General features: G+C 39.8%; 3 protein-coding genes and 1 pseudogene across 6 annotated transcripts in view; 3 read left to right on the forward strand and 1 right to left on the reverse strand.

Annotated features, from left to right (window-relative positions):
- The window catches only part of LOC120441873 (programmed cell death 1 ligand 1-like), a 9,523-nt gene extending 3,075 nt beyond the window's left edge, over positions 1-6,448 (forward strand). For both annotated transcript variants that reach the window (XM_039617366.1, XM_039617365.1), the window contains exons 2-5: positions 890-1,204; positions 1,533-1,799; positions 2,554-2,838; positions 4,229-6,448. In XM_039617366.1, coding sequence (XP_039473300.1) covers positions 913-1,204; positions 1,533-1,799; positions 2,554-2,838; positions 4,229-4,344 — 960 coding nt within the window. In that variant the 5' untranslated portion in view covers positions 890-912 and the 3' untranslated portion in view covers positions 4,345-6,448. The remainder of the gene's footprint in view (positions 1-889; positions 1,205-1,532; positions 1,800-2,553; positions 2,839-4,228) is intronic.
- A 1,695-nt stretch (positions 6,449-8,143) lies between these two features.
- LOC116320873 lies at positions 8,144-23,462 on the forward strand (annotated as a pseudogene).
- Positions 23,463-44,322: 20,860 nt separating this feature from the next.
- On the reverse strand, positions 44,323-56,519 carry LOC116320874 (NACHT, LRR and PYD domains-containing protein 12-like). Its single transcript, XM_031740598.2, has 6 exons — positions 55,042-56,519; positions 52,126-52,299; positions 48,834-49,001; positions 48,175-48,348; positions 46,970-47,140; positions 44,323-45,475 (listed from the first exon to the last, which is right to left on the reverse strand). Exons 1-6 carry the CDS (start codon positions 56,052-56,054, stop codon positions 45,460-45,462), a joined length of 1,716 nt encoding a protein of 571 aa, XP_031596458.2. The 5' UTR covers positions 56,055-56,519; the 3' UTR covers positions 44,323-45,459.
- A 9,259-nt stretch (positions 56,520-65,778) lies between these two features.
- Positions 65,779-69,985, forward strand: LOC120441778. 3 transcript variants are annotated; one of them, XM_039617174.1, is made up of 7 exons: positions 65,779-65,868; positions 65,964-66,075; positions 67,108-67,371; positions 68,653-68,940; positions 69,084-69,185; positions 69,264-69,312; positions 69,593-69,985. In XM_039617174.1, the coding sequence occupies exons 2-7, from the start codon at positions 65,982-65,984 to the stop codon at positions 69,594-69,596; spliced, it is 801 nt and encodes a 266-aa protein (XP_039473108.1). In that variant the 5' UTR covers positions 65,779-65,868; positions 65,964-65,981; the 3' UTR covers positions 69,597-69,985. The 3 variants fall into 3 exon arrangements, with proteins under 3 accessions (XP_039473108.1, XP_039473107.1, XP_039473109.1); XM_039617173.1 differs by having other exon boundaries at positions 65,799-65,868; positions 65,969-66,075; XM_039617175.1 differs by having other exon boundaries at positions 65,802-65,868; positions 65,996-66,075.
- The last annotated feature ends 2,104 nt before the right edge of the window (positions 69,986-72,089 follow it).

A 72,089-nucleotide genomic window follows, 5' to 3' on the forward strand; every position in this document is an offset into this window, starting at 1 on the left:
AAGTCACTCACACCTGTGGTCCAGATGTCCCCTTGTCCTGCGCATAGACTGGATCGGAACAGCACAAAACACACAAAAAGATTGTATTCCTTATGAAGCAACCACATAGCCATGTTGTGTTCATATACCATGTCCGTGAAAAAATCTGGTTGTAAAACGTTCCTCTATCCTTGGTTGTCTGCGTTTATTTATGTTGAGAAAAGCCTGAAATTTTCACTGGCCTCTCTTATCATCCAAATGAGTTACTGCTGGCGACTATTTCTGAATGATATATATTTCAATTACAGGATAACGTTCTGCTCAACTGTCATGTTTGCTTGAGCAAATATGACAAGATGTACAAAAACGTGGACTATCCAGATAACCATTAGTTAAATATGTGCATATTTTTCCCTTTCAAGGCTTTTATTATTTATTTTTTTTATTTAGGAAAAACCTAATGAGATTTAAAATTTAAATTACAGGGGTGACCTGGACCCAAACTGCATTACACATAAAACAATTTACTACTAATCAAAGATCAGACTTGGGTCACCCCAATTTCAAATCATTAGTTTTTTTTATTTTCTGCTCCATTTTTTCCAATTTACATGGTCCAAAGTTTGAATATGCAGTGTACAATGTTTTATCTAACATAATTTTTAGGGCTTAATAATAATTATTATTATTTTATTATTAATGTAGTGTATCGTGAATAAAATTATTTGTGTTCATTTACCATAGTATTTGGTCATTTCTCAGGTTTAAAAATGTAAAAGTAATGCTTTTACATATGCATTCATCAGAAGTATCTATATTGTGCTTAGGTGGATTTGGTATTTCATAGCTAGACAAAAATTGATTTCTAGTAAGCTGAACTTTTTTGATGTCTATCTTCTGGTTGTTTCAGATACTGAAGTGTCCTGTGTTTATATGGAGAACTGCACATTGCCATGCAGCTATGAGGGTGCTGATGTAGTCATCCACTGGCATCAGGTGTCAGCAGGAAATCTTCCTGTTCACTCATTCTTCCACAACCAAGACCAGCCAGAAAACTCAGCCCAGCGCTTCAGAGGCAGAGCATCAACCTTCAAGGACCAGATCTCCAGAGGAAACGCTTCAGTCCTGCTGACAGGAGTGAAGGTTCAGGATGAGGGCAGATACAAGTGCTACACCAGCACCACCAATGGAAACAAGGAGTCATTTATTAACCTAAAGATAGATGGTATGAGTCAAAAACGATAAATTTATTCAGTAATTCAGTTTTGAGTTGTTATACATATTTGTCTATTTTATCTTTATGCCAAATATTTGTCAGCAATATGTATACATTTATGCCAAGAAGCTTTGTGCGAATTTTGTTTCTGGTGATACATGAAATGCAATATGTATTAGAATTTGTATCCATTAACTGCCCATCATTATAGCTCAAAAAATTAAATTCTAATTATTTTTGGACAACTAACAAATACCTGTCTCTCCCTTTTAAACTGCTATAGTCCAAATCCCTCCAAAAAGTGAGCAAAAAAACCATTTATTTTCTTCTCTTGAAGCTCCAATCCATAAAGTCGACTTTGAGCGGGTAGAAAACGGGATCACCTGCAGGTCAGAGGGGATCTATCCAAAGCCTGAACTCACCTGGTCCACCAGCCCTCCATCCAGTCTGACTTTCAAGAACACCACCACAGTCCAGCAGACTGAACAGCAGCTTTACAACATCAGCAGCTATCTGATCCTTTCAGGCAGTGATCATGATCTGAATTTCAGCTGCGCCATCAGCACTCGCAGAAACAGGAAGAGTGTAACTCTTCTTAAAATGTGTAAGCAGTGATGAAAGTAACTAATGCTTTAACCAGAAATGTAAGTTTTAATTCAGTACATATAGAATTTCCATTCTACATCAGCAATAGCTATTGATTATTTTACAGATTCAGATTTTCAGTTAAAGAGATATAAGATCATCCAACAAGATGCAGATGAAAATGACATGCATCTTAGTCAATGAAAATAGTTGAAATTGTAATAATTAATCAGTTTATCAATTAGAGAGAAAATTGGGTGACCAGCAATAACATGGATGAAGTTGTTGAAAGGCAATTCCAGGCCTCGAGGGCCGGTGTCCTGCAAGTTTTAGATCTCACCCTGGGTCAACACACCTGAATCAAAGGATTAGTTCATTACCAGGCCTCTGGAGAACTATAAGGCATGTTGAGGAGGTCATTTAGCCATTTGAATCAGCTGTGTTGGATCAAGGACACATCTAAAACCTGCAGGACACCGGCCCTTGAGGCCTGGAGTTGCCCACCCCTGCTATAGCCTGATCCTACATCCCTTCAGCCAAATCTACTGGATCAGGACAACAGTCTTATACCATTAAGTTTATTACTCTGATAATAACCAATACCTTTTGATTAAAATCTCTTTTGCAGTGGGACCCATAATTAGTTGGTAATTCATCTATACAGCAAAATCAGCATCATTTGATAGTATGCTGTCATAAATTAGTTTAAATGGAGCTGTTATGTATTTGTTCCTCTATAACATAGTTTTTTGTGTGCTTTTGTAATATTTCAGCTTCTCAAGATGTTCTTGAGCATGAGAACACAATCCCATGCAGACCATCAAACATTCAACTCTCAAATCTCATTTGGAGATTCAACAACAAGGAGGTCATCCTGAATGGGACTGTCACCAACTACACAGTCTCAGAGAAATGGAAGCAACATGTGAAGAAGCTTTCAGAGTCAGGCAGCCTCACACTACAGGACATATCTGCAGATCAGGAGGGAACATACACATGTGAAGTCAGTGATGCTGAAGAGACGACAATAAGTCTCAGACCTTTGAGGACTCATAAAGGTAAGGTAATTTTGGTCTGGACTTCTGAACCTGTTTGCAAAAATACAGTGCTGTGAAAAAGTATTTAGGATTGAGTAAAAGTAAGTAAAAGTAAAAAAGTAAAAATTGAGTAAAATAAGTAAAAGCCAGAGTAAAAACAAATGTTGTTTTTAAATGATGATTTAATTCATCAAGGGAAAATAAGCTATTCAAAGCCACGTGGAAGTAACCACCCATTCAATAAACCAAGATTATGAGTTTAGTGTGTTTAAGGTGTTTAATTTACTTTTACAGAGTTAAAAAATACAATGAAACTGATTACTATCTAAATATGAGCAGCTGCAGTGCTGAACATTTGATCAATCCACATCCTGATGTTATAGCAAAAGGATAAATTGTTAATTTTTTTTTACAAACATATTATCTAGTAAACGGCAGCACGGTGGCACGGTGGTTAGCACTGTTGCCGCACAGCAAGAAGGTCCTGAGTTCAATTCCACCATCAGGCCGGGGTCTTTCTGTGTGGAGTTTGCATGTTCTCCCCGTGTTTGCGTGGGTTCCCTCCGGGTACTCCGGCTTCCTCCCACCGTCCAAAGACATGCAGTTTGAGGGGATAGGTTAATTGGATAATCTAAATTGTCATTAGGAGTGAATGTGAGCGTGAATGGTTGTCTGTCCTTGTGTGTTGGCCCTGCGACAGACTGGCGACCTGTCCAGGGTGTACCCCGCCTCTCGCCCCATGACAGCTGGGATAGGCTCCAGCGCCCCCCGCGACCCTGGAAAGGATAAGCGGAAGCGAATGGATGGATGGATTATCTAGTAAACATTTCTAAAATATAAGCACCTCTTGTTACACTCACTCCCATACTTTCCTAATTGTCGGATTTCAACATCAACATGGTGCCATTTAATGTTAGCTAACATGTTAGCTTTCAGGTTAAATGCAGCTGTTTAACACCAGGTTATTAAGGAGCAAAAGTGACAAGCAGGAAAAAAACAGAAGATAAAAGTGCTGGATTTGATCTGTGTGCCATCTTAAAGATAAGTAAAGGAGAGGCAGCTTGAGTCTGAACCTCCATACCTGTTTAAATACGTAGGCAGAAGCCAATATTATATGACCTTTACTCCACAGTATGCAACAGAAAACATGCTTGATTTCAGTTATGTAAGTAATCACTGATATCTTTCAAAATTCATTTTAATTTCTCTTCCATCTCCATTCTAAGTTTAGTTGCGTGACATTAAACCTCTTCCAATGAAGCCATAAAGCAAATTATATAAAAGCATTATATAAAAGCATTATAAATTAATTAATTATATAATCATTTTGGGGAAACATGATCCAGTTCAGAGTTGTGATGAGGTTTGGGCCAAAAGACATTTAAACTGACGCTGTTTCTTTGTGTTTCAGGATTTTCAGGAGCCATCATTAAGGCTATTTTACGATGGGTGATTAAAGCTATTGTGTTTGCAGCAGCAGCAGGATGCTTCATGCTGTGTAAGAAGATGTGCAGAAGACGTAAATGACTTTTTCCCTTTACTTTGCAGTTCATTTTGTTTATGTTATTCCTGGTGATTATAATGTTTTTTTTCTGGACTCGATTCCTTGGAGCAACGACGTAGAGACAATGAAACACACATGTGACTATCGCAGTTTATTCTAAACTGCACAATTTATTTTCCATTCGTAATGAATATATGTTTTCAAACAATCTCTTTTCATCTCATTAACACTATCACTGAACTTCAGCCCATGGCAAAGGTAAACTCTGACACCACCCAAGCAGACCCCAGCAGCTCTGCTTCAGCCCTGAACCCTCCTGAGTGTTGGCTCTCTGCTCAGTAAAGCACAAACCTTGATAAGTTAAAAACAAAACTTCTGAATAAGACCTTCAAATCAGTGACTTAGTGCCATTAATAACTCATGTGTGCACTGAGGAGCAAGGACACTGAGACATTAATTTGTTTGTATATTTTTTTTATTCTGTTCTCATCATTTTCAGATGCTTGACTTTATCAAAGAAAAATTTTGGTTTTACAATCATACCCTAAATATTTCGATATGCTTCCCAGCTTCATCCTGGACCTTTGAACTTTGGGTGTGCAACAGAATAAATCTAAGGAGAAGAGATAAGCCTGACTCACAGAGGCTTGTCTTCGACTGTGGTGCAAAAAAATAATAATAAGTACTGCAAATAGTTTTAGATGATGTGAGAGAGATTTTAGTTTTATAGACCATCAGGTGGGCACATGTGTACTTTTTAATTTTTATTTACATTATTTTGAAATGGTTGATGCAGTTTTATGTAATGCCAAAGGCGTGAAACTGATGTCCTGCACAGTGTTTACAGCCAGTGACCATTTTCAACCTTTAATCGACTTAGATTAGGGTTCGTTAATTTAAGTCCAGCAGATGTCATATCAAACCATTTTTGGAGATGATCATTTTTGTAGCTCTTGTTTGATTCGTCTGGTATTTAATAAACTCAAAGGGGAGACCATCAAGCAACTGGAAGAACAAACCATAACCTTTGAAAATGGATTCTGAAACTCACTGATGATAATTAAGAAAATATTTACCTCGGTCTCTCAGCTCTGATGAAACAGCTGCTCAGTTTTTTTCTTCAAATCTTAAATTTAATAATTAATGAATATGAGGAACAAATAATTTTTTTAAAAAACAAACAAACAAACAAACAAACAAACAAACAAACATGTTTTTATGGAGTTTAACAGGGTAAATGTTGTTTTATCAATTACTTTCCAATTGAGAACATCAGTGTCACATTTCAGTCTGACACTTAAGTGAAACTTCAGAAATAAAAGAAACATGATATTAATGGCTGCCCAAGGTTTCAGCTTTCCAACCAGATCCATAAACCAGACAGGAAGAGAGCTTCAATGTAAATACCAATGATACACAACTGAGCTATTGTTTTAAAGATGCTGCATTTAATTACAAATACAGAGATTATCATGTGTCACTTCTCACTAATTTCTCTCGAATTTATACGGAATGAGAGAGTTTCTTTTTCACAGAAAGGAAAACAGCTGCAACCTTCATGTTTCATTTTCACTGATGTGCCTCATTGTAAGGTCAGTGAGAGATGAAGTTTGCTTTATTGAAATCTTCTTGATCTGCAGTGTTGTTTTAGCATCTGGTTAGATTACTTTGACTTTTACTAAATCTGCATCACACTAAGACCAGTGAGTGTACCTGATCTCACCTGCTACAGCTAAAGATATGCAGAGGCAGTGATGGATTTAATGTAAGTGTAATTCTTTCTTGTGTTTTTATTTTACAAGGTCCAATATTATTTTAGGCCTTTCTTTAATATAGAAGAAGTGTTCATTCTTGTGCTTGTGTAAATGTGACATTTAGACGCTTACTATTTTCAGTTGATAAAGCTGCTCTTTAGACTGTTTTCAATTTAATCTTCTTTAATCTTTAATCTTGTCACAGTTAGATGAAAAAAAATATTATGTTCTCGTACTTCATTAATCAGTGTCTGTTGGAGTTAGAGCTCAAACAAAAACAGAAAGTGAAAATGTTGCTTTTTTTCATTTTTCTAAAGAAAATGAATAACTTTATATTAAGGAAATACATTTTATTAAATATTTTTAAGTACAACAGGCGACTTTGTTTTTTCTTTACTTTTATTTTATTCCTCTAAAAATGAAGAATTTCTACCAACATATTAAATCGCTGTTATCTGAGTCTTCTGCAGCAGAGAGTGTTGAAAGGGAAACTGTCTTTAATTTTTCCCAGTCCTGCAGATTGAGTTCAGTCCACACTATAGAATAAGACAATAACATGTTCCATAATACTAATGACTAAACTAAACATATATACTTATAACTACTAACTAGAAACAGCCTTTCTATGCCTTCCCTCTTCAACACCTGGGCTACAGAAGACATGATCACTGATCTCATACAGCCACACTTCTATAATCAAAGGAAGGAAGGAAAATAAGTAAGAGATATTTCAAAGTAACATAGACATTTAATGTATTCAGAAGGCTGACTTGTAGGGATATTTGTTGAGTAATAAGTACTACTACCACTACTACTACGAATAATAATAATAATAATAATAATAATAATAATAATAATAATAATAATGATAATAATAATAATGAGCCACAAGACAGTTATTTGCCATCAAGGAGATGATGGGTTGCAGTGGGGATAAAGGAAACCTGGAGTCTTTTGTCTTCCTCACGGGTACTCTAAATGGCTGCCAGAGGGCAACAAATCAAACTCACTGTGAGGTGGATGGTTTAACAATAGAATGAGTCTTCCTAAGCACATTTTTGTCTTGCCAGCACCCTGAAATTTTGCTAGCAGTTTTTATCACAAGTCCCAGCCGATTCTTATTCGTCACAGTCATGTTACCGAACCAGGCAGCGATACAAAAAGACATCACAGATTCAATAAAACTTCTATGAAACAAAGACAACATCTCAGATGAAACATGAAAAAATCTGGTTTTCCTTAAAAAGAACAGTCTTTGCTCAACTTTGTCTATTGCACCACTATCTGAGACCTGTCATTAAATGACCATTGCTTCTTCACAATCATTTGTGTCCGCTGCTCTCCTGTGGTGTGCTGGATCAGATCCAAATGGAAAGTGTTGAAGAAAGGGGAGACAACTAAAACATGGCCTGAATATTTTCAGAGTAAAACAACCTCAGAGGATTGATCTTCCTCCTGTATCACCCCTGTACTAATTACCTTGCTCAGTATACAGTGTCTGCTTTACAGCACTGCAGTCAGATTTAGACAAAGTGAATCTAAAACACAGGTTAGACAGTCAGTCAGTAACATGCTTAAACTGAAAAAGGCATTTCTATGAGTTACCTCTTCAGCACCTGGGCAAGAGAACCCAGGCTAAGTCCAACGCCAGACCAAAGCTAACGTTAAATCTACAGTTGTACAGTCAGAGAAAATATTTAGACTCTCTGTAAACCACAACAGGAGTTTCTTCCGAAATCTCACTTTTCTGCATCAAGCAGTCCTGCCACACACCTCAGACAGTGTCAGTGAAATATTCTTTAGGTTTTTTTTATTCTAATTCATTCAAACACTTTCTGGTTGCACAGTTGAACTCTGTGTTAAGAAGTAAATTACATGAATACTGTGAGCAGTTTATGATTAACTTGTTCCTCGGTGTGTCACAAAAAAGTATTTCAGACATTCAGATGAAGGGTGTGATTTTATCACATTAAGTACACTAACCTAGCATAAGTCACAAACCAGCTGGGTCAGATGTCATGTGACGTCACATAGTATTTACTCACCTTTTAAATGCTCAGATAGCGTACCATGAAACACAGCAGGAGAATGGCCGGGATCAAGTGTGTCGTGTTTTTGGTGGTCCTGACTTTTCAGTGGACTTTTATAAGAGGAGGTGAGTAGAAAATGTAATGCAGTCATTATGTAGTGAAGTCGGAATATGGCTTAAACAATGTTTGAGTGTATAATAGTGAGTTTGTCTTCTATACCAACAGTGAGGATTTAATTAAACCGATGTGGAAGCAGATTTCTTTTCTCATGTATTAATCACATATTTTAATCATATCACATTAGTGATAGTGATGGTACTTTCTCACTTAGTTGTATGCATGTGAACTTCAAGTGGGCCTTGTGCTCTACACACACAGTGAGGCCATTGTAATGGGAGACGTTAAACAGATAGTGAGACTCCTGCTTATCAGGGATGTAAATCCTTACGTGACAGCCAAGCAGAAAACAACGTCATAATTCTCTCTGTGAGGGAGAAGGTATAGACCCCTGTGAGAGGGCCAACATGTAAGAGTTTGTGGAATGTTCTTTGTCTGTGTCTCTGCGTATGAAGGTGCAATGGCGGCGGCCACAGTTCAGAGATCACCCTAGTATTGGTTGGGATGGTTCGCAATGCGGAGAGAATATCCTAATATCTTAATATCTTAATTGTGGGTGACATAGTTATTGTGAAATAAATCTGTCCTTAAACTTTTGAGGATTGTAAGAGAACCTGTTAAGATGGATTCTTGCACACCTCCTAAGTGAAATCTTAGAATATCTTCTTGTTGATGAGTCAGCAGACAGCTGGTAGCAGAGCTTGTAGGACAACCAGCTGTCAATGTTTGAGGTTTGACATTTCTGACAACATACTTCAGTTTGCTACTGTGTTGTGTTTTCTTATTTCAGAGATTTCTTTTTTTATTTTCATGTTTCTTTGCATGACTTTATTTAAATATGTTTTTATGTCTCAATGTGGAAGCCTTTAAAACATGCATATATGACTAGTCTATGTATCAGGTATCTTTGTTATTGATCGTATTTAGCAATTGTTCCAAATTTACACTAATTTAATAATAACACCATTAAATTATAAATTCTATTTTACCAGATTTATTTTGGATTTGCTCTTAACAGCACTACAAATAAGTAACTTTGTGCTATTTCGTGTTTCACCAAACTCTTTCTGTAGCATCCTCTGGTATGTGGACATGGTGTGTGCATCTTAGCCAAACTCTCTCTAAAAATCTTATTTTTTATCTTTCTTTGACAATGAATTGAGGGGCAGCACAAAAGTTTACTATGAGATAAATAATCATAGAATAATATGAATAACATGAAGCCAGAAAATGACCAAAATGGTCAGAATTTTCTTTCTTCCTGATATTTTTATCACTCAGATCACTTGATCTTGTGCTCAGAGCTTGTCCCTGCTAAAGCTGCTAAGAGCTTAGATTCTGGGCAGTGATCCTCCCCAAGACAGATAACTGGTTTCAGCAGATCCTAGGAACAACATCCAAGATTTCTGTACAGAAATCCTAGGAAAAGTAAACATACTCTGCAGGACCTTGAAGCTCCCAGGCCTCTGGTGGAGGACTTGAGCTTGGAGGATAAAGGCTACCCACAGGGCGATTGCTTTTTTTGTTTTGGTTTTTTTGGGGGGTTATTTTGGTTTTTGGTTTTTTTCTAGATATATAATAGATATTACTTTAACTTTATTTACAAAGTTTAAAAAATTACCATGTCAGGTTAAGTGTCAAAATAACTGCTTTATTCGGTGGGATAAATTATATTGAATTAAACATTATATATAACTCACATTACACATGATTTTATTTCTCATAACATTGAAGGCTTCAAAACATGCATATGTGGCAAATGTTTGAGGTGTGTGATCATCATTAATCGTTATTGTGTATATTTTTAGTTTCTCATTTATCCATCCATCCATCCATCCATCCATCCATCCATCCTCATCCGCTTTATCCGAAGTCGGGTCGCGGGGGCAGCAGCCTAAGCAGAGAAGCCCAGACCTCCTCTCCCCAGCCACCTCCTCCAGCTCATCCGGGGAACACCAAGGCGTTCCCAGGCCAGCCGAGAGATATAATCTCTCCAGCGCGTCCTGGGTCTGCCCTGGGCCTCCTCCCGGTGGGACATGCCCGAACACCTCACCCAGGAGGCGCCCAGGGGCATCCTTGTCAGATGCCCGAACCACCTCAACTGGCTCCTTTCGATGTGGAGGAGCAGCGGCTCTACTCTGAGCCCCTCCCGGATGGCCGAACTTCTCACCCTATCTCTAAGGGAGAGGCCAGCCACCCTTCGGAGGAAGCTCATTTCTGCCGCTTGTACCCGCGATCCTCTCCGTGAATCGCTACCTTATCGTGGTGGAGGGGTTTGTGTGTCACAGGGATCCCAGGGGCTATGTTGTCTGGGGGCTTTTGCCCCCTGGTAGGGTCTCCCATGGCAAATTGGTCCTGGGTGAGGGACCAGACAAAGAGCGATTCAGAAGACCCGTATGAAAAGAACATCGAGGGAACAGTTTACCCTGCCCGGGATAGGGTTACGGGGCCCCGCCCTGGGGCCAGGCCCGGGAGGGTGCCCGAGGGCGAAGCGCCTGGTGGCCGGGCCTTAGTCCATGGGGCCCGGCCGGGCACAGCCCGAAGAGGAGACATGGGCCCATCCTCCCGCAGGCCCACCACCCGCAGGGAGGCGCCATAGGGGTCGGGTGCAATGTGTGTCGGGCGGCGGCCAGGAGCGGAGGCCCTGGCGGACCGATCCCGGCTGCCAAGACTGGCAATAGGGACATGGAATGTCACCACCTCTGGTGGGGAAGGAGCCTGAATTAGTGCGTGAGGTTGAGAAGTACCGGCTAGATATAGTCGGGCTCACCTCCACGCATGGCTTGGGCTCTGGAACTAGTCTCCTGGAGAGGGGCTGGACTCTGTCTCAGTCTGGAGTTGCCCCTGGTGAGAGGCGGCGGGCTGGGGTGGGTATTCTAATATCCCCCCGGCTTGCTGCCGGTACGTTGGGGTTTTTCCCGGTGGATGAGAGGGTTTGTTCCCTGCGCCTCAGGGTCAGGGAACGGGTCCTGACTGTCATCTGCGCTTATGCGCCGAGTGGCAGTTCAGAGTACCCAGCCTTCTTAGAGTCCCTGGGGGGGGTGCTGGAAGGTGCCCCACCTGGAGTTTCTCATTTATCAGCTGTAAATTAGTTCAATTCTGCTCTCAGTGTCCTTTATTTTCATAACCTTGTACTTCAGGTTTTCAGGTGTTCAAGCCTGAATGAAGTCTGTTAGAGTTCTTTTGTAAAAACTGCAAAAATTCATCCACGCTGACTTCTTTGATGAATGATATTTTGAATGCATTTTTCCTTCAACAGTGAAAACCTTTTATTTACAGTATACACATTTTGGTGTATACTCTAGATAATTATATTATAATATAAAACACAATGATGCAAAATTGGAATTAAAAAGTTAAACATATAAAAATGGAACCCAAAACTCTATTAATAATGATCAGGCTCACTAGAATAATGAAACATAAAAGCATCAAAATTAATTCAAATTAAATTAAAAACAATCCAAACTTCCAACTCCATAATAAAGGAAAACCTAATAAGAAACACACTCAGATACGTAAAGACACACGATTTGATCATGTGTCTCTACCTGTTGTTGCAGATACTGAAGTGTCCTGCAGTTTCATGGAGAGATGCATGTTGCCGTGCAGCTATGGTGGCACTGCTGTAGTCATCCACTGGATTCAGGTATCAGCAGGAGACATTACTGTCCACTCATTCTACCACAACCAAGAACAGCTGAAAGATCAGAACCAGCGCTTCAGAGGCAGGACATCACTGTTCAACGACCAGATCTCCACAGGAAACGCCTCACTGCAGCTGACAAAGGTGGAGGTTCAGGATGAAGGCAAATACAAGTGCTACATCAGCACTGACGGAGAAAGTCAATCGTCATTCATTAACCTTAAGATACGTGGTAAGAGACATATAATTTATTCATTCAATAAATTTGTCTCCCCTGTTAGTATCCTTTTTTCTGTTTTTATTTACTGCAAATGTGTCACAGTAATACTTAATACTTACTCAATGAAAGGTTGATTCAAAATACTACACAGAACTTTAATAGGTTTAAAGAAAATATTAAATCTAAATCTTTGTTGTTGTAACACTTGATCATATTTCTGTATAAACACGTGTCACACCAAAAATTGATGAAGCTGACCTAAAATATGTGAACATAACACCTGCTCCTTTTCTTTCTTTTGCAGCTCCTGTCAAAAAAAGTCAACATTCAGCAGGTAGGAAACATCATCACCTGCAGGTCAGAGAGGATCTACCCTGAGCCTGAACTCACCTGGTCCACCAGTCATTCAACCAACATAACTTCTAACACCACCACCATAGTCCGGCAGACTGAACAGCTTGTTTACAAAATCAGCAGTTCTTTGATTGTTTCAGACAGTGAGACCGATCAGGACCACAGCTGCACCATCAGCACTCCCAGAAACAGAAAGAGAGCAACTTTATTTAAACCAGATAAGAATGTAAAAAAAAGTGTTTGTTTTTTATTAAAGACATATTATCCAATAAACTATGATGATGTTAAATTAACCTTAAAAAAGTATTAAAATGATATTAGAAATAATAATCAGTACATCAGTTTAACCAGTTATAAAAGTTCAATTTAGAGTCATTTTACCAAAGGTTGAGATTGACAATATGGTCAAGTAAATTTTATAATTCGAACTCTATGGATCGAGGTCTTTATGTTAGGAAAACCACCCAATCCAGCTTCTCAAACCTTTGCAAAGATGATCCCAAAAAGGACCAGTGATGGTGTTGTGTTTGTTTTATTCTGGGCAAACTAGACATTAGTTTTCTTTCATACCTAAATTTGGTTGATTGGTCCTCCAATCTCTTGATTGTAAAAGATTGGAGATCCTGTTGTAAAAGCATATGTGGTTTTAATATTACATTGGATTTAAAATGTGCTTATCCTGTTCATGTACATCTATGAGTAATGTTTTTTTTTCTTGAAGTTATGCTTCCTAGTGTGTTGCATGATGGGCCCTTTTGTATGAACCCAGTGATTGTTCCTACTAAATGAGACATTATGCTTGTGCACTGGTTGGTACATCCACTTCTTAGCAGGAGAGCTGAGGATGTTAATCAATAGGTTGTGTGAGCTTTCAGGTGTGTGAATAGGTAGTTTTCTTTCACTTTTCTACAAATTCATATGTAAAGGGACATTTTTTTAATAATCCCGAGAAGATAACTTTTCACCTTTCACATTTGAATCCCAGTGTTGTTCACACAAACATACTTAATATACAGAGTTTCTCTCATGTGTACTGGTTTTTTACCCCCAGCCCTAAAATACATTACATGGCTTAAAAACCTGACTTTGAAGGGGTCCTGCAGGCATCCTATTCAGGTGCCTGTATCACCTTATTTGATTTCATTCAGCGAAAAGGAGTAGTAGCTCTAAACTGAGCCCCTCCCACATTAGTAAGCTCAACACCCCATCTCTAAGACTGGGCCCAGATGTGCTGAGGAAACTCATTTATGTGTAATTTTAGTCTGTCAGTCGTTACTCACAGATCAGCCTGTAAATCAACAGTTTTCCTTTCACACTCAGCTTTCTCTTCACCACAACACACCACTACAGTAGCTACTTAGATTGACTCAACATGACCCACTTTTTAGGGTTTCTCCATTAGGTGGCAGTACCTGCTGCGTTTTTAATACCTACTCAGCTGAGGTACGAAACAACTTGAGTTAATGAGAAAATGTGACGTCAACACTGCATGCCACCGACAGGCCAGGCAATGGTTTCACTCAATGAGTCACGAGACCTGCTCCTTCACAAGAATCAGTCTTGCTGTTTTTGATACCCCACAACAAGCTGTCCAAAAACCAACACTGCTGCACGCTGCTTTCTCTGGCTCTCTATCATCAGCCTGAGTCTGACAAAAGCCAAAGACTGAGTAGCAGGTATACCGGGGCTTTAATGCGTCCAATGTTGTTGTCTGTGAGTCACAAACAAATAACAGCACAGGACCTTCAGGCCATCTTGTTACAATGACCCCAACCACACTGATGTGGTACTCAACTGTAAAGGAAAACAACCAAGACTGATGCAAGCCTCTTTGAGTTGATTAGGGAATCATGGAATAGATCCAATCTGTCAGTCTCCCTCTTGACACTTCCCACACTTATGAACATAACCCTGGGGTAGTTAAACTCCTCTACTTGGGTTAGAAACTAAACTTCACACTCAACTCAGCCCAATGTGAGGTCACTACCTTAGGACACCAAGCAATGCTCAAAAGCAAAAAACAGAGATAAGATCCTGAGTCCACCCATTTACTTCACTTTGAGATTCCACAAAATTATGAATTACTATATTTGACAAGGGACAACCCTGGTGGAGACCAGTGCCCACCAATAAATAAGTCTGACAAACAAAACTACAGTTGTACAGGGACCAAAAACAAAAACAAAAAAACTAAAGCATACTACAAGTAGTGATAGCACACAAATTTGCTTCATGTTTGCTCAGGCAGGAGGAGCAACAGCTGGTACTTTGCTGTCTTGTATTTTTTCTAAAGCACTATAAATCCAGGAAATGGGGGAATGTTGCACATTATACTTATGATCCAGATGACAAAGTTATCCAAAGTTTTTACTTGTTCCCTAATCAATGTTTCTGTTTCATTATTTCAGCTTCTGTCTTTCGGTCAAACACTGAAACAACAATCCTCTGCCCTCCCTCTGACGCTCCCTTCTCATACCTTATTTGGAGATTCAACCACAGTCAGTCCATTGTGACCAGGAGTGGGGCTGACATCTCCTACACAGTCTATGCAGGGTGGGAGCAGCACGTGAAGCATGTCTCAGAGTCAGGAAGCATCACATTACAGGACCTTACAGCAGATCATGAGGGGATATACACATGTGAACTCAGTGATGCTGAGGAGACGAAAGTGTCTGAGAATGAAATCATGATGATGACGACAGATCAAGGTGAGGTACCATAAGTTTGATTTTCAAAAACTGTCTGCAAGTTAATTTAGTCAATTTAATGTAAAGCTGCATAAAACTGAAGAGTTTTTTTAAATATCAAAAAGCAACAAAGAAGAATGATGGGACTCAGAATTCAACCCATCTAGGAGCCATCGCAGCACCGATTCTTTGCTCTACAGCATTATTATGCCTGATCCTGTACAGCAAGTGCAAATAAAAAAGGTAAAATTGAATTCTGGCTGAACTTTTTATTTTTAATTTTTAATGTTTGCACTGATGGACTCAGGCAGTCTATAGACCAAACCCAGAGTACAGAAAAGGCATTTTAATGAATTACTGCAATGTATGAATGACAGCATATGAACTAATATGTTAGATCAAACTATTGTTGCCACAAAATTACATTTTCTTTTTTGGTTTGTTTTTGTTTTTGTTTTGTTTTTAACCAAAAGCCTAATTAACTGCTGTCCCATCTAACAGATGAAGTGTCAGACTGAAGCTCCAGAAGATCAAAGGTATGAAAAATTCAGTGACAGTAGAACAGGAAAACAAAATCAAGTCATTTCTGATTGATGTTATAGCTTAGTTTGGTCTGCAGATTGTTTTCAATGATAAACATGTTTTTGACACACATTTTAAAATCAACATCTGACACCAACCAACCAGCTTCCAGCTAATGCCATTTGTCAAGTAACAATTCCAATTAAGACAAATGGAAACAAAAAGCTTCCCCAACCTCTGTTCTGGATCTCAATGAATAAGTGGTTCTCATAAGCTTTTAATAAATCCCACAGCAAACACAGTTTGGTTTCCAGCAACTAACAACAGACTGGTTCCAGTTTCTTTGTGACTTCAGAAAAGCAAAAACAGACAAGATGGAAATTAAAATAATTTTGGCTCCCATACAACAAAAAAACTAATTTTTTACTAGCAGACTCCGGCTCATGACGTACAACATTTTTTTTCTCTGTTCTCCTCCTGCCCTGATGCAGACTTTGCAAAAACAACTTATTGTCAATTTTAAAATGTAACCTAAATATTCAGTTCCATCCTTGCTGTTTCTTGGACTGTGAAGCTTGAATAATAAAGAAAAGGAAAAATGAGGCAGCACTATTTTTCAAAAAGTAAATGAAAAACTTGAGTTTAGTTGCAAACTTGTAGCTATTTATTATCATTTTATCCTTTTGTAACTGTGGTGCAAGGAAATAGAAATCACAGTTGAAATGTATTTCATATATTAGTGTAGAAATCATGTGGTGTTCAGGGTCATGCTGCACAAAGGACAATAAAATGCAAAGCTTCACAATATTGTCTGTTCACCAGAACCACGGTTAGAGTGAAACAGAAATTATTTTAGACGATGAGGGAGACACTTAAGAAGGGAAAAAGCATTTTAAAATTTGAATAATATTTTTGTAAAATATTGAATAAAGTTTGTGTTTATTACATTTTTTGAACTTTTTACTTTGTCATGTGCTTGAATCCTCAGTAATACCAGTGGCATGAGTGATTAATAACAGTACTGCAAATAAAGCTTTTAGGCCTGTGTATGAATGAGGTTTGTTTGGTTTAAATAAAAAAAAAAAATATATAACTGGGGTTCAATACAGTACAATTGTATTTTATTGTTACTAAAGAACTGAAAAAGGAAAACGTGGTGTAATTTGGTTTATAAAATCAGCGATTATGGAATGAAGCGTCTCTGTTACACACCAGTGAGACGCTGACTTTTTGTTGTTGTTGTTGTTGTTGTTCTTCTGTCTTACCAACTACCAGTAAGCTTGAAAGCCGTTCTTTCAAAAAAAAAGTTTTTGTGCCAAATATTTGGCCACAAGCACACTATGTTGAATATGGGACAAGCTTTTTTGTGCCAACAGAATAAGAAGTGATCTATGGTGAGGCAGCCTACTTCGTATTAATTGCACCATCCGGATGATCCCACTGTACAGGTATTGGCTTCTCCTCATGGGACAATCTTGATGGAGGAGGACTGAACTGAGCTAAACGACTATAATAATTCTTATATTGCGGGCGATTGTGGCTCAAGAGTTGGCAGGTTGTCTTGTGATCGGAAGGTTGCCGGTTTGAGCCCCGGCTCGGACAGACTCGGATGTTGTGTCCTTGGGCAAGACAGTAGACAAGTAGGTGAAGTACTTCACCTACTACCTACTGGTGATGGCCAGAGGGGCCGATGGCACGATATGGCAGCCTAGCTTCTGTCAGTCTGCCCCAGGGCAGCTGTGACTACAACTGTAGCTGCCTCCACCAGTGTGTGAATGTGAGAGTGAATGAATAGTGGAATTGTAAAGCACTTTGAGGGCCCTGAAAAGCGGGGCAGAGACAAAAAAACACACATTTTATCATAGTTTTCATCTTCTGAGTGTTTATTAAGAAAATTAAAGAATGTTAACGTCCTTTTGTTTGCCCAGCAGTATTCTGCCAGTGTACACCAAATTAATGAACTACATCTACTATTTTAACAATGAGAAAAAAAATTGCTATACAAAAATGCGTACCCCTCAGCAATTTAGATTCTAGACTCCAGCTCCATCTGGACCCATTAATTCTGGATTTCAATGGTATATTAACAGCAGGTGTACCCACTGTTACTGTGAAGTTCAGTTTTTGGTTAAAAAAATGAAGCATATTTATTATGAAATAAAAGAAAAAATTATATTGTGTTTAACTCGTGGGTGTTTAATAAAAAGTAGCATAAATAGTAATAAATAGCAGAGTCGTGTTTGCCTGAAGATTTAAAGATGGCCACTGTTAGTCTTACTTAATCTTTCATGTATTCATCCATGTTTAATTGTGAATCAGAGATGATTCCAATATACCTATAATCATTACATGTGAAAGATTCTTGGTTTAACACCTGAAAGAGACACAAACCCAGACTCAGTGGATCAAACGGTGCTTTTAGTGGTGGTTCCAGGATAAATGGACTGATGTAAAATCTGTACCAAATTCAATGTGCACGTTCGTATGCTGTTTTTATTTCCTTTGGGACTCAAAGAAGAGATAGAGACAGGGAGGATGGAAATGATATCACTCTTCCACTATTATTGCAAGTTTGGTGGTGCATGTTACAGGAGGAAAACCTTCCCGTAACATGTCGGTTAATCTGACCATTTTGCTGTGTATATTTTCCATCCATCCATCCATCCATCCATCTTCATCCGCTTTATCCGAGGTCGGGTCGCGGGGGCAGCAGCCTAAGCAGAGAAGCCCAGACCTCCCTCTCCCAAAGCCACCTCCTCCAGCTTATCCGGGGGAACACCAAGGTGTTCCCAGGCCAGCCGAGAGATATAATCTCTCCAGCGTGTCCTGGGTCTGCCCCGGGGCCTCCTCCCGGTGGGACATGCCCGAACACCTCACCCAGGAGGCGCCCAGGAGGCATCCTTGTCAGATGCCCGAACCACCTCAACTGGCTCCTTTCGATGTGGAGGAGCAGCGGCTCTACTCTGAGCCCCTCCCGGATGGCCGAACTTCTCACCCTATCTCTAAGGGAGAGGCCAGCCACCCTTCGGAGGAAGCTCATTTCTGCCGCTTGTATCCGCGATCTCGTTCTTTCGGTCACTACCCACAGCTCGTGGCCATAGGTGAGGGTAGGGACATAGATCGACCGGTAAATTGAGAGCTTCGCTTTTACACTCAGCTCCCTCTTCACCACGACGGACCGCTGCAGCGTCCGCATCGCTGCAGCGTCCGCATCACTGCAGCCGCAGCACCAATCCGTCTGTCGATCTCCGGCTCCCTTCTCCCATCACTCGCGAACAAGACCCCGAGATACTTGAACTCCTCCACTTGGGGCAGGAACTCATCCCCGACCCGGAGTGGGCACTCCACCCTTTTCCGGCTGAGAACCATGGCCTCAGATTTGGAGGTGCTGATCCTCATTCCCGCTGCTTCACACTCGGCTGCGAACCGTTCCAGTGCGAGCTGGAGGCCCTCACCTGATGAAGCCAACAGAACCACACCATCCGCAAAAAGCAGAGATGAGATTCTGAGGCCACCAAAGTGAAAGCCCTCCGCCACTTGGCTGTGCCTAGAAATCCTGTCCATAAAAATTATGAGTCGAGTCCGACTTATTGCCGGCAATGCGAACCAAACTCTTACAACGGTTGTATAGGGATCGAATGGCCCGTAGCAATGGGCCAGACACCCCATACTCCCGCAACACCTCCCACAGGACACCCCGAGGGACACAGTCGAATGCTTTCTCCAAGTCCACAAAACACATGTAGACTGGTTGGGCAAACTCCCATGCACCCTCAAGTATCCTTGAGAGGATAAAGAGCTGGTCCAGTGTTCCGCGACCAGGACGAAAACCGCATTGTTCCTCCTGTATCCGAGGTTCCACTAACGGATGAACTCTCCTTTCCAGCACCCTGGCATAGACTTTCCCAGGGAGACTGAGGAGTGTGATCCCCCTGTAGTTGGAACACACCCTCCGGTCTCCCTTCTTAAAGATGGGGACCACCACCCGGTCTGCCAATCCAGGGTACTGCCCTGATCTCCACGCAACATTGTAGAGGCGTGTCAACCAGGACAGCCCCACAACATCCAGAGCCTTCAGGAACTCGGGGCGGACTTCATCAACACCAGGGGCTCTGCCACCAAGGAGTTGTTTAACTGCCTCAGTGACCTCGCCCCCGGAAATTGGCGGGTCATTCCCCTCATCCCCAGACTCTGCTTCCTCCTCAGAAGACGTGTCAGTGGGATTAAGGAGGTCCTCGAAGTATTCCTTCCACCGCCTGACAATTTCCTCAGTCGACGTCAGCAGCGCTCCGCCAGCACTATACACAGTGCAGGTAGAGCACCGCTTTCCCCTCCTGAGACGCCTGACGGTTTGCCAGAATCTCTTCTAGGCAGTCCGAAAGTCTTTTTCCATTTTCAGTTTTTATTATTTCTATTTCTATTTCTATTCTTTTTCTATTTTTACTGTTTCTTTTTCTTTATATTTCTTGGCTTTTAAGCTCCACCTACTTGCTGTGCACGAGTGCACAGTGAAGGTAGAGGAGGGGCTGGTGGCATTAAGATATTTAATTGGGAAATACAGTGTGAGTAATGAAAATGAAATGCTGTCAGTGTTTGTACTGCCGGTGCCAATTGGCCCTTCAAACTGGCCCACCAACCCAAAAGTGCGTCGGCACGCCCGGCTGTGTTCCCGATGACCAGCACTTTTATTCAAATACTAGTACTGTGTTACTAACACGTGTAAGTGGGTTTTTTTCTGTACAGCTTGTGTATAGTTATGGAAATAGACTCTTGCTGCCAACCTCCCCCCCCCCCCTTCACACAATAAACTAAGTTAAAAATTACTTAGTAAAAAAATTTGTGTAGATGTTGTAATAATAGCATTAAAGTTTTCATAGCTCTAAATAGCATGAGGGTGAAGCCTATATTTAAACAAAAGACTTTTAGTTAGAGAAACACTTGGTCTTTAGTAGCGACAAATGTCTGCCTTTACTTATTGCTTCTCTCTGTCCTGCATGTCCTTTTCTTTGCCTCTAGAATTTTGAGATAATTTGGATGGTGGTTATTCCAAAATAAATCTTCTCCTGGAATAATTTTGCTACTATGCCTTTTTAAATTTCATTATTTGATTTCATGTATTATTTATATTGTTATTGTTTTTAATCCACAAAGCTGGTGTCACGTGATGCTGGAAGTGCTAGCCTCTTTGTTTTTCTTCTTCCTCTTTCATTGCGTGCTGCCCGCCTTGTGAAATGTAACGGTAACATGAGCAGGGTCTCCTCTACTGTGTTTTCGTGGATTATAATCTCTGTGTGGATGTTGATGACTTCCAGAGGAGGTAAGAGAATAAGAACATTTAGGAACAACTTTCATTTAAACAGTAAAATGGTGTGCAGAAAGATAGTCTTTTATTAATTTAATGCATGACCACAAGCCCAGGGCTGGACTGGCCATTGCATACCAGGCATATGCCCGGTGGGCCGCTCTCGTTAATTTTTCATTTTTATGGGCCGATGGGGTTTTATTTCTTTTCTTTTTTTTACGGTATAAATGAATGGTGTCGGATTGGCCAGTTGGTCATGATCGACTCTGGGCTGGAACAATTACAGCCGAGGATGTCGAACTTTAAAGTTGAGGTGAAAAAGAACACGATTTGTCCCGTACTACTTCTGCTAGAAAGTTGCCCAGAAAGAGGAAACCAGTGGATGTTGCGTTAAACAACAGCAGCACGTTTAAGCTTGATCAGCTGTTGTTAGCATTTATTTAATATTAATTTCTAGTATCAGCTGATGTTTGTTGGAGCCACAGCTGTAAAAGCTGCTGGTCATGATGGTTTGTATATCTGGTGAGAGGGAAACATGAAGATGAAACCAGGAGATGTCCTTACTGAATCATCAGAGCTGAACAGGTGATGGAGAAACAGGTTTACCTTTTAGGTGACATGAATGAGTTGAAGGGAAGTTATGAGCTGTTTCTGAGAGACAAATAACACCAGGATCCTTTTCTACATAGCTGACAGCTGGTGACTGTGCAGGGGCGGGTCTAGCAAAGTGTTGCCAGGGGGCCAGGTAGGGCATTAACAGAGAAAGGGGGGCACAAAGAAATACTTTTCTTTCTTATTCTCATTTAAAAATGTCTAGTTTATAATTAACATTATCTGATGTAAAATGTATAGAAATCCATTATTGTATTCAGTAAATATTAAGTCTAGTATATATCCTAGTAAGTTATTGTATTCTCTCCTTTGGGAAGGGACCATCTGTGCAGTCTGCAATTCTGCTGAAGAAAGATGTTGAATCTATTTAATTACTAGAGAAAAATAATAGATTTATAGATTTATAGAAACCCTTTGAAATGTATTTATTTATTTTAAACTTGAGTGGATTACTGCTGAGAATATGAGACAGACATTAAACTAATCCACTGAATATACTGTAAATACAATTTAATGATAACATGTTAACATACATCATAACGTATAATGCTATAACATTAATTTTCCTTTTTTGAGTTTTGTTTTTCATTCCTTTTCTTTGGGGTGGGGTGCGGTGGGGGGGTATCAGTGTAATTTTCAAATTGACTGATTGTTTTGGCAGTCTGGGAATCAACACATTCAGGAGATGTGACATGAAACCTTAGATGTAAATTTTGTTTTTCTTTTGAGACAAAAAAGCGTCTTGTAAATGCTACATTTTTATCTGTTTTAGATTATGGTGATCTGCTGTACATGAATGCTTCCGCCCAGTGTCTTCATAAGATTGACTCAGTATATCATGCCTCTCTACGGTTTATTACAAACTGTAGGGCTTTGACCCATTGTTGTGATCTGTACGCTCGAGTGGGATGGCCTTTGTTGTCCTCCAGGAGGTTTGCTCACTGGTGTATTTTTATTTATAAGGCCCTGCTTGGGCAAATGCCCACCTACATTTGTGATCTGCTCACATGGAAAAGTACTGTTTCTTACAGCCTGCGTTCAAGCGATCTTCTGTTGCTCAATGTTCCATTTGCCAGAACTGAACTGGGAAAGAGGGCTTTTACTTATGCTGCCCCATTCACATGGAACACGATGCAAAAAGATTGGAAGATAGCAGATCTTATTTCATTAAATGCCTTTAAGTCTAGATTGAGAGAGCCAGAGAAAATTGCTTTTAAAATGTAATTTTAAAATGTAATTGTTATTTTATAATATGTATGTAACTTTGTAATTTTAACGTGTTGTCGCCTCTTGGCCAGGACTCCCTTGAAAAAGAGGTTCTTAATCTCAATGGGACTTTTCCTGGTTAAATAAAGGTTATAATAAAAAAAAAAAAAAATGTGTGGCCACTAAAACTAATAAAGAGGCTTTAAAAAAGGTTGTTTTGAACTGGATCCTTTACTGTTATTATTCCCTGTACTTTTATTAAGTCAACAATTAAATTTTTTCTTACGACTGTGTATTTCACTGAAATCAAAAGTAAAAAAAAAATCTATCCTGCCTTTCCAAGGGTTGTCTTGTTGTTACCTCTCCACAGCACCTGTTGTCACTTTAATTTGCACCAAAGCAGGCAAAAGGGATTCACAACAGTTTTTGCTTAATAACTGAACAGATATAACTAAAATATGAAAGCAGTAATATTATTTCTTCTTTTTATATGTAGGTCTGATTACATCTCACTAATGTAATATTTACCTGATGTTTCAGATATTGAGGTTTCCTGTGTTTTAATGCAGAAATGCATGCTGCCATGCAGTTCCCAGGATGTCACTCAAATTATCATTCACTGGTTAAAGACATCAGGAGACATTCATGTCCACTCGTTCTATGACAACAAAGACCAGCATGGACATCAGGACCAGAGATTCAGAGACAGGACCTCTCTGTTCAAGGACCAGATCTCCAAAGGAAACGTCTCACTCCAGCTGGCAGGGGTCAAGGTTCAGGATGAGGGCAGATACAAGTGCCACATCAGCACCCTTCATGGAAATAAGGACTCATTTATCAACCTAAATGTTAACGGTATAAAAAACACCGAATATGCAGAGAATACAGACAAGTTAGAAGGAAAGAATAAACAGCCACAAATTTCATAGTCTTAAAGTTTGAGAGAATGGAGTTTTGTGCTATTAGCTAACCTGATTAGCTAACTGTGAATGCAACACAGACACACAGGTTTGCTGATAATAATGTTAACATTTTATTTAAAACCTTGATTTTAATGTAAATGTATGCTTAAATGTTGGAAACTGGATCCTTGTATGTCTGTTATATTATTATAAATATTTTTTTTTTGTAGCTCCAGTCCAAAAAGTCAACATTCAGCAAACAGGAAACCAGATGACCTGCAGCTCAGAGGGAATCTACCCTAAACCTAATCTCACCTGGACCACCAGCCCTCCATCCAACATGTCCCTCCAGTATAAAACCACAGCCCAGGAGACTGAACAGCTTCTTTACAACATCAACAGTTCTCTGATGGTGTCAGAGAGAGTTAAAGATCTGGACTACAGCTGCACTATCAGCACACACAGAAACAGGAAGCGAGCCACTTTGAGTCGAGCATGTGAGTATTTCATGTAAGAAGGAAACTTAAAAAATGGAGAAGCACTGCTTCCTAAGAGAAGCAACAAAACAGAATTTTCTTTTGAGAGGTCAGAATGATTAGTTTCATTTTAAGTTACTTGCTTATAAATAAGAACATTAATTTTTCATGCTCCCTGATCCAGAGGAAAAATGAATTGGTAGCAGTTTCGAACAATTTTGTGCTCAAGGCAGAACAACAGGTAAAAATTTCAACACATACATATATAAATAACTGCTTCAAAACATGCTGTCATGTGACAGTTCTGAGTAATGTTTCTATTTACACAAGTGCCACCACTTCTGCTTTCACATACTTTTCTCTTGAGCCCTGTTAGTGACCAAACGCACGGTTTGGCAACTACTGCATGAGAATATAATACTCCAGAATGGAGCGATGCTGACATTCAGCACATTGTTGGTTATAATGTGAAGAAGCAGTGAAGTGAGAAATGGTTGTTTTATTAGAAAATTACAGCGGTTTGAGTCCTTAACTATAAATTTAAATACATTAACCCTTTCAGGTTGTGGGTGGTGATGACCCCAGCACCAACTCTAGAAGAAATTACAATGTGTATTTGTGGTGCTTATTAAATTTATTAAATAATATAATCATTCTGTCAGACACATATTGTTGGGTTTGTTGTGTGGCATGCAGAGTTTGGACCCAAAGACAGGACTTGAACACAAAGAGATAACTAAAGGAGGCAGCTTTTATTTGCTGAAGCAAAATTAGAACATGAAAAACAAGAAAACAAAACCTAACACTTCAAACTGGGAAATGAGAAATAATACATTAGGAAACTAGAAATCTGGGAACTAGGAGCAGGGAGGAAACCAAGCCTGCGTGTGTGTGTGTGGGGGGGGACATCAGCACGGACAACACAACAACAAGCAGAGGAAGACAGAGGACTTAAATACACAGAGGATAATGAGTGGCTGGGAAACAGGTGGGAACACAGCTGGAAGTAATCAGTAACAAGGAGACAAGGAGGAAGCAAAACTGAATACACTGAACCCAGGACGAGATACTGTCAAAATAAAACAAGAAACACACTGAGATGCAGACTAAGTGACAACAACTTGACACTGAGACCATGAGGGAAACAGACATGAGGACACAGAGAGGGGGAGAGACATGACCAGCTGGGGAGAACACAGTACTAGAAATACAAATGACTAAACAAAGAAGAGCAAGGAAACTGAACCATGAAAAGCACTAAATCAAAGAATATTAATGAAACCCGAAAACATATAAACACTGTGTCACACATCCAGGACCATGACACACATGAAAAACTATTTTACATGTTTATCCAAACATGTTTTACTCCAAAATCCAGGCTTAGGTAGGATTAGGGTTCAAACATCTACACCAGGCTCAGTATTCATCTGTGGTTCAAAGCAAAGTCATTCACAGAATTTCTGACCTTTCAGGACTACACATTATATATATATATATATATATATATATATATATATATATATATATCTACTGGCTGAAGAAGCTGACTGCACTCCACGAGCGTCTGGCAGCACAAATGAACCAGCTGCTAGTTAACGAGAGACACCGGAATGGCTAACCGAAGGTCGGACGGTCCTGATCCCCAAGGACCCCAAGAAGGACCGGTCCCATCCAACTACCGACCAATAACCTGCCTCAGTACTACATGGAAGCTCCTGTCAGGCATCATATTGGCTAAGATGAACAGGCACATGGGTCAATACATGAGCGGGGCACAGAAAGGGATTGGCAAGAATACCAGAGGCGCAAAACACCAGCTACTGGTAGACAGAACAGTCAGCCGAGACTGCAAGACCAGACTGACCAACCTGTGCACAGCCTGGATTGATTACAAGAAGGCCTATGACTCAATGCCCCACAGCTGGATACTGGAATGCCTAGAATTGTACAAGATCAACAGGACCCTAAGAGCCTTCATCAGGAACTCAATGGGAATGTGGCACACAACACTAGAGGCCAACCCAAGCCCATAGCACAAGTCACCATCAAGTGCGGGATCTACCAAGGAGATGCTCTGTCCCCACTGCTGTTCTGCATAGGCCTGAACCCCTCAGTGAGATCATTAACAAGACTGGCTACGGATACCGACTCACGGAACGGAGCGGTTGTCAGCCACCTCCTGTACATGGATGACATCAAGCTGTATGCCAAGAGTGAGCGAGACATCGATTCACTGATACACACTACCAGGTTATACAGCAATGACATTGGAATGTCATTCGGGCTGGAAAAGTGTAGTCGGATGGTAACAAAGAGAGGGAAGGTAGTCAGAACTGAGGGGATTGAACTACCAGAAGGCAACATTGCAGACATAGAGGACAGTTACAAGTACCTGGGGATCCCACAGGCGAATGGGAACGATGAAGAGGTCGCTAGGAAAGCTGCAACCACCAAGTACCTGCAGAGGGTCAGGCAAGTCCTGAGGAGTCAGCTGAACGGTAAGAACAAGATCCGGGCCATCAACACCCACGCCCTGCCCGTGATCAGGTACCCTGCTGGGGTAATAGGCTGGCCAAAGGAGGAGATAGAAGCCACTGACATCAAGACAAGAAAGCTCCTTACCATGCATGGAGGGTTTCACCCCAAGTCTAGCACCCTGAGGTTGTACGCTAAGCGGAAGGAAGGGGCCGGGACTGGTGAGTGTCAGCACCACAGTCCAGGATGAGACAAGAAACATCCACGAATACATCACGAAGATGGCCCCAACTGACAGCGTGCTCAGTGAATACCTCAGGCAGCAGAAACCCAAGAAAGAGGAGGAAGGCGAGGAACCATCATGGAAGGACAGGCCCTGCACGGTATGTACCACCCGGCAGATAGAGGAGGTGGCTGATATACAGAAATCCTACCAGTGGCTGGACAAAGCTGGACTGAAAGACAGCACAGAGGCACTAATCATGGCAGCACAAGAACAAGCTCTGAGTACAAGATCCATAGAGGCTGGGGTCTATCACACCAGGCAAGACCCCAGGTGCAGGCTGTGTAAAGATGCCCCAGAGACAATCCAGCACATAACAGCAGGGTGCAAAATGCTAGCAGGCAAGGCATACATGGAGCGCCATAACCAAGTGGCCGGCATAGTGTACAGGAACATCTGTGCCGAGTATAACCTGGAAGTCCCGAGGTCAAAATGGGAGATGCCCCCAAGGGTGGTGGAGAATGACCGAGCTAAGATCCTGTGGGACTTCCAGATGCAGACGGACAAAATGGTGGTGGCTAACCAACCGGACATAGTGGTGGTAGACAAACAGAAGAAGACGGCTGTAGTGATCGATGTAGCGGTTCGAATGACAGCAATATCAGGAAGAAGGAAACAGAAGCTGGAGAAATACCAAGGGCTCAGAGAAGAGCTCGAGAGGATGTGGAGGGTGAAGGTGACGGTGGTCCCGTGGTAATCGGAGCACTAGGTGCGGTGACTCCCAAGCTAGGCGAGTGGCTCCAGCAGATCCCGGGAACAACATCGGAGATCTCTGTCCAGAAGAGCGCAGTCCTGGGAACAGCTAAGATACTACTTGCATGGGACCCTCAAGCTCCCAGGCCTCTGGTAGAGGACCCGAGCTTGAAGGATAAACCGCCCGCAGGGGCGTGCTGGGTGTTTTTTTTTTTTTTTATATATATATATATCTATATAGAGATATAGATATATATATATAAACTTAAACACCATGCTAGAATTCCATTAATGTTTGGAGTTTAGGTGTCTTAAGACACTTTATTTCAGTGGGTTTTACTCCTTAAAAATGTGTATTTGCTTCTGTGTTATTTCAGCTTCAGTTATCAGTAGCTACGCTGAAACAACGCTTCCCTGCTCGTCCTCAAACACTTCTCTGAGAAAACTCCTTTGGAGATTCAACCACAGTCAGATCATCCTGACAAAGACTGGGTCTGATACTAACTACACAGTGTCAGAGAGGTGGAAGCAGCATGTGAGAGGTGTGTCAGAGTCAGGCAGCCTCACACTGCAGGACTTATCTGCTGATCAGGAGGGAACATACACGTGTGATCTCAGTGATGCTTCTGAGACAATAACGACTAATATCTTTGTGAAGCTAAATCAAGGTAAGATTAATTAGAAATTAGTAACTTATATGAGAAAAAGCTGTTATCACCTGTTATTACATGTGTAACTTGCAAAAACAAATACATCAAAAACATATTAGGAAATCCAGAAAAATTTAATTAGTCTCTCACCTTTAAGGGAACTCAACCAATACTGAAAGTGCCATAGGATGGATGTTTGCAGTGGTTCTGGTTGGAGCAGCAGTAGCTGGTTTGGTATTGCTCTGTAAAAAGAAAAGAGGTAAAAGGACATTAGTATTAATATACTGTACTTGTTTGTGGCGTGCATGTGCAGTTGCTTGTTCCCCTTTGACCTAGCACTTTCTCTTGTTCATGTGACCACATGGCCCTCTTTGTTTAATGTGATGATTTAATTAACTTTATTTTTTGGCATTTATGAGTATGAGTCTATGATTCTATGAAGAAAAAATAAGCATAAACCCTCATTATTTACAGATAAGAAACTATGTTAATCAGAGTGTCCCAAGCTTTCCATCTCTTCCGGAAGAAGGGCCAATTTTTACGCTCCTGAGTTCCCCCAATTCTAAAGAGTTGGTTTCTAGTTTTGTGAACGCTTTTTCAGAGTATTTGAATTTTAAATCTGATTTTTTGAGGACGGCATGGGAGGAGCTTGGTTTGCAAATTGGAGATGATGTGTGGGAGAGGAGTTTGTGTGGGATCAATTCTTATTCTATAAATGCAAGGCATAGACTTCATTAGTCAAAAACTAAATTGCTAATTTTCCTTCTTTAAGTCCAATGTGTGATCGGTGTAAACTTGGCTGCAGTGGAATCTTTTGTCTTATTTGTGAGTTTTTGCCCTCACTGTTGTGCTGTCTGTTTTGTTTTTTGTTGGGGGTTTTTATCAAAAATATCGATAAACATACTTATAAAAACAAAAATAAAGCCCCCACATGGAACCAGTGGTTCCAGCCAGCAGAGAGACCTGAAGTTAATACCCGGATAGAATAGAATAGCCCTATATTTTCATTATACAGTCATGGCCAAATGTTTTGAGAATTACATAAATATTGGAAATTTGAAAAGTTGCTCCTTAAGTTTTTATAATAGCAATTTGCATGCACTCCAGAATGTTATGAAGAGTGATCAGATGAATTGCATCGTCCTTCTTTGCCATGAAAGTTAACTTAATCCCAAAAAAACCCTTACCACTGCATTTCATTGCTGTCATTAAAGGATCTGCTGAGATAATTTCAGTAATTGTCTTGTTAACTCAGGTGAGAATGTTGACGAGCACAAGGCTGGAGATCATCATGTCAGGCTGATTGTAATGACAGACCTGACATGTTAAATGGAGGGTGATGCTTGAAATCATTGTTCTTCCATTGTTAACCTGCAAAGAAACGTGTGCAGCCATCACTGCGTTGCATAAAAATGGCTTCACAGGCAAGAATATTGTGGCTACTAAGATTGCACCTAAATCAACAATTTATAGGATCATCAAGAACTTCAAGGAAAGAGGTTCAATTCTCGATAAGAAGGCTTCAGGGCATCCAAGAAAGTCCAGCAAGCGCCAGGATCGTCTCCTAAAGAGGATTCAGCTGCGGGATCGAAGTGTCACCAGTGCAGAGCGTGCTCAGGAATGGCAGCAGGCAGGTGTGAGCACATCTGCACGCACAGTGAGGCGAAGACTTTTGGAAGATGGCCTGGTGTCAAGAAGGGCAGCAAAGAAGCCCCTTCTCTTCAAAAACCCATCAGGGGCAGATTGATCTTCTACAGAAAGTATGGTGAATGGACTGCTGAGGACTGGGGCAAAGTCATATTCTCAGATGAAGGCTGTTTCTGATTGTTTGGGGCATCTGGAAAAAGTCTTGTCTGGAGAAGAAAAGGTGAGCGCTACCATCAGTCCTGTGTCATGCCAACAGTAAAGCATCCTGAGACCATTCATGTGTGGGGTTGCTTCTCATCCAAGGGAGTGGGCTCACTCACAATTTTGCCCCAAAACACAGCCATGAATAAAGAATGGTACCAAAACAGCCTCCAACAGCAACTTCTTCCAACAATCCAACAACAGTTTGGTGAAGAACAATGCATTTTCCAGCACGATGGAGCACCGTGCCATAAGGCAAAAGTGATGACTAAGTGGCTTGGAGACCAAAACGTTGAAATTTTGGGTCCATGGCCTGGAAACTCCTCAGATCTTAATCCCATTGATAATTTGTGGTCAATCCTCAAGAGGCGGGTGGACAAACAAAACCCCACTAATTCTGACAAACTCCAAGAAGTGATTATGACAGATTGGGTTGCTATCAGTCAGGATTTGACCCAGAAGGTGATTGAGAGCATGCCCTGTTGAATTGCAGAGGTCCTGAAAAAGAAGGGCCAACACTGCAAATACTGACTCTTTGCATAAATGTCATGTAATTGTCGATAAAAGCCTTTGAAACATATGAAGTGCTTGTAATTATATTTCAGTTCATCACAGAAACAACTGACAACAAAGATCTAAAAGCAGTTTAGCAGCAAACTTTTTGAAAATTAATATTTGTGTCAATTTCAAAACTTTTGGCCACGACTGTACTGGTCCTTATCGGTGGAAATTATGGGTGCTCCACGCCAACTGTGCAGGAATAAAATATAAAGAGTAAGACAACAGGAATAAATAAAAAACAGGAGAAATATACACAATGAAGTGGACTATATACAAACTTCTATCAGTTCCTGATGACTGAAAGTGATCAGTACGTTGCAGGAAGATGGAACGAAAAGGCAGAAAAAACACAAACAACATACAAAGGTGCACAGTAGTTCGGAGTGTTGTGCCGCTGCTCATGTCCGTACACTTTTACAGTAGAGGCATTGTAGTGTACTGCTTATGTCTCATTTGTTAAAACAGCTCATTCTCTCATGAAAAAATGCCACAACATTACGGACACTGGTATTTGGAAATGCATGGTGGTAAATAAAAAGTTATTTTGTCACAGTTTACGTAGTTCCGTTTTCAAATTCACTTTAGGGCTGATGTGTTATATCTCACAACAGGAAATTTCACAAATGTCAACTCAGGAAGTTTCTGTCTTGACCATGATAAGCAAGCTTGCTTCACTGTAGTCACGCAGCTGTAGTCCTAACAGTTGTCCTCCTCCCCCTCTGCTGAGCGCTGAAGTGGAAGTTCCTGAGCACATAATCACCAAGTCATCTTTTAGAAGGTTACAAAAATGTTCCACCTTAATGCTGTAACAATAGCTGTGAGACATCTTTTAACACTTCTGCTGTCAAATTGTTCCCTGGCCTGAAAATGAATGCACTTAGAGCAATCTAAATGCAGAAGGGTTTAGTATTATTATGAACATTCACTGAATTCAAATTAGGAAAAAGATTTGAGTGTCATTTTGTCAAAAGACTGAAATGGTGGTGCTGCTTTATACTGTCCCATTGAGAAATAAAACATGCATAAAGTGTGTGAAGGCTGCCAAATTCCAAAGTGCAAAGCTATCAATTAGAAAATCCTTTGTCACCTTGTTGTTGAGTTATCATGTTCACATAGTTGGTTGTCTGCACCTCCTGGCACCTGAAAAAGACTTTCAGACTGTCTTGAAGTGACTCTGCAAACTGCTAAGTGATTCTGGAGGGGAAAGCAGGTTCTCCACCTGCAGTGTGTATAATGCAGGATGAGCGCTGTTGACTTTGTCCTCAGCCATAAAAGGATGCAGTGCCTACTCTTGGTCAGGGATGAGTTGCTGCACAAGTGGAGGAGTTTAAGTATCTCAGGGTGTTGTTCAGGAGTGAGTGGAGCGGGTGATCGATTGATGGATCGGTGCTGCAGTGATGTGGATGTAGGGAGAGCTCAGTGGAAAAGTGAAGCTCTTGATTTTACAGGTCAATCTGCATCTCTAACCTCACCTATGGTCACAAGCTTTAGGTAGTGACCAGAAGAATGAGATCATGGATACAAGCAGCAGAAATGAGCTTCCTCCAAAGGGTGGCTGGCCTCTCCCTTAGAGATAGGATGTGGAGTTTCACCAGGGCATTGTTCAGGGCATGTCCCACCGGGAGGAGGCCTTGTGACAGACCGAGGGAGCCCTGGAGAGAGATCGCTCAGCTTTTTGTTTGTTTATTTTAATTAACAAGAAATACAAAAAATAAATAAATTGACAAAATAAAATAATAGTGTTGGGTCTGCGCTTCAGCAGGCCTGCTAGTTCAGAGACTTATCACGCATGAAGAAAGCAAGACGAACAGCTTAACCGGTTTTTACTTGCTAGTAAGGGGAGCCCGCTCGGTAGCACCTCTGCCCTCGGTGTCAGACCACTCCAAAGAACCAGCACCCCCTGCAACCTTTTATTCCCTGACACAGTTTCACAAACACCCATTGTAAACCCCCCTGTGGTGCGTCATAAAACTAAGGCACTGAGTGTGTGTGTATGCATGTATGTGCATGTGAGTGAGCGTGTGTGGATGTGGGTGTTTTTGTGTGACTTCCTGCTGATCACATCTCCCCTCACCCTGTATATGGCTCAACCCTTTTTTAACAGTCTCACTATACACAAGCACAGGTGAGGACATAAAGAGCAGGAAGTAAAACATCCTCACTAAATAAGGACAGAGAATCTTCACATGCTTTTTGTTTTTGAAGGCATGACAAATGCTATGCTATCATTTTTCTGTAAAGCAAATTTACCTGTGGGTATAAATAAAGTTACTTTACCTTACCTAGGATGTCTGCAGTTAAACACTATAGCCCTCCCCTCACCATTCAACAGGCTGGGGAGGACCAAGGCTTACAAATTTAAGTAAAACAATGACAACATTTAACAATTTCAACTTAACAAATATATACAACAATTAAACCCAACTGAAACCTCACATCAAACAAAAAGGGACATATGGTCACGTGAATGAGCAAAGATGCCAGGTCTGGAGGATTGAGCATGTGCTCATCCACATGCCTGTGTACTTAACATTCACGCACACAAAACAAACAAGTATATTACTACTGACATGCCTGCACTGCTGAATTGTGCATTGTGTTTATTCTTTTATGGACGATGTCTTATGAATGCAAAATGTTTCTCAGGTCAACAAGAAAACCACAGAAGGTCAAAGTCTGTTAATAATGTGTAAGTATCCTAAACATTACAGAGGAGCTAACTTCTCTTTGCTCTGATCGTGTTCTAAAGTTGATATGTTATATTTGTAAAAATGAAATGAGTGAAATTAAATTTTCTGCTTATTTGGGTCAAAGATTAAAATGAACTGCAGATGTGCTGGAAGTAGAATTCATCAACATCCATCATATGGAAGCATAAAACGTGATATGAATATGTGAGGAAATCAAAGAGCTGGTTTGTTTGACTGACCTTTATATCAAATATTCTTTTTCTTCCTGTCATTTAACAGAGATGCTGAATTGCAAGAACTCAGTGAAGACAGTTCAACTCTGAGAAAAAGAAACCAAACAGAACCCGACCAGCCAACAACTGTTTAGGACTGTTGGGACCACAACAAAGGGAAAAAACAGGATGATACTAATAATTTAAAAGAGTTAAATGTTAAATGTTGAAAGTAAAACTAAAATATTTTTCTTAAATAATGTCCAAATGTTGTAAATGTATTTAAAATACCTCAGTGAAAAGAAATTGATATAATGGCTTAAGAAAACAAGTCAAAATTTAATTTCAGAGAAACATCAAAAATATTTAAAACGATCAATACAACACTGATAGCATTTCTTTATAACTACAGTGTGTAGTGTAACAGTAATGCCTGCTCTCAGATTATGCTCCACATTTTCATGGTTAAACTTTGTGTTGCAATACAAGAGAGCGTCTCACACAGTGCTACATGCAGGTGTAACCATCAAAAATGTGATGGCTGCTTCCAGGTTTTAGTTTTTTCCTTCTGAAGAGATATAATGTACTAATATTTATTACTACACTGTATTTATGCACAAAAACAGAGAATATTAAATACTAAAATACTGTTGGTGACCAGTGCTCCCCCTCAGCTTCCTAGTAGATACACTGATGGTATCAATTTCAAAATCCTTGGTTACCTCTTTTTCGAGATGTCGCGCTCTGAGATTCAAACTTTTCCGTGGTTTGTTCGAGGTGCACCTGGTGCATCTGTTGCACCCTCAGAGAGACATGACTCCATTCTCCTTTTGGCAACTTTATTCTCCTCGATTCAGGTTTGGAGGTTATAGGCAACATAGCACATCATCAGTAAAACAATGCTCCCACCTTTCACACACTGTTTTTTTTTCTTTGCTTACTGATGACATCACAAGTCTGAACTCTGACCTCCTGGAACTGGTGAACTACAAAACTGAACTGAAACTACAATAATTAACTGGAAATCTGTCCAGAAATCAAACAAAATCAAATCTGTATACTCTTTAGAGATTTATTTCCAAAATTTCAGAAAATTTAAGTTTTATAACCACTTTTAGTGCACAACACATCAATTTGAAAGTCTTTCGTCACTTTGTTCTCGAGTTATCGCATTCACTAACTTTGGTGTCCACATCGCCCACCCGCCTTCTCCTCGCCCGGTGGGGTGACGATAATACCCCAAAAAGGCTGATGGGGTAAAAACTGATTTTTGAAGTATGATTTCTCTAACTCATCTGCAGAAGGGATTTTGCAGAAGCAGCCATGATCTGGGAGTAGTTTAATCTAAAACTTTTCAACTTTATCCAGACATTGAAGGGGCGATCGTGGCTCAAGAGTTGGGAGTTCGCCTTGTAATCGGAAGGTTGCCGGTTCTAGCCCCGGCTTGGACAGTGTCGGTCGTTGGGTCCTTGGGCAAGACACTTCACCCGTTGCCTACTGGTGGTGGTCAGAGGGCCTGGTGGCGCCAGTGTCCGGCAGCCTCGCCTCTGTCAGTGCACCCCAGGGTGGCTGTGGCTACAACGTAGCTTGCCATCATCAGTGTGTGAATGGGTGAATGACTGCATATGTAAAGCGCTTTGGGGTCCTTAGGGACTAGTAAAAGTGCTATAGAAATACAGGCCATTTACCATTTTCACACTAATCTTGAAACAGTATTTAAACACGTTGACAATCAACATCTCCCTGATTCTGTCCAATAAAAACTCTTGGATAAGAAACGAAAACAAAATGAGATAAAAAGCTACTGAATCTTTGCATTGGGGGATGAAGATTCAGGCTTCAGAAGTCTTAAGCCACTGGGTGGCAACATCAAGGCTATTCTGCATAATGAACTATTTTAAATCGAGTGCTTTAAGTATTTTTTGGTGCTAAATACATGTTCTTTTAGTTAATGCTTGTATTGATACAACAGTGTTTTTATGTTTTGCTTCTTTTATTTAAATAATGAACCTCAGCACTTCTTCCACCACTATGTGAAATACCTGATCATTAAAAAAGTATTTTTAGATTAATACAGTGTCACTTTTTGTATAATGCATGTTAGAATACATGAGCCTTAAAAGTATGCTCAGTGCTTTCTATGTTATTGTAGGGTCCCCCTCACAATATAAACGCCTTGAGGTGACTGTTGTTGTGATTTGATGCTGTATAAATAAAACTGAATTGAATTGTTTGCTTATAATCACATTTTGCTTAGCAATTAAAAAAAAAAAGAAATCAAATTTCAGCATGTGAAACACAGTATGTTGTTTTATTTCTTGCTCAAGTACCAGTGTTTCACAAGAACCAACCATAAAGAGGAAGAAAAACAGAATAACACTGGAGGAGAGGCTTTGGTTTGGCATACTGTCAGTAAGCAGTAGATCTAAAGAAGTCTGTGCAGGTTCTCAGTCAAACAGGTCTTGGTAGTCTAAGGAGCTTGAAAAGAAAGCAACTGGACATCTTTTAGTTCCATGAAGATGTTTCTCCTCTCATCCAAGAGGCTTCTTCAGTCTCAGTTATTGGAGGGAGCGTTTTCTACCTGGTGGTGCAGTGTCCTGATTACCCCAAGTTTGTGCTCCAGAGGGTGGTGCAAGTCAAAGATTAGTTACTGATATGTGTGTGCGGCTTCTGGTAAACTTTAATATTGAGGCTTCCATCCTCCTCAACACACTCAGCATAGATCTAACCTGCAACACCAGGTAGAAAACGTTGCCTCTAAGCCAGAAGGGAAAGAACAGGAACACATCCATGTAAAGAAAGCTCTTAAAAGATGTGATTATTCCAACTGAGCCTTCATCAAATCAGTGAAGATGCACGGGAAAAAGACCAGACAAAATGACAAACAGAACAACTCTGTGATTCGTTATGTAGCAGGTTTAACTCAAGAGAATTTTCTCAAAGCACGAGATCCCAAACACTTCACACCAAGCCATACACTCAAACAAAACAAATTCATCCTAAGGACAAAACTCCCAAAAAGAAGCTAAACAATGTATCATATGCTGTGCAGTGCAGCTAGGAGTGCTCAGACTTCTACATTGGAGAGACCAAAAAGCCACTTCATAAATGCACGGCACAACATTGAAGAGCCACGGACAAGACTCAGCTGTACAGAACATGTGCAGCTAAAGGTCAAAGGTCACTCTTTGAGGATGCCAGTGATTAAATACCTGGGACTCTCCACCATTTGGTTTTAGAACTGAGGAAGCTTATCAGATGAGAGGTGAAATGTCTCCAAGGAAATTAAAGAAGTCCAGTCACTTTCTTTTCCCACAACAGAATTGCATAAGCAAGTAACCATGCAAGCAAGCAAATGACAGTGACTCAGTCGATTAAGTCAAATGACCGTGGCTCAGGGGGTTGGGAAGGGCACCTGAAACCGGAAGGTCGGCGGTTCGATCCCCGGCCTCTCTGTCCTGGTTGTTGTGTCCTTGGGCAAGACACTTTACCCTACCGCCTACTGGTGTTGGCCAGAGGGGCCGATGGCGCGATATGGCAGCCTCGCTTCTGTCAGTCTGCCCCAGGGCAGCTGTGGCTACAACTGTAGCTTACCTCCACCAGTGTATGAATGTGAGCGTGAATGAATAATGTCATTGTAAAGCGCTTTGGGTGCCTTGAAAAGCGCTATATAAATCCAATGCATTATTATTATTATTAAATGTAGTTATTTTCCCAACAGCGCCCCCTGGTGGACTGAAGCATAAAACAAAGATTGTTCGTCTAGATACAGCTAAGATTAACTTCAGCACCAGGAAACGTATCTTTTCTCAAATCTCTTTTCTTTTTTGGTGTTTTGGTCCCATGAATTAGAAACATGATGGGCGTCAACTTTGTTGTGTTTTTTGTGACTGTGGTGTTTTTGTGGATGATGACTGTTTCCAGGGAGGTAAATAAGATGTTAACACTCCAGCTGTTGTTGCCATGATGCTGTGACAAATTTTAATACTAACAACTGAAATGTAACTGATTAATTATAAAGTGTTATAGTTAAAAACTATCAACAGAATAAACAGCTGTCGTATTCTGGTATGTTTCAGGCAACTAAAAGAGTGCTATTGCTGTTATCTTACAAAAATGAAGCCACTGTAGAACTTAGATTGTGTCTAGCGTAGGTGTGCGTGTGCAGGGGCGGATCTAGAGAAATTTTCTTAGGGTGGCATGAGGGTGGCAAAGAAATCAAATGGGGTGGCAAAATCAAAGCCTTTTTTTCCCCCCAAACACATATGCAGGTGGTTACATATGGTTAAAATGATTCAAATGCAGTAAGTACACACGTTTTTCATATAAATATAGTCTCTAACTTAATTATTGTCTGTAGCCCACATAAAACACGTGAGTTTCTATTTTATGTACTGTATAGCCTGTATAATAAATAAATATGTAGCCCAATAAGTATGAAATCCAGAAAGCTACACAACATGTGGCGGTTCATTTACAAACACAAGTCTAACTTAAGTTTCAGTTTTTTGTTAGAAAACAATCACATAGTTACAGCTTAAATTACACAAAATGTCAGAAATCTGCGCTGTCATGAACAAAAATTTAAACCTAATTTTTCATGATTTGTTGGATTAACCCACTGAGGTCTGAAATACAACCGGCCATTTTTGACTCCTTTTGAGTTTACGTTTGTATTTCACCCTCAAATTGTTTCATTTGATTTTTTTCCCCTTGCCTTGTTTGGTATCTTTTCAGCTCAACTGAATTTAGTTGTTTTTTTTCATTGACATACTGCATTAGTACTACTGATCTGAAATCACACAAAGAACTTAAAATCCTAGTAGTATTTTTTTACTGTAAAAAAAACCCACAGACATGTTGAGTAAATTTTTATAACTTGAAATGCAAATATAAAATGTACTTTTGTAAACATATACAACTATTTATCTAAAAATGCAGCCAATACACCTGCCGTTTTTTTTTTCATTTTGTACAACCATTTAAAAATATTACTAAAACTAAAATGAGAAAACAATCAGGTGCTGCAATAAGATGCCCCACAAATGATGTGTGCCAGTAAAAAAAAAGTTTGTCCACCAAAAGACAGAGGAGAACAGCACAGGGACAAACCTGCAGGCCTGACAACAGCAGGTGTATCACTCCGCTGGTTTTCTACTTAGTGACAGTGTTTACACTGCAAATGTGCCTTAGTGACATTCATTAGTGCCCTCACTGACACACAAAACAAAACGACTACACAACAGAACAACTACACAAGACAACACAACACACTAAGTATACACTCCACACTAAACGTCACAAATCTCCCACATCTAAAAACTCTCTCTCTCTCTCTCTCTCACTCACTCGCTCGCTCTGTCTCGCTGCCGTTACCGTCACTCCCAAAACTCTCCCCTCTTCCTAAACAACCAAATCCCACGTGTTGACTTTTTTTTTTAATTAGTCCACATGGTGCATTTTTCCACCGATAGGAAAGAGGTGGCTTTTTTTCTTTCTTTACTGTTTTCGCGCTTTCCTTAGAAAACGCTTAAAACCCACACACACAAAAACGTGACGACAGTATTTAGTAAAAAGCGTGGCTTATATATATTATCATAACTCTGGATTTACTGGCCTGTAATTAAAATTTAAAAACTTTGAACTCCGAACTTTCAATATGGGCTGAAATAGAGACTCTGCGTGGCTGCAGCTTGTTGCTATGTCAGCTTAAAACAGTCATGTGATTTGGAGGTGCAGCGTGTCCTTGGACCACAGAGGGTTAATACCACTCACCTTCCTTCCATTTCCAGAGTGTAACATCCAACCACCTGTGTAAAATCCGAAATTCCCATGGTGTTGTTCAAAATGTGCTCTGGCACAATCATAGGCACCGCTTGCTACTGAAAACAAGAAAAAAGCCGGTCCTGCTATGGGCTGAACCATTTGTTAATGGTGGAGGGGGGGGGACACTATGCAATATATTCAGTTTGAGCATTTATATTCACTGTTGACTGTAACTACGCTCAAACTGTTAATGCTATCTTATTTTAATAAACAACACTGTCATATGCAAAACTGGGGTGGCACTTGGGGTGGCAAGGGATCATTTTAGGGTGGCGGTTGCCACCTCATGCCACCCTTCTAGATCCGCCCCTGTGCGTGTGTGTGTGTGTGTGTGTGTGTGTGTGTGTGTGTGTGTGTGTGTGTGAGCAAAAATGTTGTTTGCTTCTCGCCCAGTCATTCAGATGCCACTCATTTTTCCTGATCTAGCATAGTGAGCTTGAGTGTCATGTTTACTTTGTGTTGAGCTGAGTTGTAACCAGGTGCTAACAAAGTTTGCAGTTGTTATGTCATGTGATGTGATGACAAACACTTTTGCTGGTGTCTTTGTTTTGTTGCCTCAGGAGCTAATGTGGGTTACAGAGCTGCTTTTCCTAAACTGAGCTTTTGTTTTTCATTATCTGATGTTTCAGATACTGAAGTATCCTGTGTATTTACGGAAAAATGCATCTTACCACGCACTTTCCAAAGTGACACTGACATAGTCATCCACTGGCTGCAGGAAACTGCAGGAAACATTCGTGTCCACTCATTCTACCACAACCAAGACCAGCCCGCGCTTCAGGACAAGCATCTCAGAGGCAGGACTTCACTGTTCAACAACCAGATCTCCAGAGGAAATGCTTCACTCCAGCTGATGTGGGCGGATGTTCAGGATGAAGGCAGATACAAATGCTACACCAGCACCATCACAGGAAACAAGGAATCATTTATAAACCTTGAAATAAATGGTATGGAGTAAAATATGAATTAATAGCACATGAAATAAAAATACAGAAGAATATAAGACAAAATCGTGAGCATTCAGGTTATACTTTTTTAATTTATGAGTTTCTCTTCATATTTAGTGAAAATTCGTTGAACTTACACCAGGGGCGATTTTAGCCCATTTTTGGGGGTGCTCAGCACCCCCAAAAATGAATCAAAGCACCCCCAAAGATTTCTTACTTTTTTTGGACAATATTTGCTGTCTGTGTGACACACTGCTAAAAATATAAAAAGCATACAGTACTTGGTTGAGACATAACATTTTAACAACAAAAGTATAGATAACACCCCCCCCTCCCAAAATGGTTTGTTCCAGCTCGGCTCTCCCCTACTCTGGCTCTAGCGCCGTTGCTGCCAGAGCGGCAGCAGACCCAGCGGAGCGGAGGTGTAAGTGCCTGGCTTAAAACAGGACATATTAGCTGCATTTAACCTTCAGTTACTCTTTATATAGTTAGGTAGGAGTCATAACATGTTTCTTTTTAGCTGAAAAACATTACACCAGGTAACCTGCAGTGTTGAAAACGTGTTTTCCGATGATGTTTGCTATCCTACAATCCGTCCTGCTCTGTAGTAAATTCAGCGACATTTGGCCGTCCTGTTGCTCCCATTGAAATGTATACAGCCTATTTAAAATCTAAAACTTAAAATTGTCCGTAGCCTACTGTTGTTACCACTGTCCTGTTTGAAATGGATACTAACTAGCTAACTGACTGAATGCCCATTAACCTTATAACAACTGTTGTGTGTGTGTGTACAGAGAGACAGCCAGGTTCATAATGGATATGAGGAAGTTTTTTCAAAAACAGGAGCCACATTCAGGTAAAAGTGTAAAATCAAATGATCCATCAATAAAGGATAATGTTGGATCAGTGTTTCAATATTCATATCTTTTATTAGATGTAGATGTGGTTTGGTTATTTGCCTTTTGGTTGAAAGTACACTGAGAGAGGACTTTTTGTTAGTGATCTTAAAAGTATTTTTTCATATTAATGTAATTTTTCATCTAATTGAATACAATCTATTTGTGTATGATTGTCAGTCCAAAGAGGGAGAGAGGAAAGAGGGAACGTGAGGAGAAAGTACAAGGTCAGGAAGAACCAGGTAAGAAAACAGACAGGGAACAGTGACAGGCAAAACAGAAACTGTTAAACTGACAAAGAGAAAAAACCTGATTTTACTCACACAGTCTGGAAGTTTTGTCCTCCCTATATTAAAGCTGCTATACAGAATCTGCAAAACAAACTGGGTTGAAACATTTTTGCCCCTCTTTAACAACATTCCAACATAACATTATCATTGATTGGGGAGATTAAAATTAATGATATATTTTTATGTGGTTCAGCCACAAATCTACTAAAACCTCAGCCAGTAATAGGTAGGTCAACTTTTGGACTGTCCAGTTGTCTGTATGACTGCCGCGGTACAGTATCAGAAAGTGCCAAACAGCCCTGGTGGAGTGAGGAGCTGTAAAGAGAAGCAGAGTGCTCTGTTTATATTCTAAAAGTGTTTTAAGCTGGCTTGTTTCAAAGATTCTGTACAGCAGCTTTAAATGTTTTCCAAAAGCACACATACACTTATTAGTGTTTCTCAAACTTTTTACAGTGTGTACAACCTGATAAAAATGTCAAGCTCTCCCAAGTACCACTATGAAAGCATGAAACTCATAAATCTTACAACACAAAATTAGTATTATTAAATTAGTTAAATTAGTATCTGCAGTAAAGATTTTTATTTGTAATAATTTATTCTGTTTTGGGAGTGTTTTTTATGTATCTGTATTATATTATACATACACATTAAAAGTGAATCTCTGTCCAAATGCACTCAGTTTACTTCTTACTCACTCTGAGCATCATTCATCATTTTCCCCCAGTAATTAAGGTTAGGATATGGTTTTTTTTTTTATTCCAATCCATTCTTCTTTTGCAGCATTTAAATAACCTTTATCAGATTTGATGGTTTTGTTACAGACTTTTCAAAAAAAGTGTTTTGTTTTTCTTTCTCAAATGTGGGGATTAAATTGTGTTAAAATGTACAAAACAGTGATGTCATGTTTTGAGACAAGGACTCAGGCACAGAGAGACTTGTTGAATTTAAGAATCATATGATTTAAGAAAGAAATTTGCAGATTTGCACAGAGATGGTAAAATTATGATGACTGATAGCGGAGATGAAGACAACAGAGACGAGGACAGGGAGGAACAGGGGTTTAAATGCACCAAGGAGACAGTCAGAGGGAACTCGGGACAACTGGAGACATTTAAGGATGCAGGGACTGACAGAGACGGGGAAGAAGTCTCATCGTGACGTGTAAAGTTTATCTTGCCTGGCTGGGCAGCTCTCTGGGTGCTCAGCAGCCCCAAAGCTCTGATCCTAGAATCGCCCCTGACTTACACTTAAAAGCTGCAGCTCTGAGTTAATATTGTAACTGTTGACTAGCTTTAGTCAAATGAAGACTTCAAACTGTGGTTATAGTGGGCTTGAATTAATTCATGCAAAGAAGACTAAAATAGAAACAACAACAGCAAAATAGAAAATAAAAGCTGATCTGTTAACAGTATTCATTTGGTAGTCATGTGCAATATTTTACAGTAATCTATATTTTATGTTCTTTGAGGTATGACACAGAACGATTAAATTTTACTGAAATAGAAAGATCTTTTTCCATTTTTTAAAATTTGAAAATGAAATTTACATCATGTTTTGTAAAATTATTTAATCTTTTTTTTCTATCCATGTGTTGTTGCTGTTTTATTTTTTGAGTTTTCTTTCTCTTACCTACTTTAATTCTGTTTCATTAGGTGTATTTTATCTTCAGTCCAGCAGGTGGCAGTGTGGTCAAATATTTTACTGTGGAAGGAAGTTTTTCTTTCATGAATCGTTGAGTTTTTCAGTGGTTTAACAAAACAGCTGTTTGTTTAAATATTTCATTAATTTATTTATGTATTTATTTACATGCTCATGTAAGCATGTATGGATTTATTTATTGCTTTTTTTTAACTATTTTGTGAAAGGAAAAATATTTTTACTCTGTAGGGTAAACAAACCTAACTTGGACAAAAACACAATAAAATCCAAATTATTATTTTTTTTAATTCAGCACGCAAAGTAAAAATATATTTAAGTTGAATTCCCTTGGTATGTAAATATAACGAGAAATAATGAAGCTGAAGTCTGTTCTTATAAACTCAGGTGATTGTGTTTTAATAGCCTCTCATTCATAATTGTAATGACAGTAACTTTTGCTGCCATGTGTTCTCGCTCTGTTCCTTCTGCTAATCTTCTTTTGGTTACAGTTGGGATTATCAAACTTTTAATAATTTAAACTTTAATATTTTTTAGCTAATTCACATACGTTTAAACTGTCACCTGTTTCACTCTGTGCATATGATGTTTCAAATGATGTCACTTTTTTTATTGTGTGCAGCTTATTCCATTCATATCTCACTACAATAAAATTATGCAATATTATCATGTATAAATGGGTTTTTAAGATGTTGGTCATAAATGGTCTTAAGATATTTTTGTGGTGTATAGTATTAAACTTTTTCACTATATTTTGGTGTAGTGAAATCTGAAATTTGGAGAGATCTACAAATATCCTTCTTCTAATAAATTAAAGCATTTTTAACTGTTTGCTGGATGTAAAAAGTTTATAAATTATTTCCAGGCTTGTCTGCCCTAACTCCACTTTGTGACCCAATACAGATGTGGGTGATCCCATATGCAACAGGAGTATGACGCTGTTGAAATCTATATCACTGCCAGGTTTAACAAAAAAAAAAAAACACCTCATTAAAATTAGTGGACCGGCTGAAGCAGGAATGTTGAGCTTTAATTGGGAAGCTGTGGTGGTGGGTGACTAATTAAGCCAGAGGTCTGAATTTGATCGACATGAGAGAAAAGCAGGAAGCAAGTTATTCCGTGAGTCAGAGTCATTCCTTTGATTCAATCAACACATTTATTGATCCTTATTATCCATATAAAACATTAAGGTTCATTATTGACAGATAACAAAGGCTACGTTCACACTGCAGGCAAAAGTGCATCAAATCTGACTTTTCTGACCCTATGCGGCCCATATCCGATCATGGTCTGACAGTTTGAACAGCACAAATCTGATATTTTCAAATCCGACCTGGGTCACTTTCATATGTGGTACTGAATCAGATACATATCTGAAGACAAACCATTCCCACCACTCCTGGTTCCGACTCCGTGTGCATATTTACCTGTGGCAGCCACTGCTGCAAACAAGGCCATTGTTAAAGCACGGCTCTCTTTTTTCTCAGTGTCCTTCTTTCTGTAATTAATTTATCAAATTCTGTCAGTTACGACTGTGCAGAAATTGATAGACTGCTGCGACAATGATCCATCCATGCATCCATGAAAAAACCTCTACCTCCTGCACTTCATCTGCTGAACCACTAGATACTTTCATTATCTAAATTACTGAAGATATATAGTACACCAAACTCTGGACAGTTTAAAATTCTCCATAATAGTGGTTATATCTCATGTTCCCAGTTATTATGTTAGAAAGTATAAAACAAATCTATCAAATGTTCACCTTTTTTTTCAATTATTGAACATTTTTCCTGATCAGTTGCACTATACAGATTATGTAGATGAAAAAACATTTGCTGTTTCAAGAAGGATACTTGAAGTCATTGTCACATGATGTATTTCAAAACCATGATAAATAACTTAAAATTACATCAGTTATACAAAAGATATTGAAATGTATTTAGGAAACTTTTCAAAGAAAATAAAACTGAACCTTGTGTCTGCAAAAAGACACTGTGATGATCCAAAACAACACAAAGGGATGACGATAGATTCTACATGGTGTCTAACAGAGGAGCTCTCAGAGCATGTTTACAGCACTGTCAGCCATCTGCACGTCTGATTTCTGTCACTGCTGGATGAAGCTCTGCTGTCCACTCCACCTCCCTGTAGCCTGTCCCTGTCACAGCATCACTACACACAAGCTGCTGGTGTTTCAACCTCTCTGGACCATCAGGACACGCGTGCGCACACACACCACACACACCACACACACACAACAAAGACAAACAACTGTGTTTATGGGTCCTTCCATCTGCAAAGAAAAGAAAGGGCAGAGTAGATAAATGAGTGTTTGCAGAGACTGTCTTCATCACTTTTCAGTGTTGCAGCACATCCACTATTAGGTAAATGGCCCGTATTTATATAGCGCTTTTTACTAATCCCTAAGGATTACCCCAAAGCGCTTTACATATCCAGTCATTCACCCATTCACACACACATTCACACACTGGTGATGGCAAGCTACATTGTAGCCACAGCCACCCTGGGTGGCACTGACAGAGGCGAGGCTCTATTATTGATATTTCTTGGTGCATATTCAATCATCCAGGTACGTACATCCCAAAAGGTTGATTCTGTTCATCTGAACGTGATGTTTTCAGTGGGAGAGAATTTGCATATTAATGATTAAGGAACTGACCTCACAGCCCATTGTTCCTGCAGTGGTGCTAGTTTCAGTGATTGTGCAAATGTCCTGTTTTTAAGATTTGGGGAAACCTGCAGTCAGCTGAGCCTGAAGAAGTCACATGAACGAGTGACGAAATGTTTCTCCCACTAAAAACGCTACATGCAGATGAACAAAATCAAACTTTTGGGTATTATTAATATTATTAAGGGCAGCACTGACTTCAGTCTTGTTCAGACAAGTCTACAGTGGAGATTAACCACTGAGAGGCCTGAATTCTTCCTTGCTGCACAAACACTTTACTAATGGATTTTCTCTTGTTTCACTAAAACCAGAGGTTGCTGTGTATTGTTGAACTTCTTACCTGTTGCTAAAATATCAGGTTACTAATATACATGGAGGCTACCACTGAACAAATGTCAATGAAAGCACTGACACTAAGACATATACAACCTTGATCCCTGGAGGTTATGACCCAGGTCATAATTTTGTGTACTGCATTTACTCCTCCACACCTGGAGCAGTGGTGTTCATTTAGTAAGCAGTTTAATGTAATTTACAGGTGAAAGCTGACCATTGGTTAGAGATTGAATGGGGCTGGCTATAAACTGGGACCTCTCAAGACTGACAGATCCTGCCTGCTTCCTGCTTCCAACATATCTCTGTGCGTGTGGGCTTGACTAATTTTCCTGCATCATTGTTGATTTCCATGATAGGCGAGTTGGTTGTTTTCTTTGTAGAATGTTTTGTTTGTTGACAATTTCTTCCTCTAAAATAAATAAAATATTCTGTAAAATATTTAATACATCTGTGTGATTTGATGTTTCTGTGTAAATAAAGCTTGTTTCCAGCTGACACCTTTACAAATCCAGCTTTATTCTCTGTAGATGTGAACATTAGTTATCTTCACATCAGCTCAAACACATGATCACAAACTTTTGTGTCATTTGATTGGATGTCTGTTGTCTTTCTGTCGAATATTGAAGCCTGCCACTGTTCTCTTCTTACAGCCTCACTGAGTTAAGAAGACTGCAGATGTACAAGAAACACTGGATCAGTGATTTCACACTAACTGTGCTAAACTGGGAAAGCAGCCTGGACTGAGTCCAAGCCTCTACTTACTTGAGAACCTCCAGTGTGTGATGTGGGCTGTCCACAAGCTCAGACAGCTGCTTCACATGTGATTCCTGCAGGTTGTTCACGGTCAGGTCCAGCTCTCTCAGATGAGAGTTGGACTGAAGAGCTTTGAACAGATAATCACAGCTGGTCTCTGACAACATGCAGCCCCATAATCTGAATGAAGATAGAAGATGTAAGTTTAAGAGGCAAAGTCTGTGATAAAATCATTTAAGGTTTGATAATTTGATAAGAAGATTTGAAATGTTCAAGTTTTAAAAAAGTAAAATCCAAACAGTTAAACCCAACAGGATGGAGGTTCAGACAAAAACTGGAAAAAAAAAAAAAAAGAGCTCTCAATAATCTGATTGACGACATGCTGTTTGTTAACTGAAGAAAAAAGAAAAAAATAGGGTCTTGGAGAGTGGGGGTATGAAATTCTGACAAAAATCCTCATCTTTAGATCAAAATTGTGAAAAAAAAAAAGTATTGACACTGCTTCAGTTTTAAAGCTTTAGTTTGAAAGAAATGTATATATTTGAGAACACTTTTTACCAGTAACATTTTAAAAGCTGGCATTTTTTTTATGTGTTATTTTTGTGATGTCACCTGCCAATGGACTGTATCTAACTCTGATATAATGCATCAAATGGCAACATTTATAGTAATACTGTATATTATCCCTTTTTATTTAAATTGATTAATAATACTTTTTTAAAACTCAAATCTCCCTGAACCCCACCTAAACTTTGTCTTTCTGGGAAAAGGGTTCAACACACAAGCAGCATGACCAGAAATGAGAGAAAAACAAGTCTGATTGAAAAACCTTTTGTAGCAATGAACCCTTTGGCCACTATTGACAGACCTGTCTAGCTAGCATTACCCAGCATGCCATTCAGCAGTACAATTTGTAAATGTGCAATAATTCCTGCCACAAACTGTTTCTGTTCCACAGACTCCTGTGTGTCAGGACCTTTGTACCATGAAAAATGTTTTGTATACCAAGAGCTGTTAGCAATAACGTTAATCAGGGTGGAGCCCAGATGTGGGCTGTTTGTCTTAAGATGAAAAACAGTTTTAAGGTTTGAAATGTGAACCATTGTTCTGCCACAGTTAAAGTGTTAATTAGGATAATGTCAGGATATATGTGTAGGCTAATGCCAGCTTTCACATCATATATATCTAAGTACAACTAAAACATGGTGCCTGACCTGAGAGTCTCCAGTCTGCAATCTGAAGTCTTCAGATAAACACACAGCTGCTTCACTCCTGAATCCTGAAGGTTGTTCCAGCTCAGGTCCAGATGTTTCAAATGGGAGGAGTTGGACTGAGGAGCTGGAAGCAGGTAATCACAGCTGATCTCTGACAAACTGCAGCGCTGCAATCTGCATAAGGAATTAAAAAAAATGTGTTTATTACTCAGAGTCTGTGCTTGAAAGCATCCAGTGTCGTAATATGTCAGGAGCTGAAGAAGGTCAACACTGAGCTAGAATAGTCCTGGTTAGCGGTTGGCACTAGCTCTCCAGGGTTTTTTTTTTTGCCTTGCCCTTTTAGATGTAATGTAGGTGTAGGCACTGATCACAAACTCTAACACTGAAATTAAAGCACTACAAACTCCAGAGAAGGTGTAAAGTACCACTTTAGCACTGCAGTGGCTCTTTGTGCTTTCTGACACAAATAACACGTCATCTTAACTTCATCTAGTTCACTGTCTCTGTTCAGCAGTGTCAGTTTGTAAATGTGCCAAAATTCCTGCTACAAACTATTTTCCCAAGATGTTTGTTAATTAACACGATACTATACTTAAACTATAAATACTATACTATCCGGGATTGGGATCTAAGCACAGTTTAAATATTTGGTGTCTGACCTCAGAGTCTCCAATAGACAGTGGGGATTCTTCAGAAAATCACATAGTTTCTTCACTCCTGAATTCTCCAAGTCATTGTGGCTCAGGTTTAGATGTCTCAGATGAGAGGGGTTGGAATTCAGAGCTGAAACCAGAGAGCTGATATCTGACAACCAACAGCTCTCCAACCTGAAAAAAAAAATGAAAAATGTAGATATCAGTCATCAGATAGGTTCTCTTCAACATTAATGGACAGAAGTTTTTATCATGGATTTTAAAATCATTATTACATCAGTCTTCAGAGTACAAAACTGTTAACGAATGGCGGGCACTAAATAAACATTGAAACAGCTGGATCTGACCACGTGACTTTATCTCTGTCTGCTGAGCAGAAGTCAAAGTACAAACATGACAGAGTTATCTGAATGTGTTTCTTTTATTCTTAAAATAGAAACAGTGGTCAGCTGATCTTTTTTTTCATTAGTATTTACTGCATGATTAGGTTTCCGTCCTAATCTCTACACTAGACTGAAGTTCTAAACCTGGAGTGAACTGAGGTGACATTACCTGAACTCAAAGTTCATGAGAGCCTGAAATGGTCTGCTGAAGAATGTGACTGACAACTCTTTATAAAATGTTCTCTGCACTTAAACTGGTCAGTAGTTTTTCTTTAAAGATTTAGTGCTGAAAATATTCTCTATCTACACAACAGATGATTTAAAACAGACTCTAAGCAGGCACTACTTCACAAACCACGGTAATCTGTCTGCCTGGTTAGTGAGGTCCTTTTGGGCTGTAAAGGCAGCTTTCAGTCAGCTGTCAGTGCAGATCTTCTGTTTTTGTGTGAGTTCTTGTGTTGTTATCTTTCTTTACAACAACATTAGATATCTTTGGTGCTGTAATACTCAAAATGAGTTAAAACAAGATCATTTTTAGAGGAACAGAAACTTAAAAAAAAAAACTCTCATCTTCTCTCTTCTTATAGTCTTTTTAAGAAGCCTCTCTCTTCTCCAGCTGTTTTTACAAAATCCTCACATACATTCAGAATCCTGCTTTGGTGTGCAATCAGACAAGGAGTGACATGTTTAGCCGCATGTTCTCCTTAAATTGCTGGCTGTCTGAGTGGTGTCCCAGAAACGATGTGGGCTTCATAGATAATTGGCAAACCTTCTGGAGGAAACCTGGTCTTGTTAGGAGAGACGGCATCCATCCCACTTTGGATGGAGCAGCTCTCATTTCTAGAAATATGGACCAATTTATTAAACCCCCCAAAATATGACTATCCAGAGTTGGGACCAGGAAGCAGAGTTGCAGTCTTACACGCCTCTCTGCAGCTTCTCTCCTCCTGCTACCCCCCAAAAAACCCATCTCCATTGAGACAAAAAAACACACGAAAAACCAGCAACAAACAACTTAAACATAGAAAATCACAAAGAAAGAACAATACAGAATCGACATCTGAACCAAAGAGTAAAACAGTGAAATGTGGATTATTAAATATTAGGTCTCTCTCCTCCAAGTCTCTGTTAGTACATGACTTAATAATTGATCAACAAATCGATTTACTCTGCCTTACAGAAACCTGGTTGCAGCAGGATGAGTATGTTAGTTTAAATGAATCAACACCCCCGAGTCATTCTAACTACCAGAAACCTCGAAGCACAGGACGAGGGGGCGGTGTGGCAGCAATTTTTCACACCAGCCTATTAATTAACGAAAGACCCAGACAGACTTTTAATTCATTTGAAAGCCTGATGCTTAGCCTCGTCCACCCCAGCTGTAAAACTCAGAAACCAGTCTTACTTGTTATTATCTATCGTCCACCTGGGCCTTACACAGAGTTTCTTTCTGATTTCTCAGACTTTTTATCTGATTTAGTGCTCAGCTCAGATAAAATAATTATTGTGGGTGATTTTAACATCCATGTAGATGCTAAAAATGACAGCCTCAACATGGCATTTAATCTGTTATTAGACTCAATTGGCTTCTCTCAAAATGTAAAAGAACCCACCCACCACTTTAATCACACTCTAGATCTCATTTTAACATATGGCATAGAAACTGAACATTTAACAGTGTTTCCTGAAAACCCTCTGCTGTCTGATCATTTCCTGATAACATTTACATTTACAATAATTGATTACACAGCAATGGAGAGTAGACTTCATCACAGTAGATGTCTTTCTGAAAGTGCTGTAACTAAGTTTAAGAATATAATCCACCCACTGTTATCATCTTCAATGCCCTGTACCAACATAGAGCAGAGCAGCTATCTGAACGCTACTCCAACAGAGGTTGATTATCTTGTTAATAATTTTACCTCCTCACTACGTACGACTCTGGATACTGTAGCTCCTGTGAAAACTAAGGCCTCAAATCAGAAGTACCTGACTCCGTGGTATAATTCTCAAACACGTAGCCTAAAGCAGATAACTCGTAAGCTGGAGAGGAAATGGCGTGTCACAAATTTAGAGGATCATCATTTAGCCCGGAGAAATAGTTTGCTGCTTTATAAGAAAGCCCTCCGCAAAGCCAGAACATCTTACTATTCGTCACTGATTGAAGAAAATAAGAACAACCCCAGGTTTCTCTTCAGCACTGTAGCCAGGCTGACAAACAGTCAGAGCTCTACTGAGCCAACCATCCCTTTAACGTTAACTAGTAATGACTTCATGAACTTATTCACAAATAAGACTTTTATCATTAGAGAAAAAATTACCAATAATCATCCCACAGATGTAATATTATCTACAGCTACTTTTAGTACCATCAATGTTAAGTTAGACTCTTTTTCTCCAATTGATCTTTCTGAGTTAACTTCAATAATTAATTCCTCCAAACCATCAACGTGTCTTTTAGACCCCATTCCTACAAAACTGCTCAAAGGCTGCTGTTTTCTTTAACACATATATCACCAAAGCAGCTGTGTGGGTTGTCAAAATCTCTGTAGCCTGTTTTTATCTGGTATTTATCAGTGTGACTGACACACCGCACAGACCCTAAAGACTCATCACCATCACCTCATCTTCTCTGACTGACTGAGTCTGTGGACCTGTGGAGGCTGAACAACTGTAAAAATATCTCTCTACCATAACCTGACTTCTGTCAGCCTTTAACTGAACTTTGCTGAAGTCTGTCACGTCTGTTTGGAGCCCAAAGTAAAAATTATCGTTCAGTTTGGAAAAGCAAACATTTCTGAAATCAATGACACTTCTTTATGTTTTTGTTCATACAAATTGTGAACCTTTATTAACCAAGAGTGTGAAACTTAGATCTTTGATTAAACAACAACAGCTCCAGTCAGCAAACTCACCTCAGAGTCTCTAGTCGACAGTCTGGACTCGACAGTCCAGCAGACAAAAACTTTAGTCCTGAACCGTGCAACTTGTTTCCAGTCATGTCCAACTCCACCAGATGGGAGGGGTCGGATTTGAGAGCTGAGGCCACAACTTCACAGTGAGTCTTTAAAAGTTGACAAGCTTTTAGTCTGTGACAAGAGAAAACATCAAATAAAACCAGGAATTTTTCATTATAAACAGACTGAGTGAATAGGAAGACAAACACCGCAGACCACGGCCTCTCTGTGTGAGGATCTAAACGTATTCTACGCTAGATTCGACACAGCGAACACCAGGAGACCGGACAGTGTGCGCACCATGGATGACGTCAGTGCGCACACTGTGTCTGAGGAGGAGGATGCGGAGGTACTTCAGGAGAGTGAACCCACGCAAAGCTACTGGTCCGGACGGGATTCCCGGCCGCGTCCTCAAGTCATCTGTGGCTCAGCTGGCTGGAGTGTTTACACATCTTCAACCTTTCCCTCTCTCTGTCTGTAGTCCCAGCCTGCTTCAAAATGGCCACCATCGTCCCTGTACCCAAATCCTCCACCATCTCCTCATTGAACGACTGGCGACCTGTAGCCCTGACCCCCATCGTGAGCAAATGCTCGAGAAGCTGGTCAGGGACTTCATCTGCTCCGCACTACCCGACTCACTGGACCCTCTACAGTTCGCATACCGCCACAACAGGTCCACTGATGATGCCATAGCCCTGACACTCCATGCTGCCCTGTCACACCTGGAGAGAGAGACACGTATGTGAGAATGCTGTTTGTAGATTACAGCTCAGCATTCAACACCATCGTTCCTCAAAACTGGACAGGAAACTGCAGGATCTAGGACTGAGCAGCTCCCTCTGCAGCTGGATCCTTAACTTCCTGTCTGACAGACGCCAAGTGGTCAGACTGGGCAGCACCACCTCATCCCCATCACACTGAACACTGGTGCTCCACAGGGGTGTGTACTGAGCCCTCTCCTGTACTCACTCTACACCCACGACTGCACGGCCACTAGAAACTCCAACATCATTGTGAAGTTTGCGGACGACACTACAGTGGTGGGTCTTATCACCAACGGTGATGAGACAGCCTACAGGGAGGAGGTCAGCGCCCTGACCCACTGGTGTCAAGACAACCATCTCACCCTCAACGTCGCAAAGACAAAGGAGTTGATAGTGGACTTCCGGAGGTGCAGAGGAGTACACACCCCATCACCATCAACGGCGCCGCTGTGGAGAGAGTGAGCAGCTTCCGCTTCCTTGGTGTACATCTGGCTGAGGATCTTACGTGGTCAGTACACATAAACAAGACAGTGAAGAAGGCGCAGCAGCGCCTCTTCTTTCTCAGGAGACTGAAAAGATTCGGCATGAGCCCCGCATCCTCAGGACCTTCTATCGCTGTGCCATTGAGAGCATCCTCACTGGATGCATCACCACCTGGTATGGCAACAGCACCGCTTACAACCATAAAGCTCTCCAGAGAGTAGTGCGGTGTGCTGAACGGATAATTGAGGTGCTTCCCTCCTCCAAGACATCTACAGGAAGCGGTGCCTGAGGAAAGCGGGAGGATCATCAAGGACTCCAGTCACCCCAGCCACAAACTGTTCAGACTACTTCCATCAGGAAGGAGGTTCTGCAGCATCCGGTCCCGAACCAGCAGACTGAGAGACAGCTTTTTCCACCAGGCCATCAGACTGCTGAACACGTCATAGACACCTCACCCTCACTACTGGAACTTCAACATTATGCACTCCATACTGTACATTAATGCCACTGTTTTGCACATACCTACCTCTGTATATTTTATATTTTATATATCTTATTTTATTGTTTACTCTATTTCATTTGTAAAACATGTATATACACACTCACACACACACACACACACACACGTAGAAAAACATATTTAGTACACACATTCAGTAATGTATATACCTTTATATATTGTACATATATTTATTACTTTTTAGATTAACCATTTTTATATTTTGCTTGTTGCACGTTATTGTATTTTGCACAACTCTGTTGCTTGTGAAGCTTGCACACAAGAATTTCACTCGCATGTACTGTACCAGTGTACCTGCACATGTGACGTGACAATAAAGGTGATTTGATTTGATTTGATTTGAAACAGAGTGATTTCATAGTCGAATAAACATTTGCTCTTCACATCTGTGGTTCAGCTCATCTCATATCACTGTGTTTGAGATGACACAATGATTTTATTTAGTGTTTCTTAGACGTGCAGACTTACGGGAAAATCTTGATATTTAATTTACAGATGAAAACAAAATTGCATTTAAACCATGATCATGTCCACATTCTGTCAGTGAAATCTGATCCTCGTCAATGGTAAATGGATTCATTCCCATATAGGACCTTGCTACTCTGCTTGAGTAAAAACCTTTCTACTCAAACTGTTTTATAGAACCTGCCTCATTCACCTTTTCTATAAGAAGCCTTTAGATTATAAACTAAAAAGTGAAGAGAAACATTTGGACTGTTTCCTCTTTTTAATTTGGCTCCAGAAGATTTTGAATAAAGTCAGTTTAATGGAAAGATTCATCTTTAAAAGTGTTGTCTCTTTGCTACAACGTGATTGTTCACATCTAGCTACATGAAAAAATCTGCTGACTGTTACCAAAAGGTGCTGAAGCTAATCACTGAAAAATAACGATGAATGAAATGACTCTGGGTGAACTACATTAAAAAGAGTTTTGTCTCTGTGTGAAGAGAAATCAGAACAACTCAACAAATTTAGGGCAGAGTAAATCAACTATAGATGTGAAAACTCCCTAAAAATAATGAAAATACTTTAGTATTCTGTATATTTGAAGAACTGAACTACTGATCTAAACTGATTAAATGTGTTAAAGATCACAGCAGGACTCACAGAGCCTTTCTGCAGTTGCTCACAGCTGGAATCAGTCTGTGCCGTCCTTGGTCTGATGTGTTGAACTTCTGCAGGTCCAACTCATCCAGAACCTCCTCCGACATCTGCAGCATGTAGGCCAGAGCTGAGCAGTGGATCTCAGAGAGTTTTGTCTGTGATTTCAGGAATTCTTGGATCTCCTGAAACACTGAGCTGTCATTCATCTCAGTCAGACAATGAAAGATGTTGATGCTTCTGTCAGGAGAGATTTGAGAACGTCTCATCTCTTTTAGGTTGTTGATGATTTTCTGGATAGCTTCTGGGTTCTTCTCTGTCTGACTCAGCAGACCTACTAAGAGTCTTTGGCTGGACTCTAGTGTGAGGCCATGCAGGAAGCGAACAAACAGGTCCAGAGCACCATTTTTACATTGGAGGGACGTTTCCATGACTTTGCTCAGAAAAACGTCCAGAGATGTCTCATTATATTCTTCCCCCAGGACTTCCTTTAGTACCTCTGTTTTCCTGTTGGTGTGACAGTGAAACATGTAGACAGCAGCCAGAAACTCCTGAATGCTCAGATGAACAAAGGAGTAGACTGGTTTTTGGAAAATCACACACTCTCTTTTAAAGATTTCTTTACAAACCCATGAATAAAGTGAGGCCTCTGTGACATCCAGACCACACTCTTCCAGGTCTTCTTGGTAGAATATGATGTTTCTTGTTTTCAGATTTTCAAACGCCAGCTTCCCCAGCTTCAGAAGAACCTCCCTGTCAGCATCCGTCAGCTCCTGTGGACTTGTTTCATTTCCTTTTTGGTACTTGTGCTTATTCCTCTTTGTCTGAACCAGTAGGAAGTACGAGTACATGTCAGTCAGGGTCTTGGGTAGCTCGCTTCTTTGGTCTGTATTCAATATGTACTCAAGGATTGTGGCAGTGATCCAGCAGTAGACTGGGATTTTACACATGACATTGAGGTTTTTGGATTTCTTAATGTGGGAGATAACCCTGGACGGCTCTTTCTCACTAAATCTCATCCTGAAGTACTCCTCCTTCTGAGCATCAGTGAAGCCTCGCACTTCTGTTACCCTGTCAACACATTTAGGAGGTATCTGATTGGCTGCTGCAGGTCGGGTAGTTATCCAGATGAGAGCCGAGGGAAGCAGATTCCCTTCGATGAGGTTTGTTACTAACTCACTGACTGATGATTTCTGAGTAATGTCAGAAACAACCTTCCTGTTACTGAACTCCAGTGAAAGTCGACTTTCATCCAGGCCATCAAAGATGAACAAAAGTTTACAAAGAGTCAGTTTCTCTGTGGTGACTTTCTGCAATGTTGGATAGAAAACATGGAGCAGCTGCAGAAGACTGTACGGCTCATCTTTAACGAGATTCAACTCCCTGAACGAAAGCAGAATCACTATGTTGATGTCTTGGTTTTCCAAGCCCTCTGACCAGTCCACAATAAATTTCTGCACTGAGAAGGTTTTCCAATGCCAGCGATTCCGTTCATCAGAACCACTCTGATTGGTCTCTTCAGGTGAGGTAAAACTTCAAAGAGTTTGTGACACTTGATTGTTGGGTCATGGTCAGTATCTGTCTGTGAAGTTGTCTCCAGCTGCCTCACTTCATGTTGAGTATGAACCTCTTCACTCTGTTCGTCTATGATGTAAAGCTCAGTGTAGATGGTGTTGAGGAGGGTTCCACTTCTTGATTCACCAAATCCTTCAGTCACACGTTCATATTTCCCCTTTAGATATAATTTATGTTCATTTACAATCTCCTGCAGACCAACATCTACTGTAAAAAAAAGAGCAAAAAGAAAACAGTTAAGCTTTTATTACATCTAAACATAACATTATTTAAATGGTTTGCAATAAGATTTTTTGTTCCCATACTTAGATATTTTTGAGAACACATCGGATAAGTTTTTTTTTCTCTCAGACCCTCGAGATGTGTCCATGTCTGCTAGTCAGCTTACAAAAACACAGCATTTACGTTTCACAGTAAAAGCTTCCATGTGTGACAACCTTTATTGTGAAGGAGCAGAAACAGTCTGATTTTCATCAGTAGTAATTAGCAAAGTTTTTACATTATAAGACACATTTTGAAATAGTCAGTGTGTTATAGCTACTGATGATAATTACTGCTGATTATTATGATTACTGCTCTGGCTGCAGTTTGATGTCAGCTGTGCAGTGACCTGTTCCCAAAGCATGTTTAACTAAACTAGTCCAACAATAAACTCTGAGGTCAATGAACCAACTCTGATCAGCTGTTTTGTCAGAGAAATTATCAAGTTATTCTTTTATTATTATTCTAATGTTGTTCTGGTAAGTTAATCCCAGTAATGTGTAGGTTTCATGTTTTAAAATGTTAAATGACAACAAATGAATCTGCCTGCCTGCATGTCTGTTTAACTGAAAACCCACAATGTTCAGAGCATGCTCATCATGAATTGTGTTCATGGATAATGAAAAAAGCTACCCCCAGCGGAGCTCTGATGCCATAGTTTTATTCAAACTGGGATCACAATTGTAATGTATAGTAAATGATTGAAAGCAGCGGTTAAAAATCTAACTGCTGCCTTATTGGTCACAGAATTACAGAGATGCAGCCTTTAGATCTTGTCTCTGTGTTTACATTGATGGCGTTGATATAAAAAGTGGTTGTGTTAAATATAAAACATATTTAACATCTAACTGGGATTCTACTGTTTGTATGTGTTTGTAAAGACATAAACTTGTACAAATTTTACAAAACTTGCAACTAAATCTGCTGGGCAATTCGTGTAAAATTAGGTAAGCGTAATTATAGAAAAACCTACTGTGGGCTGTTGGTCAAAGTCTGTGGCTCTTGTGTCTATCATTATTTAGGGTGTTTGTTTCTCATACACAATGTTCTTTTGTCTCTATTTTATTATTATACATGTCTAAGCTCACTGTGAACCTTCTGGTCATTCATGAGATCATGTTTTCTATTGTCTGTAATGTTTGGCCTGCAAAGGTTCTTATTCTTGTTGTTTTGTTGGCAGTTGCCAAACAATGAAATTGTGCAATACTACCAACAACCGCTATGAAGTGTGGACTGAAATGTCGTTGATAAAAAAAAATAAAAAAAAAAATCGCAAAGGTTTATGGGAAATGTAGTCCTTATCTAAACACCTTAATCAAGTCATATAACAGTTGACAGAGAAAGCAGAATAAAACCTCTCTCTGTTGAGAAAAACTCAGTTTTATGAGTTCATTGTTGTACATATGAATACAGAACTGTGTTCCAAAATGTTACACAAATTATAATCCTGCATTTTATTAATAGGACAGTCTGTATCTGTAAAACTGATGGTCAAAGAACTGCCAATTACATCACACTCTGTCAAAACTTTTAATTTTTCGGTATGTAAGTGGGCAGCTTGGTGCTACTCGCTGCACGTGCTTTGGCTCCTTGGATTGTTAGAGGTCAGTCAGTGACGGAGGTGGGGCAGGATCCTGGTGTTGCGCAAACCACAAACTGGATAAGTGGGAGTGGGATGACATTTTATTCTGGTGTCCTGGACATTTTAAATATCTATTCTCTGAGCACTTTCTTTTCTACCTGAAATATTTTTACCATGTCATGTATTGAATCCAGATATAAAATATCCTGTGAAAGAAGGTCTCTGTCTGTTATTAATATGTTACTAAATAGAAACATGCAGGTTTTATATTTGTAGCTCTGTTTCACACTTTTTACACAGAAACTATCACCAATGTTTCCATTTAATAATCCAGAGCATTAAACATAATATTTAAATCATTGCTTTTAAACAAAGTAGACTATTGGGAAGATAATGTAGGATTAATTCACACCTTATAATATAGTAATACTATCCAAACATGTTAAAAAATCAGCCAATATTACCTTTTTATTATGATATATTATTATGATAATATTTGATAGTAGAATACTGGTTTAACTCTGTTTCTGCAGCTCCAGTTTGTTTTTAATTATTTCCAATCAACTTGCCAATAAAAGCCTGTGTGCCTTTACTACACAATACCACTTATTAAAGATCGACAGTTCCACCTTGAACTCAGTTCACTTCCCTCGGCCCCTCACCGATCCCACATTAAGTACCGAGGATGTATTACACAACTCTGACTGTAACAGTTTTTCTCAGAAATGAGTCCATGAATAAGCGGATTCTTAATCCTACTTTGTAGACAGCTGCTCTTACTGGATATCTGCAGTTGTGCTTCAGTTCTGGATTTTTCTGGTCCACAGCTGGTAGAGACTGGATCCTCTGAGATCGCCTTCCTCTCTCTGTGAACACATTTCTTTATCATTAAAGTCAATTGTTGTTTATCAGTTAAAAAAATGGATAAAAATTTGACAACACTGTGCAGACGGTTTGATGGCCAAAAGAGGAACGAGAAAAGGGAAATACTTTTTAAGATGAAGAAAACTGGTGCTTGAATCATCGATGTGATGTTTGCTTTTGATTTCATCAACAGTAATAAAGTGCTTTCCCTGTCAGCCTGTCTTACTTAACACTGATCTGTCTCCAGTTTTCAACAACTACAACCTCAGCCAGGTGTAGTGGTATTTAAGCAGTGGAGTGTGTTTGTCACATCTGCTGTTTCAAACATGTGGCCTCATTAAAGAAACTTTAATAAGCATGTTAGATTTATCTATTTCTAAAGCTATCTGACCATACGTTTTCATACACTTTGTAACTATAACTGAGCAAAATGTATCCAAAGTCAAACTGAATTTCCAAACATAAAATCATCTCAACATTTTTATCAAGTTTTAGATACTGTTTTGTTACTATGTCCCTGTTAAAGAGTCTACTCTCTTTCATTCTTCCTGTATGGTAGTACCCCAGTCTCTAACTTTCTTTCTTTCTTCCTGTTATACTGAGACAGGATCTAGCCAAAGGACAGATGTTGTTAATGTCTTGTGCATGAAATATGCTTCATCTAACAGCTGAATTTCATTTGATTAAGCTGACTGTGAATATTTTATTTGATTTTTGGAAACAAAGTTGTGGGGCGTTGCTCTGTTGTATCCTGGCAGCATTAGTCCTCTTAATTTATTTTACTCACACTTGTTTATGTAGGGATGTTGCTGACATAAACATTTAAATTTAACATAAAATATATTTTAATCTTGTGCTGAAACTGTTTTAATATGAAAATAAAAATGACCTCAGTAAGAACTGGACCAATAGGGTGTACTGTTCACATAAAGGTCAAATTTAAATTGACTCGTGGTTACACACTGAGGGAGGATGAGGAAATCTCAGTAGAACTGAGTCTTACGTTGTGTCTGAGGGTCCAGGTTCATCTCTGAAGTCTAAAGAATCAAGTTTGGAGTTGTCACTTCTCATAGCGAGACAGCTGGATCCTGCAGACTCTGCTCCACTCTTTTCTTCCTCAGCACAAATGTTCATCTTGTGAACTTCTGAAAGTCAGTCTGAGAGGTAAACCAGAAACAGTGAGTTCACATTAGCAGAGGTTGTTAAGTTACAGTCAGCTTTCTCCAATAAGCTAATTTCAGAATTGTCATGTAAACTAAAAACCAGATCATCATGATACACAAGGAATAGAGAGAAACTTAATTCATCTGGTAAGTCTGAAGACAGTTTTCAGGAGCGGGCACTAGTTTGTGGATGCTGCTATGTTAACCTGCCATGTTGAATAGATTGGCTGAGATGGGCAGTATCATTACCCCAATCACATTTTAGGAATGTACCTAGAGACCAGCCATACAGGTAGCATGCCAAAGTCAGAGAAGAAGAAACCTGTAGGTGTTCAGACCACAGAGGAAAACCTTCAGACTCAAGATATGAATCCTTAACCAAAGACAAGAAAACATGGGACAAAAAAGAGACGACTGACAGTATACTGATATACTGACCAACAAACTTTCATCCTCTTCCTCCTCACCTCAATCCTTTCCTTCTGAAGTGAAGTCAGGGCTCTAATACACAAAAATGTGCATAAACATGTATGTTTATGGTGTTGCAAATGCTACAACCCGGACAACAACCCAGCTGAAAAATAACAGCTGGTTAAGCTAACATTATGCCAGCAATGTTTAGTCTGAGTGTCCTAAAAATCAATTTTTCACTTTCATAAACGTCTTTTTCCAATTTCACATTGTATGACAGCCAGACATGATCAGATTGAAGTGTTTTCTTTTGTTTTCACTCTTTTTTCAAATTGAGTCTGATCTAGGTCAGGGACCAGCCACTGCAGTCTTCATGATGCCATGGACCGGCCTTTCCAGAGTCCAGACCTCAACATTACTGAAGCAGAGTGAAATTACTTTGATGGACAAAGGAGCAAAAAGAAGACAAACTGCAAAGAAGAGCTTGGATGTTGAAAAATATTATTTAAAGAAATTACAAGAAAGCTTGTCTAAGAGAGTTCACACTTTGTTGAAGGATAAATGTGGTTGTGCCAAGTAGTTATAAACAGTGTTGGGCAAGTTACTTTGAAAAAGTAATTACTTATAGTTACTAGTTACTTCTTCAAAAAAGTAACTGAGTTAGTAACTGAGTTACAAGATTTTAAAAGTAATTAATTACTTGAAAAGTAACGATTGTGTTTAAGAACGTTTAACCCTCTGGGGTCCAGGGTATAATTGGCCATTTTTAACTACTTTTGATTTTCCCTCCACATTTGCCTTGTTTGGTATCATTCCTTTCAGCACAACCTCACATGTCTGAATTTACAGTTATGTTTTCATTTTGACATACTGTATTAACACAATTGATCTAAAGTCAGACAAAAACCATGAAATTCGAGTAGAAAGTTATATATTTTACTGTAACAACCACAAACATGTTTAATGAATCATAATTTTAAATGCAAATATAAATTGTCAATTTTAAAATCATATGCACAAGTTTTGCAAACAACAAAGTTATTTGGAGCCATTTACCTTTTATCTAGATTTTTTTAAATAACCACTTCAAACTATTTACAGAACAATCAGCTGTTCTGCATTCAATAAGATGCCACACAAATTATTTGTGACACTCCAAATAATTTCTGTCCACTATAAAAGAGAACATCACAGGCTGATACCTGTCAGGGGGAGAGAGAGAGAGAGAGAGAGAGAGAGAGAGAGAGAGAGAGAGAGAGAGAGAGAGTGAGTGAGTGAGTAAGTGTTTGGAGTGTGTACAGAACAATGAGGCGACTGCTGTCTCCAGGTAGAGAACAGGAGTGATACGCCTGCTGCTGTCAGACTGTCATGTTTGCGTATCGGCAGGCAAGGAGAGAAGGACCCAAAATGCAGGTTTCAGTGAGGCGAAGTAGAACTCAAAGTAACCACTTTATTAGTAGGTTGCCGGTAAACAGCGGACTAACTAAACTGGGAAAATACAAACTAATCAGGCAGATACACACGGATGGAAAACAGAGCACAGACTGATGGTGAGTAGACGTTAATGATGCGACAGAGAACAAAGGTAACACAGGGCTAATATACACACGGCAGTAATCAAGGGATGAGGCACAGGAGGGGAACATACCTGGGAGAAATCACAGCTGACGAGACAGGGGAATAGTAAACCGAACACACTGACACCAGACACGAACCTCCAAAGTAAAACAGGAAACCAGAAACAACTTACAAGGAGGCAGAAGACGCTGCACTTAATCGAGAATAATAATCAATACAATAGGGACATACCAAAATATAAAGAACTGAAGAAGCTGGGTCAGAATGACCCAGAACCTTGACACAAACCTGCAGGTATCAGGCTGTGATGTTCTCCTTTATAGTGGACAGAAATTATTTTTTGGGGAGTGGCTCAAATAATTTGTGTGGCATCTTATTGAATGCAGAACAGCTGATTGTTTTGTACATAGTTTGAAGTAGTTATTTAAAAAATCAAGGTAAAAGATAAATGGCTGCAAAATAACTTTGTTTAAGCACTTTGCTTCAGAAAGAGGAAACCAGCGGATGTCGCGCTAAACAACAGCAGCACGTTTAAGCTTGATCAGCTGTTGTTAGAATTTATTAATTTCTAGTATCAGCTGATGTTTGCTTGAGCCACAGCTGTAAAACCTGCTGGTCATGATATCGGTTTGGTTATCTGGTGAGAGGGAAACATGAAGATGAAACCAGGAGATGTCCTTACTGAATCATCAGAGCTGAACAGGTGATGGAGAAACAGGTTTACCTTTTAGGTGACATGAATGAGTTGAAGTTATGAACTGTTTCTAAGAGACAGATAACACCAGGATCCTTTTCTGTGTAGCTGACAGCTGGTGACTGTGCAGGGGCGGGTCTAGCAAAACTTTTGCCAGGGGACCAGGTAGGGCATTAACAGGCAGAGAAGGGCACAAAGAAATACTTTTCTTTCTTATTCTCATTTAAAATATCTAGCTTTTAAAAAATAATTATCTGAATCTTGCGAACAAAGTTTTTATCTGACATAAATTGTATAGAAATCATACATATACCAACAAGACAGTGTACATCACTGTCACAACAGCATTTGTCTTCATTCAAAGGCTTTATAGCTTTAATACCTGGTGGGCCGGTCTCTGGTCAAAATGCCCAATTTTTTGTCCCAGTCCAACCCTGCAGGTTAATACTGGCAGTGTCACTGTGCCAGCTGACTGTATTTCATCATCAGCCAGTGTTGTTCTTTATACATCAATATTACCAAAGTTTACCATAAGGCAGCATAGAAAGTGTTTACTTGCTTTCCGTTTTCATTCAAATGTTAGTCTTTTCAGTTGTTTCCCCACTTTTTTCCTGTTTCAAAATCAAACACCAGTTTGTGAGAAGATTATCTTCTTTTTTTAATAGACAGATAAAGTTTTGCATTGGCTAATTTGCCAATTATATGTTTAAAATGCTCTGCAGATAGGGGCCCCTATGGCCCCTATCTGCAGAGCTGAGTTCTGTGATTAACTGATTAACTCTTCTTCCCACTAGTCCACATAGACAAAACAAACTGATATATCTAAAAAAGCATGCCACGTCCTGCCTCAGCACTTCTTCTCCCTCTGTTCTCTGATTCCAGATGGAGTCAACAGTGCGCTTCAGTCATGTGAATCAAGTTTTCTCTTTCCATTTACAACAGATCAGACGGCCTCCTCTCTCGCTCTCTCTCTCTCTCTCTGTACGCATTTTTATTGAATCTTATTTTTAAGAGCCCACAAAGAGCTAAACTGACTGCAAAGCATTTAAACATAATCTGAACATTAGTGCAGTTCACTTTAACTTTTTTTTATTATTGTATTTGAGGTCTTATTTAGAGATGGGATGTTAGCAGATGTCGTGATAGTAACGGGAAGTAAAGAAGTACAAATACTTACTGTATTTTCGTAGAGTTGTCATGAATAACTGGCTGTGGACTGAAATGAAGGCTGATGAGATGCGCTGACAACATAAAGTGAAAATGCACCTTTACTGAGTGGGTGGATAGTCCAACAAGCAAAATCAAAAACACATTTTGGATAACAATCAATAGTAGTACTACTAATTACTACTAGTAGTAGCAGTACTACTTATACTACCACTACTACTATTAATAATCATAACAACAGTCAGGATCCTCCTGTGGTGGCTTACCTGTGTCAGTTATCCTTTCTCTTTCTCTCTCTGTGGTGTGTTTGCTGTGAGTGAACATTAAACCACGCCTGTGTCCTCTGTTGACGTCCAACAGCACAAAACAAATATTTCCTCAGGCACTCCCTTTAACAAGACACTTGTATTTTTTTCAGAATTTACTTAAATTCCTAAGACCTGAACTCTTCCATGGCATGCATTTTTAATTTCTCTTTGATATTTGGGCATATTGGGGCCCAATGAATGTAAAAACAAAGAATTACCAGATTTTTTTTTTTAACTTTATTTTTGTTTTTAACAAAAATAAGAGCCACATATGAGGATATTCATTTAAAATTTTGATAGAACAGCAGCAGTATAATGTCCTCGTAAGTGGACATCAGGCCCTTGTAGAGCAAAATTGAGTATTTTAGTCTAAATAACCCAAAAAGTGATGTCCACATATGTGGATGCCAGGTCCTAGGAGGTTAATAATATAAAAAATGCATTTTACAGTCACTATTTTTCTATCATACCCTTCATTAATTTATTAAAGAAAATTAATTCATCTTAAACAGTGTTAAGAGTGTATTTAAAAGAACCTTTGTTGTTGTAACATTTTGAAGCTAGCAAAGTATAAAGCCAGTACCATATATGAACTGGTTAGCCAGTTTTTATGGAGGTTTCAATAATTGGTCAATTTCAATTAAATATCAGAAACTGAGATAACTGAGAACATTTTTCTCAGACTTTCTTGTTTGTCAACAGTGTGGACCACAGACCATCTCCACTGGGGTTTGTTGAAATGCACCATGTTGTCCTTAAAGAGTGAGAGATCTAATCAGGAGGTCATTCCAGAACTGAGTTGGCATGGTCCCTTGGCCTTAGACCCAGAGTTGTGAGTTTTTCTGTGTTAGATTGATTGCCCCACCAAATTGTGACAAAAAACAATTAACACTGAATTTGCAGTTTATTTGTTTTTAAAATCTGAGTTTACCTACTGTCCTTCATTTTAGTATCAGTTTAGCTGTACAAACAACCATGAAGGGACTTAAAAAAGTAACTCTAACCAGCTGTAATCACCACAACACAGTGAATATTACATTTGGATTATAACTGTGTGCACTGGTTAGGACTTATTCGCATGTTCCTTGTTCTCCCTCTCTCTCCCCTTCTCTCTCTCATGTCCTCTCTCTAATTAAGTCCACATGGCTGATTTGATACCAGGTGCAGGTGTTCACAGAGCTGCCTTTGGACCTCCTTTTGTTCAGCAGGTTCCATCATGAAGTTGTGCAGGTAAATCGGATACTTTTGGTAACATTAATCATAAGAGCCTGCTCCCCTCAGTGAAAGCTACACTTCTAAAATACAAACTTAACGTTTCTCTGCAGTCCAGTGCTCCATGTGAAATGACATGTTACAGGATCAGGATTACCAGGATCGACAGTACCATGTGTCTGGTGATTGTCATATTTCTGTGGATTCTGACCATTTCCAGAGGAGGTGAGTGAAGCATTCACTAGCACCAGCTGAGACAGACTGAGAAATGGTTCACTTTAATATTTCTCTTCATGTTACTGCAAAATATTTTATGTGCAAAACTTCATCAGTCATTGTGTCTGTGAAGGTTCTCAGTCATCCAGGTCATCGTAGTCAAAGGAGTTTGCAAAGAAAAGCGTCTGGACTTCTTTAAGTTGCTTGAAGACGTTTCACCTCTCATCCGAGAAGCTTCTTCAGTTCTAAGGTCAAATGGCCGAGAGTCCCAGATTTAAACCCAGTGGGAGTATCCCCCCCAATGAGGGACAAAGGACCCCCTGGTGATCCTCTAATCACATGCGCCAAGGTGTGAAAGCGGGTGTGGGACCTAATCAGCCAGGGTTTCGGGTGAGCTCATTGTGAAACCTGGCCCCACCTTGTCATGTGAATTCCTGAGGTCAGATGGCCCAGGATGTGAGTGGGCGTTAAGGCGTCTGGGGAGGGAACTCAAAACTGGATTATAGATGGCAGACAGTTGGTGTCGTAAACCACCGCCTCTGTTCATCAGTCATTAACAGTCTTTTTATCTGATGTTTCGGATACTGAGGTTTCCTGTGTTTTCATGACGACGTGCATCTTACCGTGCACTTTCCAGGGAAACACTAGAGGAGTATACATCCACTGGATGCACTTGTCAGAGGGACACCCTCTTGTGTACTTGTACTATGGCAACAAAGACCAGCTCAGAACCCAGGACCAGCAATTCAGAAATAGGACGTCACTGTTCAAGGACCAGCTCTCCAGAGGAAACGCCTCACTCCAGCTGACAGGGGTGCAGGTTCAGGATGAGGGCAGATACAGCTGCTACATCAGCACCATCAATACAGAAAAGGATTCATTTATCAACCTCAAAGTGCACAGTATGACAAATCTGAGGTTTTGGGGGATTTTCTTTTCTTTTAAGTACTCGATATTTCAAAAGATTTATACCAACCTCTAATAAATGTAGCAGTTGTAGTGTTAAGTTGAAAAGCCACAGTTTCACTCTGTATTTTTCAGCCCCAGTCAAAGTCAGCATTCAGCATGTAGGAAACAGGATCACCTGCAGCTCAGAGGGCATCTACCCTGAACCTGAGCTCACCTGGTCAACCAGACCTCCATCCAAGGTGAGCTTCAAGAATACAACAACAGTCGAGCAGACCAAGCAGCAGCTCTACAACATCAACGGTTCTTTGATAGCTTCACTCAATGAAACTGATCGAGTCTACAGCTGCACTGTGAGCACTCAGAGAAACAGGAGGAGAGCCAGTCTGAGGCAGCTACGTGAGTATGGCCTCTCATATGAGCTAGGAAATGAGGTTGAAAGCTGCTTATTGTTGAATACCAAGGTTATTATCGTTAACGAAAACTAACGAAATAACGAATAAAAAACAGTTTCGTTAACGGAAATAAAAATAAAAACGAGACTTTGCAATAAAAGGAAAACTAACTAAAACTGAAATGACCGTTCACAAAACTAACTAAAATTAACTGAATTTATAGAGAAAATGTGTTTAGTTTTCGTTGATGTGTATGTGTCATACGTTAGTCTAGGGTGAGAATGAAGTGTATTTTCCAGGTTATGTTCTTGCTGTGCCTTATTATGCCAGCAGGTGGCAAGTACCTCAGTCGGGTCGTCTGTGTTGCCGCTCCGTCCACGCGTAGCATCATGTCAACAAAAGTCGGGAGAAAGCGTCAGAGTCCAATTTGGGATTACTTTGAATATGACTGTGTTTTGGATAAAGCAAGTGTCTTGTAGTGGAACGAGACAAATTATGAGGGACATTTCTAAAGGGAAAGAAATCCCACAAACCTTAAAGTGCACTTGAAAAGCTCACACAAGAAGGCTAACCTAGCTTACCTGGAGAAGGTAAGGGAGCACACTCAACCCTCATCCCCAGAAACAGAAGCTAACACCAGGCAAGGCAGCGTGATGCATCCCGAGACAACAGGACTGGGATATCTACATAACTGTGTGAGTCAATTCCCTTAACACCCGGTGCTGCAAGAGTTAATAGTCTCATTGGGGCCAAGATATACATTTTATAGTTGCCTGGTATCAATGGTTGTTCATCTGCCTTTATTTATTTATTTAAAGAACCCATAGGTGGGAATGTGAGTTGTCTGTCTCTGCGTGTTAACCCTGCGACAGACAGGCGACCTGTCCAGGGTGCAGGGTATGGTAGCTGGAATAGCAACATGCCCAAGGATAAGCAGAAGAGAATGACTGATATGATGAAACTGGGATTTTGTTACACTTAATTATTGCAAACACAACTAAAACTATAACTGAAACTAATCAAAACTAAACTGAAACTAAGGATTTTCAAAAAAATAAAAACTAAACTAAACTAGCAAACAATTGGTAAAAACTAATTAAAACTAATATAAAATTGAAAATCTGAAGTCAAAACGAAATAAAAATAAAAACTAATGAAAATTGCAAAACTATTAAAACCCTGTTGAATACTGAAATACATGCATTAGATTTACACAGAAGCACTTCATGTGTAGGCTGTTCATCTATACTTGGCATATACTCAACCTTCCTCTGTGTTGTTTCAGCTTCAGTTACTGGCAGCTTCACTGAAACCACAATCCCCTGCCCCAGCTTTAACACTTCTCCAACAAGCCTCATTTGGAGATTCCTTAATCGTGCAATTTTGGAAAAGACTGGGTCTGGTTCCAACTACACAGTCTCAAAGGAGTGGAAGCAGCATGTGAAGGCTGTATCAGAGTTAGGAAGCCTCACATTACTGGGCTTATCTTCAGAGAAGGAGGGAATATACACGTGTGAGATTAGTAATGTTGAGGAGATGCTGATTAATTACACCATTATTCAAATAAGTCAAGGTAAAGGGATTTATGTTGGGTCCTTCTAATCCACAAAAGCAAGAATCATTCAAAACTTTTAAAATCTTTTTGACGTACAAACAAAATAAACATATTAAGGCATCCAGGAGAAATTTAAAAATCAGATTCTTTTCCTGTTTCAGGAAATACATACATGACTATTATAGCCATTACTGCAGGGGTGGTAGTACTCATATGCATCCTATCGTCAGTCTGCCTGGTGCTGTACTGCAGAAGGAAAAGAGGTAAAAGTACATTCTCTCTGTACTACTGAAATAATTCGTATATTTGTATCAATCTTATGGATCCAAAACATGTCTCAGGTCAGCAAGAAAACAGCATGACGGCGTCAGAGAGTGGCGAACCCAACATGTAAGTAAATATTGTGAATAAAAATGCACACCATGCCATTAGTTATCATACTGGAGAACACTTTTATCATGGAGTTAGGACCAGTTTTCTCACACATGAATCTAAATATTCCCTAGAGCCAGTTTAGATTTACTCTTACTTTGATGAATTCAACTTAGCCAAAATAATTTCAGTAAAAAGTTCCAGAATAAGAGTTCAAAAACTCCTTCAGTCTGACAAATGGAAATTAAAACAATAAAGATGAATTCTAATCATTGTAATGCTTTTCCCTCAATTTCAGTTAACAGAGATGTTGAACTTCATGGATTTAAAGAAGCAAAGTCTCCTGTGAGCTGTTAATACACCAAACGTCCCTCTGATTCATCCAACTAAAGATTGCAAACCTTAATAACTGAATTTTAAGAAATGTTTGATATGTAAGTGTAAACCAAAGGAAGGTGAAGAAAAAATGATCTTCTGCAGTGGGAACTCAACTGTCAGCCAGGCACATGAATGTTTTATGCAGTAAAATGATGTGAAAGGAAGTTAATCGGCTTCACATTTGATTGATGGAACTGGAAGTGACCTCGTCCCAGTTACCACTATGACTGGAATATTTTGCACTTTCACCTACAAACTGCATGATTTTTAACTACAGGTTTTATTGTCATAATAAAAATGTGATGGACAATCAGGTTTTTGACTTTTTAAAATATTTTTGTATTGAGTTTATTTATCTATTTACATCTGTGTTTGGGTTTCTAAGATTAGAACATTGCTATCTGCATGCTGGAAAGATTTCTATGGGACTACAAAATTATAACAACAGACTGCTACGGGTACCAAAGATTTTGCAACTATCTGCATCACCTCAGTCATTAAAAAGGCAATTCTATATGTGCTTAACTTTTCAGCTATGTCCAACATTGTCCAAAGTGATCATAAACACAAGCTCTATAAACACATCTGCTGAGGCCTACTGATACGGATAAGCCTTGAAGATCAAGATTCAATTTTATTTATACAGTGCCAAGTAACAAGAACTCAAGGTGCTTTTTATTGTAAGGTAGACCCTACAATACACAAAGATTAAATGGCTGGACCAAATTTTTCTCTCAAAATAACGTGAATGAGGGAAGAGTGAAGCAGGTGACTGACAGGAGGACTGATGGAGCATCTCCAGTGATCTGGGCTCTGCGTTGCTGCACAAAGCCAATGCAGTCTTCTGATTGGTTGATACATTTCCCATCCTCACCTATAGTCACCAGCGATGATTGCATGAATAGGATTAGGATAAAGAGGATTTCAGTGTTTTGAAGTTTGATGTGGTATCCAGAAGAGGGTCTATTCAGATGTTCTGTGTTTCATTCTGTAATCAAACAATAACAAGGGTCTTTGCTCTCCATGTGACACTAATATTTGGATTAAAACTTTATTAACTCACTGTCTTTACACACAGCTCTTTTCACACTGTTAACACCGGTGTGCTGGTCCTCTCCAGTCCCAGCATATACACTATATGGTCAATGATGACACTTCTGTGACATCATTGACCATCAGTGTTGGGAAGGTTACTTTTAAAATGTATTCCATTACAGATTACAAAATACATGCCACAAAATGTATTTTGTAACTAATTCCGTAACATAACTCAATGAGAGTAACGTATTCCGATTACTTAGATGCATGTACTATTGCTTTGTGATTTATTACTATTTAAAACTAGCTGTACTTTGTTGTCTGTGTCGACTTTGCTAGCAAGAGACAGAGAGAGGCACTGAAAGGCTGCTCCAATGGAACTTATTGTTTCAGAGGGAAACACGAACACAGTGTGCAGTCGAGTCTTAATAGCGTACTCACAACTGGGCTCGTCAGTTTTTGGCTGCAGTGGTTATTATTATATTTACATGCTTCCAGCTCCCGTTTCTGCTCGGTGACAACTCGCATGCGATTCGACGCCCTTTTCTCCCTCCCTCGCTCACAGACACATAACGGGTCCATTCTCCCTGCAGCACGGACTACACTGCCAATAAGGCTACATTCTTTAGGGCTATGCCTGTAACACTCTGCCCATTGCCTTCATATTAAATCATTTTTTGAATAATAATTTTAAAAATATTTCTTCACATCATTATGCAGGTCGGAAGTAGAGGTGACATGAGCGTGAGACTGGTCGTGTCCAAATTCATGGGCTGCATCCTCCTGAGGACCCGGCCTTCGCGGTCTACGTGGGCCGGGTCCTCAGAAGGTTGGGTAGGCCGGAAGTAAACGGCTGTGAAATTGGACGGTCTAGCATTCTGATTAGCGTCACCGCTGTCTCGGTGGAGTTTAATGAACTCGGCCATCTGCTCATTGCTATCTAAAATGTGTATCTAAGTGACTTATATATTACGTTTAACCAGAGTAGCAAAAGTCCGCGGTGATCTGAAAATGATGTGCCGGGAGTTGTGCCGTTCTCGGCGGCTTCAGTGACCCACGAGCTCTCGGCTAGCTATCAAGCTGGTGGGTAACAGACGTCTCCGAAAACGTTGAAGCACTTTTGCAAATATGCGATATCTTGATAAACCGAGCAAATATTGAAGTTTACACAGCTACATTCTCGCCTGAAAATATGTTAAAAGTTTATTTTGTGACCCAGAAAGATTAATAAGAGTAATATTAAAACTTAGTAGCGGCCGCCATTGCCGGAAACTGGAGTTTGGCTGCTGCGCGCTATGAATTCTGGGATATGGTGGGCCACGAAGGACACACCGACCCATCCTTCAAATTCGGGGAAAAGGAGGACGCATTTGTCGGCT

Source organism: Oreochromis aureus, linkage group 9 (assembly GCF_013358895.1).
Source record: "Oreochromis aureus strain Israel breed Guangdong linkage group 9, ZZ_aureus, whole genome shotgun sequence".
NCBI classification, from domain to species: domain Eukaryota; kingdom Metazoa; phylum Chordata; class Actinopteri; order Cichliformes; family Cichlidae; genus Oreochromis; species Oreochromis aureus.

What these genes read in the sequence shown, in the direction of transcription:
- LOC116320874 (XM_031740598.2), bottom strand. Translation starts at nt 56,054, where the DNA reads ATGAGATTTAGTGAGAAAGAGCCGTCCAGGGTTATCTCCCACATTAAG. An exon ending in AGCAACTGCAGAAAGGCTCT is followed by an intron (nt 52,300 to 55,041) that starts GTGAGTCCTGCT and finishes CTCTTGTCACAG; the next exon opens with ACTAAAAGCTTGTCAACTTT. An exon ending in TGCAGACTGGAGACTCTCAG is followed by an intron (nt 47,141 to 48,174) that starts GTCAGGCACCAT and finishes ATCTTCATTCAG; the next exon opens with ATTATGGGGCTGCATGTTGT.
- LOC120441778 (XM_039617173.1), top strand. An exon ending in AGCCAGTCTGAGGCAGCTAC is followed by an intron (nt 67,372 to 68,652) that starts GTGAGTATGGCC and finishes GTGTTGTTTCAG; the next exon opens with CTTCAGTTACTGGCAGCTTC. An exon ending in CATTATTCAAATAAGTCAAG is followed by an intron (nt 68,941 to 69,083) that starts GTAAAGGGATTT and finishes TTCCTGTTTCAG; the next exon opens with GAAATACATACATGACTATT.